General features: G+C 35.2%; 7 protein-coding genes and 1 pseudogene across 8 annotated transcripts; 4 read left to right on the forward strand and 4 right to left on the reverse strand.

Annotated features, from left to right (window-relative positions):
- Positions 1-7344: 7344 nt before the first annotated feature.
- On the forward strand, positions 7345-11656 carry LOC120124472 (mini-chromosome maintenance complex-binding protein-like). The gene is made up of 13 exons (XM_039143137.1): positions 7345-7709; positions 7815-7922; positions 8006-8122; positions 8502-8546; positions 9062-9166; positions 9273-9431; positions 9737-9811; positions 9936-10049; positions 10116-10318; positions 10433-10568; positions 10696-10923; positions 11173-11240; positions 11323-11656. The coding sequence occupies exons 1-13, from the start codon at positions 7413-7415 to the stop codon at positions 11435-11437; spliced, it is 1770 nt and encodes a 589-aa protein (XP_038999068.1). The 5' UTR covers positions 7345-7412; the 3' UTR covers positions 11438-11656.
- A 284-nt stretch (positions 11657-11940) lies between these two features.
- LOC120124481 (WRKY DNA-binding transcription factor 70-like) lies at positions 11941-13120 on the reverse strand. Its single transcript, XM_039143147.1, has 3 exons — positions 12813-13120; positions 12619-12720; positions 11941-12481 (listed from the first exon to the last, which is right to left on the reverse strand). The coding sequence occupies exons 1-3, from the start codon at positions 13109-13111 to the stop codon at positions 11983-11985; spliced, it is 900 nt and encodes a 299-aa protein (XP_038999078.1). The 5' UTR covers positions 13112-13120; the 3' UTR covers positions 11941-11982.
- A 4602-nt stretch (positions 13121-17722) lies between these two features.
- On the reverse strand, positions 17723-20226 carry LOC120124463 (protein ENHANCED DISEASE RESISTANCE 4-like). The gene is made up of 2 exons (XM_039143129.1): positions 20041-20226; positions 17723-19796 (listed from the first exon to the last, which is right to left on the reverse strand). The coding sequence occupies exons 1-2, from the start codon at positions 20159-20161 to the stop codon at positions 17977-17979; spliced, it is 1941 nt and encodes a 646-aa protein (XP_038999060.1). The 5' UTR covers positions 20162-20226; the 3' UTR covers positions 17723-17976.
- Positions 20227-25210: 4984 nt separating this feature from the next.
- On the reverse strand, positions 25211-26022 carry LOC120124444 (protein NETWORKED 4A-like; the record flags this gene model as incomplete). Its single annotated transcript, XM_039143121.1, has 1 exon — positions 25211-26022. A coding segment is annotated over one exon (783 nt), but the record flags the coding sequence as incomplete, so codon positions are not given.
- Positions 26023-44303: 18281 nt separating this feature from the next.
- LOC120124490 (abhydrolase domain-containing protein abhd-5.1-like) lies at positions 44304-47057 on the forward strand. The gene is given in 7 exon segments (XM_039143155.1): positions 44304-44620; positions 44782-45256; positions 45451-45769; positions 46041-46139; positions 46253-46270; positions 46272-46374; positions 46760-47057. Coding segments are annotated over 7 exon segments (1527 nt in total). The 5' UTR covers positions 44304-44322; the 3' UTR covers positions 46975-47057.
- Positions 47058-48107: 1050 nt separating this feature from the next.
- On the forward strand, positions 48108-51823 carry LOC120124498. Its single transcript, XM_039143165.1, has 8 exons — positions 48108-48619; positions 49552-49699; positions 49809-49959; positions 50106-50231; positions 50335-50415; positions 50659-50851; positions 50938-51208; positions 51436-51823. Exons 1-8 carry the CDS (start codon positions 48422-48424, stop codon positions 51690-51692), a joined length of 1425 nt encoding a protein of 474 aa, XP_038999096.1. The 5' UTR covers positions 48108-48421; the 3' UTR covers positions 51693-51823.
- Positions 51824-58241: 6418 nt separating this feature from the next.
- LOC120124454 lies at positions 58242-67200 on the reverse strand (annotated as a pseudogene).
- Positions 67164-68930, forward strand: LOC120124429. Of its 2 annotated transcripts, none has more exons than XM_039143110.1 (7): positions 67164-67310; positions 67429-67543; positions 67815-67898; positions 68079-68118; positions 68262-68330; positions 68412-68521; positions 68633-68930. In XM_039143110.1, the coding sequence occupies exons 1-7, from the start codon at positions 67199-67201 to the stop codon at positions 68766-68768; spliced, it is 666 nt and encodes a 221-aa protein (XP_038999041.1). In that variant the 5' UTR covers positions 67164-67198; the 3' UTR covers positions 68769-68930. The 2 variants fall into 2 exon arrangements, with proteins under 2 accessions (XP_038999041.1, XP_038999046.1); XM_039143115.1 differs by having other exon boundaries at positions 67432-67543.
- Positions 68931-71763: the final 2833 nt, after the last annotated feature.

The raw sequence follows: 71763 nt of genomic DNA on the forward strand, positions 1-71763 counted from the left end.
ACCCTGAGAGAATTAAGGAGAACAGGTGTTCGATGGCAACTGCCGGAAGAGGATTTCCAAGCTCTCTGCAACATACCTCAACAGAAACGAGTGTTGGATGGAGAGGAATTGTTCGTGAACAAGAACGAAGGGCCTTTCAGAAGCGGCCGATATTTGGGATCATGAAGATTAATTAATAAGTAAAGCCCAAGTACAATCTTGAACAGCTGGTTTTTTCATTTCCTGGATGTTTGCAGTTAAAAATATATGATTAATAAATAAGAGTTATTTATTTGTTTTCCCGGAAGGACTTAATGGCTACACTTGGAAAGAGTTTTTGATTCCTGATGGAGAATCAAGGACCAATTGACCCTGCCTGCTGAAACAAAAGCACAAACATGGTGTACTGACTTCAGAACATCAACCAGCTGGATCATTTCTTTACATCCAAATGATTTCAGACAAGTTCATTGTAGGTCAGCAAACTAAGAACTGCATACGGTGAAAGAAAAGATTTAGCTGACCTCTGAGTTTCGACTGGCAGCAGACCAGCAATCATCTGCATTAAATAAAGTTTAATAAGATTCAAGTAGGACAAATGAAATTAAAGTAATTAAGTAAATACTTGATATATATTAACTTGAGATACGTGTCTCCAAGAGAACGGAGGGTTGAAGGAGAGAAGCTATCAGTGTTATGAAGCATACACTTTTTTTTGGAGAATAAAATTATTAATGGAATAAGAATTAACAAATTGCAGAGTTTGAATATGCAACTGTGTACTGAAATTGAATTCAACAAATGGGCTCTGAAATTAGCAATGATCTAAAATTCATATGTTTTTAAGAAGAATTGGTTGAATTGTTTTATCATCATTCTAATATACTGTACCCTCTTCTATTACTTGGTACTGCAACAAAAACTCTTTGACTGCAATGGATAGAAAGTTTTTAATCTAAATTGTGTAATCACTTTCAGACTTTATAGCTTTATAGTGTTTTTCATCTTATAAACTTCTTGTGTCTTATAAACTTCTCTACTAACATTTATGAAACACTAGGTACCACAAAAGAGAGGTCACTCTACGTATCACGAAGATGACTTCTGTGGACCAAAGCTACAGATCAGGGAAAATAGTTAACAAAGGGCTATCTATAAATAATTAAGTTTTTTATTCACAGAAACATGTGAATCTTCAAATGCTTTCGTCCTTACAGTGGAAATTTACATTAATGTTATAAATCAAAATTAAAAAATTCCTTAATTTCAGACACCCTGTAATCATCATATGTACATTACTTACTATTACCAGGGAAAAGAACATATCTAAAAATTGGAAAAGGAAAAAACAAATGAAACGCTTTGAGATGGGTGGCTAGTTGTTAATGTTGTTGGTTCCGGTGCAGAGGGTGGCGTGGGTACTCCCTTGGGAAGCCTGCTGAGGATCATTGCTCCGTACTTTCCCGCGGCAATCTTTCAGTTGGAGACCTCTTCATGGCAACTATGGTGTCACATGGCTTAAGGTCCTGTTCGGGTTCTTCAAAAACGACGTCCGGAAGAGAAGGTCCACGGTGGTCTCCGTAGAAGGAAGGCCGTCGGACAGAAAGCCATTCAAAAGCCTAGCTGAAGACAGTGAAGAAGACGCTGTGAAGATGACTAATAAGAGTACCATAGCAATGAGATGTTGGGGTTTATAGAAGGAAACCATCGATGGTTTTCGAGAGAGAAATTTGTTGAAGAAAAGTTGTATGTACGTGCTTTCTGGCTTTGAGGAGAAGTTTTGATGAATTTATGCATGGCATCTGTCGAGGGTTTATATATACGCATGAAATGAAAACGGTTGTCCTGAGTTTGACAAAGTGAGTTTACGCGCCGTTTCCTCACATTACTTAACGTGCTCTTCATAGAGTGTAACAGTCATCGCATTGGTTGATTTATGGTTGAGTCAAATGGATTAGGCAAAAACATGCGTCAACTCGGCTGATGAGTCGAGTAAAATAATAAAGCAAGTTGAAGGTCGTGGTTCATGTAAGGGAAGACGTCAGTGGTTGACTAGTATGAAAAACGCCAGCTTTGGTCCGCAATTGGACTTCCCATGCAACGCGTTCCACACAGGCTTGTCGCCCACGCATATCCAAACTCTTCCTACTACTTACCTACCGCTTCAAATTTCAATTTCCACCGACAACCACAACTATTCTTGGGCATGCTCGACCAAAAACAAACCAATTTCTTGTTCAAAACTTCATTGTAGTTTTGATTTACTAATTACTACAGATAATCTTGAAACTGCTGATGCCGAGTTAGGTTAACTGGAGAGAGATTTGAGGCGGATAATGGTCAAGATAAGAGCACCTTCAATCATAATTAATATTATGTTCCGGTAAGTCTGCAATCGCTAAGGCAATATCTGAACCTGAAGATTATCTTCTTTCATCTAGCTCCGCGTTCATTATCTGGGAAAGAATTCATCCGAGCACTTTTCGAAGCAGCCATTATGATCATTTCGAGTCAGCATTGGCTCGGAGAGAGTTATAAACAACTCAAGCCTTTCAGAAATGGAAGCAAACATTTGGGAATAACTAACAAATCATTCAAATCAAAGATGCATGACAAAGCAAACTTAATTCATATTAAGCAACATCAAGCACAAGCGAAACATGAATAATTAATCATTATTAAAAGGGTAAATTACACCAAATACCACTGAATTTTTAGACGTGTATCGTTTATATCATTGAACATTTAGTTTCTTCTTTTGTGGCAAGATCAATACCAAAATGTTTGTATTTCACTCATATTTCTTCTACTATGATTGGTTTTCCACGAAACTTACTCAAAATCGATAACAATTCATTTAAAAGTTCAACATGCTATTACTCTAATCTCTTCCGTTGATTGTCCGATGAGACTAGTTTTGAAGTATGTTATTCGTCTTCTCAAAATAACGATTTTCACCATTCAATTTTTGTTAACAAACACGCCAACTCCTTCAAATCTATTAAAATCTCAAAATTTTAAAAATTATACATTTTTTTGTTTAGTTTCGATGATTATGAATAGATTTTATGAAAAATCATTCACATAATAAGAAAAACAAGTGAAACACAAACGTTTCGGTATCTATATCGCACCTGTTATGGGTTGTACTAGTTGTCAACAACGACCGAACAAATACAATACTAAAAGTAATACTCCAATATTTAAAAGTTAAGTGAAAAATAGATATTTCAGCGTCTAAACATCAATGGTGGTTGCCAAATTGATTTAATAAAAACAACACATTAAACAAAATATTATTGATTGGAATACTCCAAAAATTGATTTAGTTGGATGGCGGGGTTATGATGTCAGCCAAATATTGTGACTTTTTAATTAATTAAATTATTGGTAGTACTACTCTTTTTCTTTTGCAATGTTTTAAAATTATAATTATATGTCACTAAATATTAAAAAATAAGTTGATTTTTGTAATTAATAAACAAAAATAAAATTATTTCTAATATAAATGCTAAATAGATATTTAAAACATCAAATTTTAAAATTCACAATTTTGAATTATTTCTTTCTAAAATTATCTTATTTTTCCACTCTCACCGACTTTCTTGAATAAATAAATAATGGGATTTTGATCAAGTTTTTACTTATGTTTTTTTAGTCTTTTATTCAAATTGTAACTTAAATATTAATAGGAGGACAGTTTGACATGCTTTTATGCATACTTTGAGATTTTTTTTATACAATAAAGTTTTCATACGGAGATAAAACAAAGATCAAATTTGTTGAGAGTTTTTTTTATTCTTTTAAAAAAAATATAAAGTATTATTTATAATTATTCGATTGAACCTTCAGTATCTAATATTACTATCTTCTTAAGACGTTTGTGTTTCATTTTAATTTCTTTTTTTTATCTTTTAAATTTATAAAGAGAATAAGAGTGTCTCTTTGATATAAGGCGGTTTGTATTGGGATCGAATCTACATCTTAAAACATTCAAGTTATTTTATAGAAAATATGATGCCAATTGAACTCCATTTGTTCCATCTCCCCCATCAGATGATCTATAAGTTTAAGGTCATGGGGTTGAGCCTCATGCATTAATGTTCACATATTCTAGTTGTTCTTGGTACGTTCGCGTGAATCTATTGTGGTTCTCGGTATAATCATGTAAATCATCCTTTATCGAAAAATATTATTGTACCATCTTAAGAGATAATAATATGTTTTCAAATTCTTTTTGGAGTCAGAAACTTCCTCAACTGAGTTTAATTTTCGTTAAATTCTTAAATTTGTTTCTGTTTTGGCAGTGAAGCTTGAGTAAATTAAGAAAGCTCATTTCATTAAGTTTGTAATTATGGAAGAATCAAATCCAAATTAGGTAAAGTGGTTTTTTTGGTTAAAAATGTTTGATTACTTGAATAAAGTTGTCAGGGTATATATTAATTTAATATATAATATCTATCCTTTAATAATATTTAACAGCTGCTAATGGTGTAATGCTTATTTTGTAATAAAATAAAAATTAATATCTATTAACTTTTAAAATTCAGTGTCCAAGAATCCATTTAGTGTAGAAATTAAAGGGAATATTATTTTCACTTGAGGTCCTCGTTACATGTATTGTTAATGACTAAAAAAAATTATGAACAAATATTATATTATAACCATTTAGACTATTAAAAAAATCAGTGTTAAAAATATTATTTTAATACAATTTAATAATTATTTGTATACTCTATTTTAAATTTTATTGAGAAACTTCCTTAATTATGCTTTACACAGAAGTGTGTTTGACAGAGTGCTGTTCTGATAGGAAAAAAAAATCATTCAAGCGTTGTTATTCACAACAAAGGACCAACCGAGTAAGCTTGCAAAATCAATAGTGCATATCTTTGATCATTAAATCATTGTGTGTCTTAAGTAGAATTATAAATAAAAAGGGAGCAGGATCTGCAACTTTTTTTTTGGGTGAATAAACCAAGTGAACTAAAAGACAACTATAATAAGAAGAAGACATTGAGGAAATAGGATTGGGTTTGTCACGCCTGCAGGCAGTTTTATCCCATTTACCCATTGCAATATGTTTTTTTTAATGATGATATGACATTATCTTATAATATCACATTATCATCACAGTTAATTTTTTAACAGTGAATTAAAATAAAATTAAAACGTAACGTTGTTAAGTATGATTTAAAAAAAAATTAAGTGATCAAAATAGAACCTCATAAATAGTTAAAGGACTAGATATCCTATAATTTAACCTAGTTTTAATTGGTCATAGGTTGAATAAAAAGCAATATGTTAAGTTGTTTTCTCAGGTGCACTCAAGACATGAACGTGCTGAGTCAAAAGACAGCAACTACTCATTAGTCATGATGGCAGCATATGTAACCTTCTTCACATAAATTAACAACTAATTCGTTTCTCATTTACCAAAGAGATAGAAAATTTTCATACTTTATCATTGCATGCTCCTGCCCTACTTTTTATGAACCAAATAATTATAAATAATGATACCCACCAAGCAATGTGCCCTTATAAATCACCAAGGAGGCCATATCTTAACTTTCTCCAAAACTAGTGAAAATTAATCCAGCTTGTGAAAATGGTGAATAAAGAGTTCAAAAAACCCAGTTTTTTGCTGCTTTTTGCAGTACTCATGCTTCTCCTGACTAGTAGTTCTCGGCGCTTGGCAGAAGCTACCGGCAGGCTTAGTTCACCGGCAAAAACAAGAACAAGAGAGCTTTTAGAGATGGAGCATGATTACCCGGGAGATGTCCCCAGCATCCCAAGTGATTATGACTACAATGATTTCTATAGAAGGCAAGGTGATGTTCCAAGCCCAGGAATTGGCCACTAAATATATATACATCGCCGTGCATGCATCACTCTTTATCTGGTTGCTGTTTTCTCTTTGAATCTTCCTAAAATGATTTTGGTTTTTCCCTTAATTGTTTTCCAGATTTTCTCTTCTAATCCATCGATACATATAAAGTATTAGCATGTTAAAAACTGAAGTGATATATATATGTATAGAGACGATATATGTTTTATATAGAAATGAATACATTTATGTAGTTCGAGGTGAAGGGTGGGTTTGATTTATTTGTGCATTTCTTATGGGAAGTGATGTGTTTTTGCAAACAGAATTAGTCTATAATCATCTGCCTGATTCAAATTCCAATCAACTTCGAGGCAAGCATGAAATGGATTCTCCACCCAGTTAAGCACCTGGGCACTCAGGGTTATTAGTTACTCTAAAACAACATTTAATTAATTAGGATGTTAAATATTTTTTATTGGGTCTTCAGACATCTAATTTTATGACATGACTAATGAAAAATATATATGCAATTTATTATCTTACAATAAATCTATTTAATCGGTCAACTTATAAATACTCATCATAATATTACGTTTGACATCAATAATATATCACTATAAAATCTTCTATACAATAATGATACAAAATCAAAAAGAGGACTAACATCCCCATCTTATTCTGAAACTCCTTTTCTAATGGTATCTCATAAATCAGATGACATTAATCATATATAAATTTATCAGATTTTATAATCGTCGCAATCCAATATTATTGTTAACTATTTTTAATCTTATAAGAATAATTTAAAAATAAATATGAAAATTTATTGAAGTTACAATTTTTTCAATATTTTACTAATAATTTCTTAATTTAATTTGTTTACAATATTAAAAGTTTTTCCCACAATATATGACATAATAATCCTATAATCAATAGCGGTTGGATATATGTTAATATTAATGTGAATTGAGTTTAAACATACAAGACTTTTTTTTTTTATTTTAAAATTTATTTATTTTATCCATGTTCATTAAAATATTTAAGATTATATTCATATTTATTTATTTATTTAAAATTTATTTATTTATATTTATTCATTTAATTTTATAGATAATAAATAAACATGTACTCGATATTATATAAATATATTCATATGTATATATGTATATAATTAAAATTATTTATAAATTATAAATAAACATAAATATTTTTTAGATATTAATAATTATGTTATAAATAAATAAATAGACACAAAAACAATGCTCCAATCCAAGGTTCACGCCTGATCACGATCAGTAGGGCATTAGACTTCACTAGGTTTACGCCTGATTACGATCAGTAAGGGCATTAGACTTCACTTGAAATTGAATCTCCGTAGGCCATTTACCACTTCGGCCTGTCTTTCGGCCCATTTTGCTTCTTCGTTTCTTCAAGATCCTGGGCCAAACTCCACCTATATTTGGGCTTTTTCCGTGTTCTCTAGGACTCTTATCACTGCCAAAATGGCGGGAAGAACTGGCGGGAAATCCCACCCACCTCGTACCTTTTAACGCGGGAAGCTAAGTAGCGTCAAGCAAATCGATCAATCAGAGAGAAAGAGTGAGAAATGGGCGGTCCACCGTACGATTGCATGTCGAACCCACTGGGTGCCGTCCGATTGACATTTGAGAAGGCGATAGGGTTAGGATCAGAGACCCTGACCCATCCCTCCGCCTTCGACGGCAAGGATTGGGGTGCCCTTGAACTCTTCCGCCACTTCCTCTTCCAGGAATCGGGTCTCTCCCAGGTTCCCATTCTTAATCCCAAGACGCTGAGATGGGTTCAGCACAACTGTCTTGTCCGTTACCGTGGCATGATCCAGGACATGTTGGGAAATGAATTCTATGTTGGTGCTTACAGGGAGGTAAGTTTCTTTTCCACTCTAAAAGTTTACTCCCTTCTTTCTTTCATTTTTTCAAAGAATCTGAATTCTGGGTTTTATGTTTCTCTTTTCTGTTGCCAAATAAAGGAAGGGTGTTCATGGCGGACCAACAAGTTCACGGATGTTTCTCAATACGCAATGGAGTCCCCTTCTGATACGTGTATTTGGGAGCGTCGCTTGCTCTATTGTGTTCCTGTAAGTTCTCGTTTACTTGTATTTTAAGGATGGTTGTCAATTTTCTCATTATTCATTGGTTGTGATTCTATTGATTTCTTCAGGTTCCGGGACAGAGTTCATGGACTGTACTTTCTTGCGACATGGATCCTAAGTGGTCATCCCAAAGCAGGGAGAAGCGCCGTAGGATGAATGATGAAGACGAGGTCCCAATGGATTTGGTTGGTTTTGTTCAACTTACCATTTATCAATTCATTTCATTGTGTCCCATTCTCCCACTATATGGCCTAAACGTATAACACAATCATAAAAACAGGCTAATCTCTATACAATGGTTTTTTTCTTCTTCTGACAATGAGAACAATTTGTGTTTGTTTTTCCCCCTAAACTAGTTAGGATTTTGTTTAAGGTCTTGCTTTGGCGAACCACTTAATTGTTCTCTAGTGGAGGGTATGGTAATTGGTATGGTGAAGTACAGTCACTTGGTTTGCACATTTAAAACTCCTCAAGATCAATGCCTTATTATCTGGTTCCTTTAGTGCTGGGTTATGATGTATTTATGGTTTACCTTATTAAACTTGAATTCTATATCTTTTTCAGGCTCCTGAGGATGAGGTTAAAAGATCTCCAATTACCAAGAAGATGGTAAGAAGCCCCAACTCAAATTTTTAGTTTCATTATTATCAACATCCAAGAAATATTTTAGCCATTATAAGTGAAGACTTTGGAGATGTTATTTAGTTTTGCTTGATCAGCTGAGCTTAAAGATTCTGCTTTCAACTGTATGTGTTGGTACCATATTCAGTGTACGCTATTACTTGCTATGAATGCTCATGAAGTCCATATGTTCTCACTCGAGCCAAATTCTGATTTGCGTTGCCTGAGGTTACAAGTGCTTTGGTATTATATGTTGGATTTTGCTTAACGTTCCTTTTCTTAAATTTACCTTTACATGCTACTTCAGGAATTGAGATTGAGATCATTATCTTTTTTTCCATTAATTTATGATACATAGGTAATCACCATTCGTGTGTAGGACTAATGAATTCTTGAGACATTAAGTCATACTTGTGTTGATTAAACTTGTACGGTATGGTATTGGATATGGAGGGGGGCTCAACCCCTAATTAGGTGGTCCTAATCAGGTTTTTTTTTGCTAGAGAGAAAATGAACCTCCTGCTTCATCAGAACCTATGGATCTTAAAACCGCAAGCATGAGTACAATTCAATTTGTTGACAAAGATAACCTTCCTTGTCTGGTAAAGGTAAATGATTTCATGTACATCCAGATATATTAAAATAGTTTATAGATAGTGGTTTTATTCTTCTCTTTTCAACCAAGCTTGATTATTTTCTATTTTTAAAATGCAGATATATGATTCTCCTGAGTCAGACTTGAAGCTGAATGATGTTTTTGAGTTTATTGGTGTCCTCACTTTCTATTCAGAGCTTGCAGTTGAGAAAGATGAAAATGATGAGTTATCAAATATTTTATATGATGACGCACGGGTCCATTTGCCCCCTAATAAGGTATCCTCCCAGCTGTGAAACACTGTGGCTTCATTGTCATCAGAGTTTGTTTTAGGCCCGCTAATTCTTTAATAGTGGGTTATTGGGTTACTAAAGTTTCTTTGTAACGAAAATGTAGTTTTTGAGATTAAATTATTGAAGAAAATGCCCTGTGAATACTTCAGTCTATGTGTTTTACCACACTTATTAGTTATTATGGTAAGGATTTTGTAGCCCGACACGCAGTATTCATGTACAAGTTGATGATGCACGTTGTTATTAGCTCTACAAGTGTCTTGCTGTATCATTGTGTTGTCCTGTTGCAGGTCCCACGCCTGCACTGTCTTGTACATAGGAAGCTTGCAGTGCATGACTTTCTGCTGGGCTCCCCAATAATGGAGGTATAGTACATGAAATTTATGAATTGCTGCATTTTTTTGCCTTATGCCGACTAGTTTTCTATTCCATTATCTAGTGAGGTTACCTTATCTTTTTTTTCTTGACTTTTTAATCTTCATCTTTCAGCCAAAGCCACATTTGGTGAAAGAGATAAGGGAAGCTTTGTTCAGGCATCTTACGGTTGTTCTTGGCAATGATGGGGTAGCTGCTCATTTCATGTTGTTGCATCTTCTGTCCAAGGTAATGTGGAAGGCTTCCTTTCAACTTCCATCTTAGACTGTGGGAAACTGATCATATTGGGGACAGGTTCACACTCGAGTAGATGATGTTGCTGTTGGGAAGCTGTCACTAAATTTAACTGGTTTAAGCAAAGAAAGTGTATCTGTGTTTGGCACTCGACTTAGCCAAGCTTTCAAAAACCTGCTACCATTCACGAATTGCATGCCTCTCACACTGGAATATCTGAACACTGCCTCTCTTGCCCCGAAAAAGGATTATCAAACAAACAGGTATCCTTAATCATATACCTGTACTAAGGGAAGGTTAATATTCCTGCAATCAATAAGAAAGCAGGTACCTACCAATCATTTTTCTTAATAACTTCACATTGTAATGTATTGCAGATTGATTCCAGGAGTTCTTCAATTACCTGAGGGATCACACTTGATGGTTGATGAAACCCAACTAGAATCGGGAAGCCTCAACTCTATTGGAATTGATAATGTAAAGTTGCTGAAAAATCTAATAGAGTTTCAAAAAGTAAGCTGTCACTTTGTTTAAACATGTGTGCATGTTTCTGCACTGATAGTCCTTGTCTTTATTCTGTATATTTTGTCTTTATTCTGTATAATGCAACAAGTTCAACATTGAATATACTTTGTTTCAGGTGGAATATGACTTTCAGTACTACAAAGTGGAAATGGCAGCGGATGTCCAGTTACTTATCTTCTCAGAGGGGAAATCTAATATTGTTCCTGCTGATCTAATTGTACCTTTTCAGCCTTCTTCTCTTGAATCCTCCGAAATACCAGTTGGAGAGGCACTGGAAGCTTGGAGATGGTACCTAGCTACTGTTAGATCATTACCGCATTCCATTGGATCTGAGATGCAGAAGGTACGAATTAAATTGATTTATGCATCTCTCGGTGATTCTGATTTGATCACTATTAATATCTTAGTTAATGGTATGCTTATGTTGAACATTTGATCTCTGTGGATGAATTAGATGGACTATATTCAGTTTGTGGCTAGGTTTTTTTTCTAGCATTGCTTATATTGTTGCTCAAGATCATTTTCTCTTTCCATTTTATATACGGAAGGGAGGTCTCGGGGTGTTTAAAAGTTAGGTTTACTCGCATCACAGGTGGTAGAAGATGACTTGGTTGCTGCAAGACAAGCAGATCGGAGCTTAGGCAGTCGAGATTTTAGCAGGTTAGAAACAGAGCTTTGCATTATAATTCCACTCTCATTTAGATGTTGGATGCAATAAAATAAAAAAATGAATGATGTGTAGATGGTTGACGATGGCCCGCCTCATATCCTCAAGTTTGGGAGAAACCAGCCTGACATTGGAACATTGGCAAATGGTAAAAGAAATGGAGAGGCTAAGGAAGGAGAGGCTCAAGTAGATCAGATGCTTGATATTGGCAATGATGTTTCTTCTTTTTCTTTCCCCCAAGGCCATGAAAAGGCCTATGATGTTTCAAAACCAATGTTTGTCATGTATGATTGTTACTCTACCCTGCTCTCTAACGTATTCTCATGTCTAATTCCTGGCTTTGTTGTTGAGATTGGATCAAATGCTTATTAAAGTCAATATAAATTTAGGTTTTTTTTTATTATAATTATATTAAATCTGTCGACTGCCAGCTTAAGCTTTAGTTAATTAGTATTCATCGTTTAAGTGGTGGTTCAAATCAACATCCACCTATGGATATGGAACAATGCTTGGATTATTTGTATATGGATTAAATTATAAATAAAATATATATAATAAGATTTGTTTAATATTTTAAAAATTGTAGATTTTAAATTCATTTCGAAATAATAATAATTTTAGACTTAAAATTTTGAAAAAAATGGTAAAGAAAGGATATTCACCTTGAAATTGCTTCAACGGCCGTTAACTTTATGTAATTACACATCATCATATTACATGGAATAAGAAAGTCATTTACAGTTCACACTCATCACTATCATCAAATTCAAAGTCATTCTCAAACTTCATAGGCTTAATCCCAAATTCCAATTCGAAATTTGGACAACTCATTTCTGCGCATGCTGGATACACGTTACACACCATCTCACCAGGCTCCGAGCAGTACTCAAACCCATCACCCATCAAATCCTTCCACATCATACAATCCAACTCCGTAACATCAGTCGACGTCTCTTCCTTTGTTTCCTGCCTTATTGCTACACTCTTCGGAGTCGGATCAGATCGCTGATCGTGGTGTTTGATCAGAATTTCCGAGTCACCGTTATCGACGGTGCCAGTTTCCCAACTTTCAGAATTTGTGATGATTAGGGGAGGAGCATTGAATGCGTGGTTGGTGCAGGTGTGGGTACCGATGTAAGTGGTCCGATACATTTGGGAACCGTCTTCCATTCTTTGGACTTGTTTGATAGCTCCACAGCCTTGATCGTACTTGCGAGTGCATCTGAAGTAACTCCTGCTTAATTGGACCACATGGTTAGTTCCAATGTGCTTGTCTTGATTAAGAAATGTTCACATGATACATTGATTTAAAGGAAATAAAGATCCTATATTATGAACAAGTGAAGAAATAGAGAAACAAAAGTGAATTACCTTGGGTGTTTAGAACTGAGGATCTCTTTTTGTCCATATTTCCTCCAAGCATGACCATCTTCCATTGTAGCAGAAACAACCGTCCATGCATCTGCACTCCTCCTGCAATAAAAAACACATCCAATTACTATTACAGTCCATGAATGAAACAATCGAAGCTATGCATAAACAAAAGAAACAGAATTTCTCTTTACTTTCTCTTGTAACATCCTCTCTTGCCCTTAGTGGCAGGTGGTCTGCTGCTGCTGTTGATAGAAGAATCTTCATTAGAAGCTGTATGGGACAGAGAAACCTCAGCAGATTCAACAGAACTCAGCACAGCAAGTGCTTGGTCGAAAGATCTCAAGATCTTGTCGATAAGTGCCGATGAGAGATGGGCAGTTCCTTGAGAGGATGAGGGGTTGCGGAAAAGAATCTGAAGCTGGTTGGCATACTCTTGGCCTTCCACAAGTTCTTCTATTGCCCTTTCAGGCCTGGCTGAAACACTGCCCATAACCGGGAAAAAAAGTTTTGTTTTTTTGGCTTGTCTTGATCCAGTAAATATATAAATATAAGATTTGAACAAGTGGAGGATGAGGAAGGGGAGAAGCAAATGAAAGGAAACTGTGAGGAAAGGGGGGCATTGACAGAAACTCACTTTAAATGCTGACAAGATATAGATGACGTTTACTCATGATGAAAGCAAATATAAGATTTGTATGGCCTTCCCTTGCTTCTAGATCAGCATCTTCCTTTATTATTTCTGCCCTCAAATGTTTGACTGCTTAAAATTATAAACAGATCATAATTACCTTAAATTATTTTAAAAAGGGTAAATTACAGAGTTGGTCACTTTTGTTTCATTTTTTTAAATGTATAGTCACTAGATTCAAAAAAATTAATTCATAGTCACTTTCATTTTTTAACTAAGATGTGGTAACTGAAACGTTAACTTCCGTTACTTTGATGATGTGGTATGTTATTAAAAGGGCTTGATTTTTATTTTAACTCCTGAACTTTAGATAAAATACTAATAATGAACCTTTTTATATGAATTTTATATTTTAAGAGTGATAGCGTGTGTTTGCCCTATTTCCTTAATAATTCAGTTCAAATCTTCCAGGTCATGGTGAAGATATGGATTGATGGTGATGAAGGTGAATATATAACTGGGTTAACGGCAAGCTTTGGAGCAAAATCGCCAGAGGAAAAAGACAAAGATTCATTATTAGTATTTTATCTAAAGTTCAAGAGTTAAATTAAAAATTAATCCTTTTAATAACGTACCGCATCATCAAACTAACGAAAGTTAACGTTTTAGTAACTACATCTTAATTAAAACAAAACAAAAGTGACTACGAATTAACGTTTTTGAATCGGAAGTTAACGTTTCAGTGACCACATCTTAATTAAAACAAAATAAAAATAACTACGAATTAACGTTTTTGATTTGATAGACCATCCGTTTAAAAGAATGAAACAAAAGTGACCAACTATGTAGTTCACCCTAAAAAATATATTATCTTTCTTGTCAAAAGAAATATACATAACACTCTATGACCCATGTTATTGCTTGGTCGAGTTGGTGTGGTTGAATTTTTTATATATTAAATTTATTATATTTATGATACGAATGAATAAAGATTTTTTATATATATCTTTTTCATAAAATTTAATAAATAAATAGATACTGATGGGGAAGTAAATAACTTTATCTAATTGTCTCAGTTTTGTGTTTATTTTTAAAAATAATAATTTTATTTTATTTGAATTTTTATTATATAAAAATATGTAAAAAATAAAAATATTATTATAATATTATCTTTTAAATATTACCTTCGACAGTTATTGTCTAAAATATTTATATCTTAATATTTAAATTTATGTTTGATTGTACCAATATAGATATGTTTAAGTTTAAGACTTATGTTCTGTCAGTTTAAAAATTAATAAGTTTTGGTAATAAGATTTTTAAATCATAAGCAATTTATATATTTTCTTTAAATATACTCGTTTCAACATACATTTATTAAATGATTGAAGATAAGATCATTATAATTGTTTTTTCAACTCATACTCATACAATTATTTGTCTCTGATAAAAATTAATAATTATGTCTTATATGACACTTCTTTACTAAAAATATAAATTTTTAAAATACTTTTTAAATTATAATCACATAATAATAAATAATATCCCAATAAATACGTCTAAATGTTAGTTTTATCCCAAAGAAAAAGAGGCTGAAGAGGTCAAGAGAGCTGATATCCACCGTGGATGAGGAGTGAGAACAATCGGAGGGTGCCAACTGTTTACTTGGAGGGTAAAGTACACAAATAATCCCCTAATTATAGGATACTACTTTGTTGAGTTCCTCGACTATTAAAAATTATAAAATTGTCACTCAAATATTTATTATATTCTAAATTCATCATTTTTTGTTAAAAAAAATTAACGGTAGTCTGAGCTGGCTGTTAACCTATTGATTGAGATATGATAAAATTTGATCTCATAATCTCAAACAACTATTAATCTCAGTCAGCATGTTAACGTCTAGCTTAGATGACCATTAAGTTTTTAACGAAAAAGATGAATTTGATACATAATGAATAGTTGTGTGACTATTTTGTAACTTTTAATAGTTGAGAGACTCAACAAAGTAACTATCTATAGTTGAGTGACTATTTTGTAATTTTTAATAATTAAGGACGAGCATTTTGTGTACTTTACCCTTATATATTGTGAGAAACGAATCATGAAAATTACGCATTAAAAATTAATTAAGGATAAAAATATTTGACTTATTTTTGAGAGCCAAAACAGAAAGTAGGAGATTTCCGTCATCATTTTTTTCTAATAAAGGGGCGTTTGGATGGGAAATATGAGATTCTCATGAAAATAGAATATATATTCTCCGTTTGGTTAGTCCGGGAATCTCATATTCGGTAATATAAGATTACTAATAGTGTATTTTTGAGGTAAATTACCGGGAATGTCATTACTTTCATTTCCTTAGATATTGTTGGATTACCGGCGTTTTGGACTAAAATGCCTTTAATTTTTTTTTCCAAAAATATCATTATTCTGTCATTGAATAATAAAAATTTTACGAATGTTAAATTACAAATTTATCCTTAAACTATTTTAAATTTACAAAAAAAATCTATAATTAAAATTTTATATAAAGTTCAAGGGTTAAAATAAAATTTTACCATTTCATTAAAGCTTTTTATATTTTTAATTTTGTAAAAAAAATTATATAAATTTTATAAATTTAAATTTTTTAAATAAAATATATAAATATTTTCCAACTTGTTAAAAACAAATATATAATAAGAATAATTTGATCAAATATACATTCTAATAATCTTTTATTATTTTAACCAAACACGGTAATCTTACATTCCTGCTAAGTCAACCAAACACAATGTAATATTCCCAGTAATCTTATTATCTGATAATCTTACATTCTCACTGATAATTTTACATTTCGTGAACCAAACTTAGGGTTAGTGTATTGAAATCTGATCAACGAAATGGCAGGTGAAGAGGCTATATTCAAGTTCCTCAAGCCTAGGCGCCGCCCACACCCTGCGGACATCCAGGCTGCCGCCATGTGGGGCGTCGCTGCCAACCGCTCTTTGGGTGGTCCAGGCTTATCTCTTTCTCTCTTTCTTTTGAACAATCATTTCCGTATTCCTGTTAGATCCATATGAGAACCACTTTGATTGGTTATGTATGGATTTCCTCAAAACAAAAAAGGATCCGTCTTTCTAATCAGCCGCATTTTATAGTCTACGCCTCGGAACAAATCTTTCTTGCTTAATCACACATTCCACGCATTTTTTATGGCTATGCCGTAATTAAAAAAAAGGAAAACTGGACTTTCCAATGGAACATATCATAGGAACTCAAGGATTTGCATGATAACTTCTAAATCAATAATGAGAAAATCACATTTTTTTTATGGTGAGGGTTTGAATTTGGATATAGTTTTGATTAGGGTGAAGCACTCATCGAGTATGAATTCTCCTTTATGTTGTTCTGATTCAGAATGATTTAATATCATCATGTACATCCTGCTCATTATCGTTTTTAAATGACCATGGACTGCTTTCGTTTATCGGTTAAATGGATTCTTATTGTTAGTTTTATTTGTTGACAAGGTTTTGATTGAATACTAGTAATTGATTCTCCATGATTGATTAGTCCTATTGTCAACTGCCTCTTTATTTTTGCACTGCTATATGTTTAGTGGAGTCTTTCACTTCTAAGAACTGTGACAAGGGGCTAGGGTAGAGAGTGTGCCCGACAGTAAATCTTTCGTTGGAGATTATTACAGTTGTTTATGAGTTTTCGAATGTTTGAAAATTTCATTTTCCTTTGCCTGCCAGCCATTTGATTGGTTGAAGAGGACCTATAAGAGAATGATGGGCCGAGTGAAATTCGAATAATAATAATCAGTTCAACTTTAACACCTTTTCAGTTCTGTTCTCTTCAGCTTGAGCTTCTTTATACGCACAATTTCTGAGTTCATGAATTCATAATTTTTTGTTGTTGAGTTATGGTTGGGATGTAAATCGAAAGGGTATGGTCTGCCAGAAATTGTGCACATGACACATAAGATGGTAACTGCTACTGTGGCAAAATTTGCTGTCTCTAAACCTTAATCTCATTAAAAGGATCCACTTTATCGAGAAGTTGATAGAGTACTTGTACATTTTGCATACTGAACTCTGAGTGCAATGATCCGTAACCACGATATCACGTGTCACAGTCGAAAACATGATATTTGAAACTCAATCGTTGAAGCTAATTCGAATAATGGATATTCAAGTCCATTACTTGAAAGAGTTAATATCTACTATCATTCATTCAAATCTCTACGAGTTTGTAATAGTGTAGTGTTCAAATTTTGTAAAAGAACAAATGGTATTCATAAATATCCAAATCTGTACCATTGTAACCCTAAAAATTATTAGCTGAACAAGGAGAAGCAATGAGAGGAGGAAGGAAAAACCTAAAGCGAGCAGCAACAGCCCAAAATTGAGCATTCAACGTGGTCAACCCATTATGCAAGTGCTATTTCTAAGGGGATCCAATCTCATTTGGCAGTAAATTATCTGTTTAAATCTCTGGGTTTTCAACCAGTCTATGATGCATTCATGCAATGTTAAACACTGGTATTACACTGGTGTTCTGTATTACTACAAAAGAATCAGATCAATGCTATTCAATTTCAGCCCGCTGCCAGAAGCTAAGGTTTTACATGAATGTTCCATCATAATCAGAGGAAGACATGTGCACTCTCAAATATGAGTTTACAAGATGCTGATATCAATATATTCTTGATGCAGGTAATCGCATCTCTGCAGGTCTCAACTTCGCATGGTGGAGGTTCTGTTCCCAACCGGTTCATAAGGAACGATATGATTTCCATTTTGAAGTGAAAATGTAAGTACCTTGGAACAACCGCCACATCTTAGCTGATGGAACCTCCTTTTGGAAAGTAGAAAATCACCCGGCAGCTCCAGTGGTCTGAAGCAATGATGACAAGTTACAAATGGTGCTCCACCGGCAGTTGGCTGGCCATGTCGCCTAACTGAGTAATGTTTGTCTCTCGAATACCCCTTCAACTCGTGATCTCTATACCTCTGAGCACCAGATATAATTTCATGGCTCCAATTAGAAAAATGGGACTTTAAATATCTATGGGGACTAGAGGGGCAATAGCTGTAGCAATTATGACAACGATGGCCTGAGTGGGCTCTACAATATCCTTGGCTTTGTCGAAACATCGGTGGAGGCAATTGTTCTGAACACGGCCACCTTTGAGGATGGAAGCATGTACAGGAGTTGTCAATCTCATGCCTTGGATAAATTTTTTCTTCCTGGGGATAGTAATATGTAGGACAATGCTTTTGCCTCCAAGGTACATCAATGGAAGCCCTTCCTGTGGTCTTTCTTCCATTCAGATTGCATGTTTTGCTAATCTGATCCTGCAGTTCACGAACCATTCTTAAAAGTTTCATGTTCTCTTGTTCACTGTACTCAGGGAACTCATCATGCAATCCACGTGAAGGGCCGGCATTTTCGTATCCACGCAAGGATGCCCTTTGAAAGAAAGGATGTCGAGATGGATATTCATCTCTCACTAGTTTCATCCAGCTTCTGGGTGGACGCTGATGCAATACTGGCTCTAGTGCTTCATCTCGATGCCACTTGCTGTATTTTGCTGTGCCGTAAAGTTTCTTATTGGATAATTCTGATGAGAAATTTCTTGCATTACCATTCATCAAGCCTTTGGCAGGCAACTTTTCTTTTCTTTTCCTTTCTTCGGGTTCGGGAACAAGATAGTTAGCAGCCCTATAATTATTCTTGAATGAATGTATTTTCTGGTCAAGGAATTGATCATCCATTCCATCATAAGAAGAGATACTGCCATCATTAGCATGAGAGGTTCGTGTGGTAGTCGATTTAGACGAATATCCAAGATCAGGATCACTGAGCTCTGAGCCAGGGCTAACAAAATCCGAAGTTTTGAAGGACTCTGTAGGGCTTACGTGGTCGAACACACGATGATTACTTCTCTGAGGTTGCTCCATCAGTCCATTCGGAGAAGAGAAGAGGTTATCTGATGAAATGACTTCCCCTGCTGCTGCACTAGCAGTAACAGTTAAATTACTCTCTCTTGCAGCATCTGGGTCGTCAAAGCTCGAGTCTCGGATATTGGAATCGATTTTGTTGTTAGACTTTGATCCCGTGTAAACACTTTCTAACTGCAATGTTTTGTCATTTGCCTCTTCTACCATCAACTCTTCATTCTCATGATGAAGTTCAGCGGGTGAAAAGCATTCAATGGAAACTCCTTGCTGCTGAACATTGCAATCTTCTGAAGATTCCAACTGTAATTGTCCACTTCCATCTTCCCGCCCTTCATTTGATCCATTTTCATCAAGCTTTTCACATTTATTATCAATATCGCCGGATGTTTTTCGATCATTACATTGTCCTTCAATGGATGAATTCTCATCAAGATCCCCAGACTGAGAGGCACTGTCTTGACTCAAGTGAACCTTCTGTGGTGTTGAGCTTCTAGATTCTCCATTTTCAGACACATGAACCAGTTTATCTGAACCAGCTGCTCCTGTTTCTTGCAAGAGGGACATGCTTTCGACCATGGCTTTTCGGTTTTTAGCTTCAAACAGGAAAACACTGAAATAAGTAGCAGAATCAAGAAGGTAGTCTTTCATAGTCCACGAGGATACCCTACCATTGTGAAAGAGTGATATATGTCTTAGCTCAAATTATTTTGCAAGGTATAGGAAAAGTTGAACCCGAAAGATCAATATAGTTTATAGAATAGCTTCCTTATAAAGTAGCACTGGGTTTAAGGTTCGAATTCTAACATGTGCAAGTTTCTTATTACGAAAGATGCTTACCTACGAGAATTGAGTCACACCCTCCACACTGGTATACTGGAACATCTTCGACTTCGGGAAGAAGCAATCGGCATTTTGGACATCGAACCAATCGAACTCTAGGAGTTGTTCCACCTCCCATATTCAACCAAATCTGTAGATGTAGGCCAACCTGCTGTGATCGAACTTCTACTGCTAAATCCAGTCTGCAAAAGGATGGTTGGAAAAAAATGAAAATTCTGGATAACATGAATATCAACCAAATTGGATTCTACTGATGATATATGATGAACAGATTCAAAAAGAGCATTGTCTTGGCTTACTAAGCCAAGCAAATTAAGGACAACTAGGGAACCAATTTACTGATCATACATACAAATATCGAAGGACACATGGAAAGAAATTCATTAATTGGCCTTACAGATTAACCAAAAGAAGAAAGAAAAGACTGCTGAGTTTTAGAATTTGAGGGTTCAAGTAGAGTTATGCCTCTAACATTCAGGTTCTAGTAAAAGAAAAAGTAAAGAACACCCCAATTGTAACGTGAACAGTCAGATGGTGAAGCTGAGTTTTAAAAGCAAAAGCAGCTGCGACGGAATAAAAAAACATAATGTTGGATTAGATGAAAAGAGTAAGCCAAAATAGGAAGAGAAGAATAAGTATTGAAATAATGGGAAAAAAAAAGAAGGAAATGAAGAAAGCGTGTTTTCAAGGAAGAAGAGATGCAAATGGAAACAGAGTGGATCTTTACATGGAGAAAACTCTCATAATTTCGTGGTGTTTAAGGCTGCCCAAGAAAACCACTTCTTCCTATAGTTTCAACTCTGAATAAGGGGGAGAGAGACATTGAAAGATACCTAAAAACCGGTAAAAAATTATCTAAAATATTATTATTTTTACCTAAAACATCAAATTTTTTAATATTTCCGGTAAAAGTGTCCAATAATAATAAATCAGGTAGAAAAATAATAAAACTGGTAGCGTTTTACCAATACCGGTAATACGCCTAATAATAACAAAACTGATAAAAATAATAATTATTTCGGTCAATTTTTATCAATTTTATTATTTAAATAATAATAAAATCAATAACGTCTTTTTTTAACCGTTTATTAAGCATGCCGCACGTAACCCATCTCCATATACCCACAACTGGGGTGGGGCTGATGAGTTGAAGGCAGAGTGGTTTGTTTCTTACGTTTTGGAACAACTAGGGACGTGATATTTCAGGTTAGAATTTTAAATTTAAAAATTTATATCATAAATTTAAAAGCATAGAGTTATAAATTTGAGTTACGAAATTAGATCATCGATCATGAGTCAGATAAAAGTTTTTTAAAAATATATAATTATACTCTACTACTTTTTTTCGATTCATTTTTATTTTCGGAATTAGATATGATTACAGAGATTTTGATTATGTTTAGATTCAGGTATTAATTAAAATTTATTATAGAGAACCAACTCTTCTAATACTATTTTTTTTGTTCATAAAAGTTAAATTCAAGGTACAAAACTCCTGCCCACAATGTCGTTTCATTGTATACTTCTCCTTTTAAGCGTCTGAACTAATGTAGCCGCTTTTGAATTTTGCTGCCGGCGTTGTGCTTTATCGTTCACTAAATAAACTAATTGCCGTTTTACCAACTCAACTTAAACTCCTATCCCTCCTTGTTCTTTTATTTTTGAACACTGGTATTAGGATAATATAAATTAATTAGATTAATAATAATATAATAGTTTAATGGTATTTAAGGTCTTTAAAATTTTTTTCTAAAAAATTAATATGACTCGAGAACTTTTTTACAATGTAACTTCTAAATTGAGAAACAAAATTAATTTGGTTATTTGACCAATGGAATTGAATGTTGATTGTTACAATTTTAATCTGGCAGTTTATAACATTGACATAATGGTCAATGGTGGATGATAACGTGGTAGAGAGACTAAATTGATTTCTTTTGTCTAGTTCAAGGGGTCAAATTGATTTTTTTTAAGTTTGAGGACCAAATTGATTTTTTAAGTCTGTGAGTTTATTTTTTAAAATTAAAAATTATTTTAAATTTAAAATATAAAAATATATAAACATTTTAATTTATAAATTATGAAAAAAAAATTAATATATATATATATATCACATATACATGTAACATATATATACACAGAGATAAATTAATATATTTATATAGTTAAATTAACAAAGTCATTGTGCTTTTAATTTCATATATATATATCAACCATCACTAAATATATCATACATTTTTCATGACACATTTACATGTATAAATATAAGTATATTATCAAACAAATATTCACGTCAATATATATATTTAATTATATCTCAGATAATTTTTAAATATCTTTTTATATATTAACTTATTATTATATGTATAAAATTTTACAAATAGCTCTTAGTAGTAGGGGTGTTCAAATAACCGAACTAATTCGGTAAACAGACCGAACCGAATTAGTTCGGTCGGTTAACGGTTAAGAAAATTTTTAGAATTCGGTTAACGGTTAATTCGGTTCGAAATCGATTAATTAACCGAATTAACTGAAATTAAATTTTAAATATTAAATATATTATATATAACATATGGGCTCAACCCAAATCATTTAAAACTCAATTAATAATTTAAGATCCAATAACTTTTAAACCTAAATCTATATTAATTAATTAAAAAAATTATATAAAATTTTAATTTTATAATTATATATTATTTAAATTAATTGTAAACTGTTTTTTTAATTAAAAATATTATATATATTATATATAACATATGAGCTCAACCCAAACTATTTAAAACTCAATTAATAATTTAAGATCCAATAACTTTTAAACCTAAATCAATATTAATTAATTAAAAAATTTATCTGAAATTTTATTTTATAATTATATATTATTTAAATTAATTATAAACTTTTTTTTTGAATTAAAAACATTTAATTTTTATATAAATTAGAAAATTTGTAAAATTTTCGATTAATTCGAAAATTAACCGAAATTGATTCGGTTCGGTTAATATTTTCGAAAAAAGTTCGGTTTGATTAACGGTTAAATAAAAAAAATCGATTAATTCGATTCGATTTGATTCGATTTTAACAGAATGAACATCCCTACTTAGTAGCCATTTTAGATTTTATCCAATGTCTAAAGGGTTCATTAAAGTACATAATAGAAAGTCAAATAATATAGATAGAAGATTGGAAGTGGGAAACAGGGAAATGGAGAAGTTTTGACTTTTTGAGTGAGTGATTACCATCTATAATTCAAATTAATTTGACTTTATCTAACTTATTATTAAATAATTTTTTTTTTAATTTTAGTTATAAAATATTAAAATATTATTAATAGATATCGGGTGATAATAAAATATATTAAATTTTTAAAGAGAAATTAAAATAAAATTATTATTGAAAAAATAACTGTAAACTTTAATCTTTTATCATAAAGGTGTAACAATATCAGTATTTCAGTATAATTTATTTTAATAATTTTTATTAGTGAATTAAGATAATTTATAGAGATCCCATATTCACATACTCATTGCATAGCCGTTATGTATTATTTTTGAATTTAGTGATCTTTATATGCGAGCTTGAGTAATTACTAAGTAGTATCTGTTTAAAAGTTTCTTAAGTAATTGATAATTTATATCTTATAGACGCAACTGTTCGATTTTAGGACTTTAAGAAAAATAATATTTTCTTTTATTATTGAGGTTTTCTAATGAGTTCATGATTTAATATTCTTTTTTTAGATGCATACATCTAAATTTTAAAAATTTATTATCAATATACTTGGATTAATATTGTACAGTTTTTTTTATTAAAAATATCAAATTTCAAATATTCATATTTTAAATTTTAATTATATTTAAATATCATATATTTATAAGACGTATTAATTAGTCAAATAATTAAGAATACTCGTATTATTCTACCATAAATATGTTTACATTTTGATATTTATTTAATATTATAATATTCCTCCGCTTAATAAAAACAATTGTATATTTATATGCATTAATTTATATAATTGTGAAATATTTGGGTTTATATGTGAATTATTAGTGTTTTGGGTGTGAACAGCGTCTGTGGTTCAACAGCGGGATCAACTGAACCACTGGTCTGTTTTAACTTTGCCTCCAATGACCGGCAAATGAGTTTAGTCACGGCTGGTCACCAAACTAATCTCCACCACAAACAGAATATAAACATAAATGGTAAAGAATCATCTAAACGTTAAATGAAAACCGCTAAACACAGTTCTTTACCTCATCCTTATCAATCTCCTTTTCATATGAGGAGCAATCTTTTTTATTTTTTTTATTTTTAAATTATTCGAATTAATTTGAATTTTTAAAAAACAAACATTGAAATTACATAATTTTTTCTATCTTTAATTTTAACTATTAATTTTATTATTTTGTGATTTGGTCTTTGATTTTTCTATTTCTTCAATTGAGATGACCATCCAGCTCAGTTGATAGAGCACAAGGTTCTTGACCTTGAGGTCGTGGGATCGAGTCTCACGGAGGGCATTTCATAATTTGGAGGTCTTCTACGGAAGCTGCTCTCATCTTGGTGTTGGGGCAGCCTACTATCTTACCTCCCCCTTACCTCATTACATATGGAAACAAGGGACATCCATTTTTCTATTTCTTCAATTATTCCTTTCTTTTATTATCAAATTTGAATCGCATGTTTCTCACCATTTTAGAAGACATGTGTAACTTCAATTTTTCTTTTTGATAATAATTTTGTTTTTTAGTTTAATCTTTAAACTTTACATGTTATTCAATTTGATCATTTCACTGCAATCCTTTTTTTTCTACCAATTCCTTGACTCCTTCATATTATTATCAATACTCTATCCTCAATTATTTTTTAAAAATTAGCATTATAAACATATTATGTAATTTTAGATGATATTTAATTTATTAAATAACATTACAAATCTTATGCATATCATATAAGGTTAGAGAGAGTCATTTAAATTGAAATCAATCAATATCATAATATTATAAATAATTATAATTAAACTTGAACAAAAACCTGAATAAATACATTTGACACAAATAAAATCAAATTTTATAAACCCAACTCAAAAAGATTTCAAATAAAATTTAAGTGCCATTAATTTGATTAACTCAAAATTTTTATACTTAATCAAGACTAGCAACTATACTGATACTGTAATACATAAATCAATCAAACTCATGAAGCCATAACTGCATGTCGTTTGTGCTTGAGAAAAGCCTGAAATTCTTTAAAACCACTCCTGTAGTGCTCCAGAGCGAAATAAAGCTGTCTTATTGCCTCTCTTTTCTCCTCAGCCACATCTAAGATCGTGATTCTCTGCCTATCCACTTCCTTCTCAAGGTCCTTTATCTTCAATTTTACTTCATCTTCTAGATTCTTAGCATGTTTTGTTCCTGATATTAGCTGCATATGCTCCCTGCTTAATTGCTGTAGATGCTCCTCCATTTGCTGAATATGCAACTCTCGGGAACGAACCTCGGCTACTAGAGTGTTTACCTCTACAGTAACTCCATCTTTCTCGGCCATAAACATATCATTTTTCAATTTCAATTTGTCAAAGTCCTTGTTCAGAGCTTCTAAGTGTGCACCTTTCTCATCAAGTTCTGTCCTCAGCTGACTGATCTGACCTTGCAACATAGTCTCTTGAACATCATACAAATCTTTCATTTCCATCTTCTCTGTTTCACATTGCTTTATTTTTTCCTTCAATGTTCTCTCGTTTAGTTCCCATTCCTTGAGTCTAGCCTCTAAGAGGCTCTCTTTTTCTAACAGACCGAAAATTTCAGACTGAAACCTTGCTTTTTGCATAGAGAAGTCATCCTGGGCATCGCATAATGCACCTTTTAATTCCTCAACTTCATGACCACGGTCAGATAGATCATTTTTGTACCTCAAAATATGCTCCTGTAAATTCAGATAGATCAAGGCATTAGAGGAAGAGATTGCAACGTTGAAGCATGAGGTTTAAGAAGAGATAGCAACATTGAAAGCTCAACTGGACATAGAGAGGAGGCAGCTTGTGAATTTACAGGAGCATATTTTGAGGTACAAAAATGATCTATCTAGTAATTAGATAGAAAATGTTCCTCTACTTTCTATTCACCTTCCTTCGGACCAAACAGACTAGTAAGCAGGGTGGATACCCGTACACACAGTTGAACAACAAAACCATAAATTTATTTAACCGAAAATCAAGAGAATGATCCAAATTAATTTATTCCACACCAATAACAAAACACCGACTCAATAATCGGATCCCAATCGAAAACACTGTTCATTGTTGCACCCAACCTCAAAAGGTTGGGTCTAAAATGTAAAAGCTCAGAGATATTCTGATAAATGGAGGCTTTCTCTCAATGTTTCTCCTCCTCTTTCACCGTCGATTATGAGATTCGAGGCGTAGTTCTAAAATTAAAGGGAAAACTGTAGAGGCAAGGCGTGCGGTGCTTGCTCAGGCCTTGGACTTGGTTAGTTAACCAAACAAATCACGGGTTTGGCCCAAATATCTGCTTAAGGCCGATTAGATATTATTTTTGAAAAAATGATTTTAAAAGTGTCGTAAAAAATAATTTTAAAAATATTTTTAAAAGGTATAATTTAACTGTTTAAATATAGAAATTTAGAAATAATAAAATATTATTATCTCACTTCAAAAGTCACAATTAGGGATGGACATAAAACTCGAATTTGACGAGCTTCGATCTGATTTGATTGGGTCATATTCTTTTAAAAATTAGATTTGGGTCAAGACAAGTCGAGTTTTTTTAGAGGTTGTGTTCGGGTTTAGGGTGTAAAATATCCGACCGACTTGAGAAAAACATATAATTTTACCTTTATATTTAGATATAATTGCAATAATGTCCCTCTATATATTATTATTTTTTTAATTAAATCTCTTTTTTATTGAATAAAAATAATATTTTTTAATAAAATTTTATTTCAAGTTAGGTCGGGTCGGATTCAGATTTTATCTCAAAAAATCGAGTTAAGTTCTAGTCGAATGGAGGGTTTATATTTTTCAAATCGAGTCAAGTTATCCAGACATCTATTTGAGCTTACCTAACCCATGCCCATACATAGTCACGACATCTAATTCATGATATTTATCGTTTGTCTATCATGTTCGTTGTTCGTAACATCTATCCTTATTCACTGTCCATTCTGAAGACACCAAATTTTGACCAATTAATATTGTTATATATTATTATATACAATAATGTTTACATCAGATTGGTAGCCCAGCAGTGACTAGTAACACGTGGCCCAACAATGGCCCGAAGTGAAGCACTTGAACCGGTCTGCTTGTATTTCCGTCTGAACCGGGTCCAAATTGAACCGTTGAACTAGGGTTTGGAAACCCTAGTTCCTCCTCACTTTGTCTCCTGACTGAGCGCCGCAGCCCCAACCTTCCAAATGTCCCACGACCAAATTCCTCGATCAACAGCCCCCACGAGTCTTCGCCATACACGCCTCTATCCCATGCTTCTCGGCAACAGACCACCATCGTGGATGTTTAGGACACCAAAATAGAAAATAACAAGTGTTTTAGTCCAAACAAACCTCTGAAAATTCGGAACTAGAGATAGCATTATTATGTGTATAAATACCCATGTAATCAACGATATCAGAGGAGAGGACACGACTTGTACACAAACACCACAAATCTACAGCAAATATAGAGAAACAAGCCGAATCTTTGTACAACGTTTGAAAAGAAATAAAGGTAGCGTTTTTACCTTATTTTGTTCGTTCTTGGTTACTTGCATGCGTAGTTACTTGCATTTTGTGCTTGAAAACCCCAAAGAAAAACGTTTTGGCCGATGACAGAGGGGTGGATCTTTTGAACTTTCGATCTTCGATCTACACCCGGAGGTTGGTTTTCCTAAAAAACTATTCGGAAATTCAAAGTGGGGAAGGGAAAAGCTCTTAAAAAAATGAATTTTTTTTGGATTTGCCGCCGATGAACGGCGGCCGTCGCCGTTCAACGGCGGCGGCGAGGCGGAGCAAGGGTGGCCGGATTCTGGGCTGCTCATCATGTTCATCAATTTGATGAACAAATCAGAGAAAATAAGAAAATGGGGGGGGGGGTTCGGCTGATGAGGAGAGAACAAATGAAGTTTTCTTAAAAATTTTAAGTTATATACTCGGCCCACGAAGACCCGCGTGACCCGACCCGCAACAGCCTATACCCGCGTGTTTTTTGAAAGGGGGTAAACTACGCCTTTTGACCCTACCGTTTCCATAACTTCTATTTTAGTCCCCAAATCCGATTCTTAAATCCGATTTCCTTTTGATTTCGACCCTGAATTAAGATTTTCTTTTAATTTAGTCCTTTTCGGGATTTTAATTCTAATTTTTATTTATATATTTTATAGTATTATTAGTTTTTTTTTTATTTTTATATGTGTTATTAGTATTTTATTATTTATTTTATTTATTTATTATATATATCTATATGCATGTATATATTGTATTTTTTTACAAGTTAATATTTATATAAATATATATATATATATATATGTTTTTATCTTCTTTCCCTCGATTTATTTTACTTTTATTTTTATGTTTATTTCTTGTTATTTAATTTTTTTTGTCGTATTTTATTTATTTACATTTGTTTCTTTATTTATGTTATTCTCTTTCGTCTTTATTTTTCATTTCAGTTTATTATCTCAATGTTGGTCATGTCGTTTGTTTTTTGTCCTTATTTTATATGTTGTTAGTTTTTTTCTTTATTTTATTTTCTTATTTTCAATTTATTTTCAATTTATTTTCATCACCTTTATTTTTCTAACGTTTTTCCTTGATTCCGTAAGAGTACGTTTTCAAAAAACAGTTAAAGGTAAGTTTTGGATCGTTATTTTAACTTTTAATTTAAATTTACAATTTTCTTAGTTAAGACAACTGGAAATTATGTAGTATCGAAAGGGCAGTTCAAGGGTGCTAACCCTTCCTTGACTGTAACCGACTCCCGAATCCGACACATCTTTGGTAAGACGCAGATCAGGTAAATTATAAGGTATCCGGTCAACCCATTTATTTTTAAATAAATGATCGGTGGCGACTCCAATCCGTTTAATCCAAGTCGAAGCCCAATTCCGGGGCCCAACCGAAAGACGGTTACGACAGCTTGGCGACTCCACTGGGGACGGTAAGTGAGTCAGGCTAAGGTAATTTCCAGTTGTCTTTTTAACGAAAATGGTAAGTTTAAATTTTAAGGTAATATTTCGATCCTTTTTACTTACTTTTGATTATATTTTCGAGTAAATAGTTGGACTAATCGTTTTCTCATGATTTCAGACTTCAAAGTTTTTTCATCTAAGGCTCTATACCCGAGCTCCAATTCCTATTTTAAGTGGGGGTGAAAGCGACGCCTTCGTGTGAATTTATTCACCGTGCGGGCCTAGCAAGTAGCCTTCTGGATTCATATACCTTATGTCTTCGTGTGAATTTATTCACCGTGCGGGCATGAGGGAATGTGTCCCCTCGAGTTTAACTTAGTCCACACAAGCCTGTGATGGGTTTAGAACTAAGGGTCTGGCAAGCCCAAGGGGGCACCGACAAGGAGAACTCGGGTACCGTTTTTTTAAAACCTAAACCGGGAGACCATGAAGAATTAGAGCCTACCCCGAAACCACGTTCCAAAACTTAGGATATTTTTACCCTAACCATGTTTTTTGTTGCACTTTTTCCTTCCGTCATTTTTTTATTTGTATTTTATTTACTAACGTTTTTGCCTTTGTGTTTGTTTTCTAGCATTTGCATCATTACAAGAGGCTATTGATCCCTAAAAAGCATTTGTTATACACAAAATAATTCGAATTAATGGACAAAGGTGTTGTAATACAAGAGATTGAAAACGCTGAGGCACGACTATGGTCCGAGAAGGCTCAGAAAGAGAAGGGAGACAACCTTCAGGGAAACTATGTGTCAGAACTGGTTAGTTATGCCGCTGTCAGCCTGAAACAGAATAATGTCCAAGAGCTGCGAAACATTTGGGACAGTTGGAAGAATGACAGAAAGCAGAAATTCAGCCAACGATATGGTGATATCGCCCTCTTGCTCCATGTCAAGACTGATGAGCCCTTACTCCGAGCATTAATTCAATTCTGGAACCCTGGATATAGTTGTTTCACCTTTAACCAGGAAGACATGGTGCCTACTATCGAAGAGTATACTACTCTACTGCACTGCGAAAGCATCAAACTAGAAAGGGCATATATTAAACATATCAAGAGTCAGCCCTTCAAGAACGGACTGGCCAAGATTGCAGGGGTTGATGAAAAGTGGGTGATTGATCGACTCCGGCACAAAGGTAGCGGGGAAGGAATCGAGTGGATCCATATAAAGCAACTAATGAAAAACCACCCTGATGAGTGGAAGACTATAGACCTTTTTGCACTGGGTCTGTACGGTTTGATCATATTTCCGAAGGCTTTGGGGTGCATTGACGCTGCCGTGGTGGAACTATTTGAGCAACTTTCTAAACGAGTTAACCCAGCACCAGCCATCTTGGCCGAGACCTTTCAATCGCTCAACCATTGCCGAAGAACTGGCGGAGGAAGATTCACCGGGTGCATTCAGCTCCTTCAAGTCTGGATTCACAGCCACTTCTGGAAGACTGACGGGGTTGTCTACCGCCGTTTCAGCACCACCTATTCACCTCTAGGTGAATTTATTACCTTAAAATGGCATGAAGGCGCCTCGAAAGAAAAATGGATGAAGGTCTTTACGCATCTTCAAGACCGAGATATTGTCTGGAGAACCCATTGGTTATTCCTCAGTGATGTTCTTTTTCGATGTGGTGACTCCGACACTGTGACCTTACTTGGACTTTGGGGAGCAGTCGGGTATGCTCCGCTATTAGCACTTAGACAGTATGGAGCATGTCAGTTTGTCCCAGCAACATGCGGGTTAGCTAGGTCAGAGTTTGAGTATCACAGCGACAGCTATAAGAAGATGATCAAAGAAGCAGCCGATTCGTGGAGGAAAGTATTTCGGATGGATGTTGTAGCTGCCAGAAGCATGCTCACTCCGGATTATGTGGAGTGGCGAAGATTAAGAAAGAATGACAACATCCCTATGCCAGACTGTGATGACACCCGGACCATGGAAGAACATCTCATGCATGTCCCTTCTGAACTCGAGATAGCCAAGACCGAGTTTGAAGCCGTGAATAATGAGCTGAAGCAAAGGATAAAGGAACTTGAAGCTGAACGTTATCAGTGGAAGCTTGATGCTGACTCTCAGAAAGATCGGGCAGAAAAATTGGAAAAAGAACAAAAAAGAGTCCGTTTTGAGCTCGAAGACTTGAGAAAGGGGTATCAAGATAAGGTCAAGGATAACTCCAAGTTGAAAGTAACCTCTGAATACTGGAAAGACAAAGCTCATAACCTGAAAAGAAAGTTTGAGGGGCCTGATGAGAAAGCTTGGAGGGAACAGATGAAGACTGCCCAAAGACGCTTGGCAGATAGTCAATATCAGAACCAGTGCTTGAGAGTTCGGATAGCTGACTTAGAAAAACGACATGAGAAAGATGGCAAGACAATAGCTGAGTTAGAAGATATTGTAGATGGGTTCAAGAGGCAAGCAAACGAGCTTCAGATGGTGCCCTTCGACGGAGGATTACAATGGCGTTTCCGTTGGGAACAAGCACAGCGAAGGGTGAGGGCCCGAGACGCAACCATCCGAGATTTCCTGGATCAAGTGCAAAAAGCAGCCCGTCATCTTCACGGCCTAGCAAGGGAAGCTGGTGTGGTTCGACAAGGCATTCTACCAGTGACAGAGGAAGGCAGAAGACTTGTCAACCTACTGGAAGCTGTTTGGGGTCTAGAGGACTTAGTCCGAATGTACCTTTAATCTGTTTTTATGTCTCTTAAAAGATAAGACATTTTTGTCTGAACAATGGTTATTTATAATAATGAACACTTTTCTGGATCAATGCCTCCAATTGCATACATCATGCATTGCATTTCTTGCATTTTATATTTCATGTCTGTTTATTTTATGTTTTTCCATGTTTTTACATTTGTATTAACTAACAGAACATGTCTCAGACACCGAGCTTACCACCACAAGCATCAGATACACATCACCCGCACAATACTCGAGCAAAAAAGAGACAAATAGAAGCCAGAATGGAGAAAATCGAAGAGCACATGGCAAGACTTCAAAAGGAACTAGAAGATAAGATGGCTCAGAACAGTGAAAGTACTCTTGAGTCCATCAAGAAAAATCAGGAGTCCTTGGTCGACCAAATCGTAGCCAAGTTGTCAGGTCTACAACAAGCTAGTGCATCAGGGGGCATCTCTTCCGAGGGGGTGGCCATACCACCAACCCCGCAAGTGGTTCTCTCACCCGGAATATTACCCGGGGACGCATCTGCTACTAAAGGGAAAGCAGCACTACCCGGGGACTCATTCGCTACCAAAGCGAAAGTTGCACCTGCTGTGAAGATACAAACTTCTACAATCATCCCTGATGATCATCCGGATGATTATCATGTCCCAGACTTTGACGAGGAAGATAAAGCTAAAAAGATGGAAGAAAAGATAAAAATATTAGAAGAGCAAATAAAGATGGTCCAGGGAGACCATGATTATTATGGAGTGGACGCAATGGAGCTGAGCCTAGTTCCAGACTTGGTGCTTGCACCAAAGTTTAAAGTTCCTGAGTTTGAGAAGTTCGACGGGAACAGTTGCCCTTCAGCCCATATTACTATGTTCTGTCGAAAGATGACAGGATATGGCGGGAATGACCAACTCCTGATCCATTGTTTTCAAGAGAGCCTGTCTGGTTCAGCTATTCGGTGGTACATCCAGCTTAGCCGAACTCATATCAAGACGTGGAAAGACTTAGCCAAGTCTTTCTTGGAGCAGTATAAGCATATCAACGATATGAGACCAGACCGGGTCATGTTACAAAGCCTAGAGAAGAAACACAATGAGAGTTTCCGACAGTACGCACAGAGATGGAGGGATTTATCTGTGCAAGTTCATCCACCCTTGGATGAAAAGGAAACAAGAAAGCTGTTTGTACAGACCTTGAAGGCACCTTACTTCGGGCACTTGGTAGCAATCACGTCAGGAAGTTTCTCAGATTTAGTCATGGCCGGTGAAATGATCGAGTTGACCATTAAACAAGGAAAGATTGAGGGAGGAGACTCTAGTAAAAAACCTCCCCTGAAGAACAAAGAGCGAGAGATCAACAATGTAAACACCCACAGTGTCAGCAAGGGGGTTACGATCTCAAGCTCAAATTCCACAGCAGCTGTACCATCCGGTACTTCTAGACAGAACCAGAGAGAACCAAGAAGAGAAAGGGAAAGGGAACAGTTTGACCCCATTCCCATGACGTATAAAGAATTATACCAACAGCTCTTCGACACTCATGCAGTGTCGCCTTATCCTATGAATCCAATAAATCCCTCTTACCCGAAATGGTATGACGAGAGCGCCCACTGCGAATACCATGGCGGTGTGCAGGGGCATTCGATTGAAAGTTGTCTCGCATTCAAGAGACTTGTGCAACGAATGCGTAACAAGAATTGGATCACTTTTAACTCCGGAGCACCAAACGTCACCCAGAATCCCTTGCCCAATCATCAGGAAACAGGAATCAATGCCGTTACTACCGAAGGGGGCAGGAAGGTTAAATCGAGTGTTTCAGAGATCAAATCTCCTTTGGCTTGGGTATGGAGCCAAATGGTGAAGGCAGGGCTTCTTGCACCATATCCAGATACGACAGAAAATGAAGATGGCAACCATTGTTATTACCACAACGAAGAAGGACATAAAGTACAAGATTGCCCAGAGTTCAGATCGTTAGTCCAACTCATGATAAACCAGAAAGAGCTGGAGTTTTACGAAGAAATTCTAGATTCTTTGGAAGCAGATGTTTGTGCCACCGGAGAATCATCAGATAGAAAATTTGGTAGGGGTAGTCCTTTGATAATTACCCCTAAGGCAAGCATGACAGTAACAACACCAGCCAAGGTGGTAATCTCCGCACCTCGGCCTTTTCAATATAAGGACAATCGGCAAGTGCCATGGAAATACGAGTGTCAGGTGAGTACTTCCGGAGGAGGTAATAGTAAAGTGGGGCAGAGACCACTGGAGCCGTTCAAAGGAGATGTGCTAGTCGTCAATGAACCTATAAAGGAGGAAGAAGCTAAAGAGTTCCTCAAGATCTTGAAGCACAGCGAGTACAACATTGTAGAACAGCTCCACAACTTACCTACACGTACTTCAATGCTAGCACTATTTTTAAGTTCGGAAGCACACTGAGAAGCGTTGTTGAATGTCCTTAATCAAACGTTTGTGCCACAAGACATACCGGTCAGCAAGATGGATCGACTGGTGAACAATATTCAAGATGATAATCTCATCTCGTTTTCAGATGATGAGATTCCATCAGGAGGAAGAGGCCGAACAAAGGCGTTACACATTACTACCTACTGTAAGGGGCACACTTTACCAAGTGTCTTAATCGATAATGGTTCAGCCCTGAACGTGATGCCTTCGATTACATTGAAGAGGCTACCAATAGATACCTCTCATATGAGAGCTTGTCAGAATGTGGTCTGAGCATTTGATGGGACCAAAAGAGAGGTAATCGGAAAGATTGAGGTACCATTGACCATCGGACCAGCCACCTATGATGTTGAGTTCCTTGTGATGGATATCATGCCGTCCTATAGTTGTCTTTTGGGAAGGCCGTGGATTCATCAAGCAGGTGCAGTACCCTCCACGTTGCACCAGAAAATTAAATTTGTCATTGACGGGGCCTTAGTAATCATCAACGCTGAGGAAGATATCGTGGCAAGCGTGACCACGGAGGCTCCATACATCGAAGTAGACGAGGAAGCAGTAGAATGTTCGTTCCGCTCCTTGGAGTTTGTGAATGCCACATTCATGGCGGAAGGAAAGAGAATCCCAAGACCTCGACTCTCCAAATGCACAAGGATGGAGATCAAGCAAACCCTGGGCCAAGGCGCCAGAACCGGGAAAGGTTTTGGGAAATATTTGCAATGGATGATCAATCCTGTCCTTCCAATCTCAAAATTAGACCAATTTGGGCTCGGTTTTCAGCCCAGTTATCATGAAAAGAGAAAGGAGATCCAAAAGAACTGGGAGAGAAGGTTGGCCAGATTGACTGGAAACGAACTCCAATAGAAGCCTATGACATTCCCGCCGCTCTTCAAAACATTCAAGTCAGGTGGTTATGTGTTTGAGACCACCATATCCGAGTTAGAAACGGCTCTAGAAGATCTGAACGTTAATGCCGTGACCACAGAAGATGTTGACAACGGAGATGGATCCAGGATATGCCCTCTGCCACATGGGTTTGTACCTAGCAGTTGGTCGGTGGAAGAACTACCTGTGGTTTACAAGAATCTTTCAGAGTAATATTCGAACTATCCCTATTTGCCTATACCCGGGGCAATAGGTGATCTTTTGTAAGGGTAAATAAACATTTGGTTTAAGTTTAATAAAAGATGCATTTTTCTTTTCCAGGGCAAACAAACCTTTCTTTTATTTTTGAATTCATTACCTATCTCCTTCATTCCAGTACTTCATTTCCAGTTACTCTCAAAGTTAAGTTCTTGACCGTTCCGTGTGGGATATTATCCTCTCACACATGCATATCTTCTTCCTTTCAGGTTCCCAGATAACGATAATGTGGGCACTGATGATCCTGACCCAGAGGTGGATTTTGAATCAACCATTTGTCTTGGGGAATTTTATGAATGCGATAATCAAGAGGAGTACAACTTGCCTACCGAATTGTTGAGAATGATAGAAAAAGAAGAAAAGCAAATACTGCCACATGAGGAGGCGATCGAAATCTTAAATTTGGGCACTAAGGAAGATCGAAAGGAGGTTAAAATCGGCACAACTCTTTCGATTGAAGCAAGAAAAAACCTGATAGTCTTACTTCAGGAGTACGGAGATGTGTTTGCTTGGTCGTATCAAGACATGCCGGGACTAGACACAGATATGGTAGTTCACAAACAGCCAATCAAACCAGAATTCAAACCTGTGCAGCAAAAACTGAGAAGAATGCGACCAGAAATGCTCCTTAAGATCAAGGAAGAAGTCAAGAAGCAATTTGATGCCGGTTTTCTCCAAGTAGCCAAATACCCGGAGTGGGTGGCCAACATAGTGCATCTGCCGAAGAAGGACGAGAAAGTACGCATGTGTGTCGATTACCGGGACCTTAATAAGGCTAGTCCCAAGGACAACTTTCCTCTGCCACACATAGACACTCTGGTGGACAATACGGCCGGGAACGCTTACTTTTCATTCATGGATGGATTTTCGGGGTACAATCAGATCAAGATGCATCCCGAAGACATGGAGAAGACCACTTTCGTCACAATGTGGGGAACTTTCTGTTACAAAGTGATGCCTTTCGGATTAAAGAATGCTGGGGCAACATATCAGAGAGCTATGGTGACCCTATTCCACGACATGATGCACAAAGAGATCGAAGTGTATGTTGACGACATGATTGTTAAGGCACAAACCGAGAATGAACATGTCAAGAATCTGAGGAAGCTCTTCCAGAGATTGAGAAAGTTCCAACTAAGACTAAACCCTAGAAAGTGTACATTCGGGGTGACATCCGGGAAACTATTAGGCTTTATAGTCAGCAGAAAAGGCATTGAGGTTGATCCTGATAAGGTTAAGGCCATCCAGAGTCTACCTCCTCTGCGAACACAAAAGGAGGTCCGAGGTTTTTTTAGGAAGATTGAATTACATAGCCCGATTTATATCTCAGCTAACTGACAAGTGTGATCCGATCTTTCGCCTTCTCCGAAAAAACAGCCCTGGAACATGGGATGAAAACTGTCAAATTGCATTTGAGAAAGTAAAAGAGTACTTATCTCACACTCCTATCCTGATGTCCCCTATCCCAGACAAACCTCTGTTCCTGTATCTCTCCATATTCGAGAGCTCCATGGGGTGTGTCCTGGGTCAACACGACGAGTCTGGGAAGAAGGAAAGAGACATCTACTACTTGAGCAAGAAGTTCACCGATTGCGAGGTCCGATATCCTCCTATTGAGAAGGTTTGTTGTGCCATGGTCTGGGCTACAAAAAAGACTTCGACAATACATGTTGTATCACACCACTTGGCTGATTTCCAAGTTAGAACCACTAAAATACATGATGGGTGTACCTGCTCTATCCAGAAGGTTAGCCCGATGGCAGATGCTTTTGTCTGAATTTGACATCGAATACGTGAGCCAAAAAGCAGTAAAAGGCAGCGCCGTATCCGATTTTTTGGCAAGCAGAACTGATGAGAGCTATGAGCCGCTGGACTTTGATTTCCCAGACGAAGACTTAATGGCCATATCTTTAGAGGAAGCAAGCATTTCAACGGACAGTTCCTGGAGAATGCACTTCGATGGGGCATCAAATACACTAGGACATGGCATCGGGGCAATCCTAGTCTCCCCAGAAGGGAGTCACTACCCGTTTACCAGCAGACTGAACTTTGATTGTACCAATAACATGATAGAATATGAAGCATGTGTCTTGGGAATTCGGGCTGCACTGGGACAAAATATAAAGACTTTGCGGGTGTATGGAGACTCAGCCTTAGTAATCTATCAGCTCCGAGGAGAGTGGGAAACCAAGGATATAAAGCTGTTAGAGTACCGAAAACTAGTGTTGGATCTGCTCGAAGAGTTCGACGAAGTCACCTTCCACTACGTGCCTAGAGAAGAAAATCAAATGGCTGACGCTTTAGCTACCTTGGCAGCCACATTCAAGGCTGGCGGGGAGTCTGAAATGATGCCAATTAACATGCAGTCGTATGAGTACCCAGCTCATTGTTACCAAATTGAAGGAGTGAAAGACACTAAGCCTTGGTACTACGACATTCTGCAGTATATCAAGCATCGGAGTTATCCAGAAAAAGCCACCGAAACCGATAAGAGAACCCTTAGAAGGTTGGCAGCGGGATACGTCCTTGACGGAGAGGTTTTATACAAGAAAAGCCATAATCAAGTTCTATTAAGGTGCGTCGATGCTGAAGAGGCAAAAATGATAGTGGAAGAAGTACATGATGGAGTTTGTGGAGCACATGCAAATGTGCATATGATGTCAAGACAAATAATGAGATGCGGATATTTTTGGTCCACACTGGAAAGTGATTTGCATCAACTATGCCAGAAGATGTCATAAATGTCAGATTTATGGAGACAAGATAAATGTTCCACCTCATCCGCTTCAGGTAATGACGTCACCATGGCCTTTCTCTGTGTGGGGCATGGACGTTATCGGGCAAATCCATCCGAAGGCTTCGAATGGTCACCGTTTCATTCTCGTAGCAATTGACTATTTCACGAAATGGGTAGAGGCTGCGTCATACGCCAGTGTCACTCAATCCACTATTTGCAAGTTTCTGAAGAAAGAAATTATATGTCGGTATGGTCTACCTGAAAAGATTATCACCGATAACGCAACAAACTTGAACAACAAGATGATGAGTGCTGCTTGCGAACAGTTCAACATAAAACATCACAATTCCACTGCTTACAGACCAAAGATGAACGGAGCAGTAGAAGCAGCAAACAAAAATATTAAAAAGATAGTGGAGAAAACAACTGAAACTTACAAAGACTGGCATGAGAAGTTGCCTTTTGCTTTGTTCGCTTACCGAACCTCGGTACGAACTTCGACTGGGGCAACTCCATTTTCACTAGCCTATGGAATGGAAGCAGTGCTACCCATTGAAGTCGAGATTCCGTCTCTCAGGGTCTTGTCAGAAGTCAAACTGGATGATGCAGAGTGGGCACAATCCAGATATGATCAGCTTAATCTGATAGATGAAAAAAGACTGAAAGCCATTCATCATGGTCAAATCTATCAGAAACGAATGATCCGAGCACATGACAAAAAGGTGCGCCCGAGAATATTCCGCGAAGGGGATCTAGTGCTAAAAAGAATTTGGCCAGTCCAGAAAGATTTCCGAGGAAAATGGACGCCAAATTGGGAAGGACCTTATGTCGTAAAAAAGGCTTTCTCCGGAGGAGCCCTCATCCTGACTGAAATGGACGGACCTGAATTGCCACATCCCATCAACTCGGACGCAGTCAAGAAATACTTCGCTTAGGATGAAAACCCGAGAGGGCGCCCTAAGTTGAAAAAAAAAAAAGAGAACGTTTAGGGTGAAAACCCGAAAGGGTGTCCTAAATTGAGAAAAGAAAAAAGAAAAAGAGGAAAAGAGAATAAAAGAAGAGAAAATAAGGTGGGTTCAAGATGAAACCCCGCAAAAGGGCGTCTTGCAACCAAGGATGAGTCCAAGTTGAAAACCCGGAAAGGGCGATTTGGATATTAACAGTGGAAACATCCCGGCACAGGAATCTTCTACAAACTCAATAAATTGGAGAAATGTCGCGCTCTCCCAAACGTTGTCGCATTTTCAAAAATCCTTTGGCAAATGCTGCATTCAAGGTCACCAAACGACTTTTCAGCTCAGAAGTGCCCACATTATCGAGATCTAAGATGTTCATTTACACATCATCGTGTATTCGTTTTCTAGAATGTTTGCCATGTATTATTTGTTCTTCTCCTCCCTTATGAATAAAGATCATCTTTCCTCCAATTCCTTTTGAGCATCTTGAATTAGATTTAAACCTAATGGTTTATTTATTTTTTATGAAAGATAATCGCATATTACTGTACAAAGATTCATTGAAAAATACAGGTACTTGGGAGCCAATCAAGGATCAGGCACATACTCGGGATGGCCGAGCAGCATTTCTCAAGTCAAAAATAGAATGTGCACGTCTGATTTGAACATTTGAAGAACTCAGAATTCGAAGATTCCAGAATCAAGGCTCCAGAAAAACAATCGGAGATTGAGATTTCCCTTCGGAACCCAAAAATAACACATGTTGCATATGCTTTTTAGGCATAGCATCCATCTCATCACACATGCATAATTTCTTCAGGTTTTTAGCTAGAGTCAATTTCAACTTCGCAACGAAGGATATTGAGCTCAAAGCGACACAATTTGCTCGAGAGTGGATTTCAACTTCACGACGAAGGATATCTAGCTCGAAGACCAAATTTCACGATAGAGGGGTCCCCACGGTTTCGACTTCACGGCGAAGGGAATCGTGTTCACCCGCAACATACAATACTTGGATTTCAACTTCACGGCGAAGGATATTCAAGTCAAAGTTCAACTTCACGACGAAGGGACCGCTGGTTGTCAACAAACATTTCTCAGATTCAGAGTCAATTTCAACTTCACAACGAAGAATATTGGACTCCAGACAACGCAAGTTCAACTTCACGATGAAGGGACTGCTGGTTGTCAACAAACATTTCTCAGATTCAGAGTCAATTTCAACTTCACAGCGAAAGATATTGGACTCGAGACAACGCAAGTTCAACTTCACGACGAAGGGACCACTGGTTGTCACCAAACATTTCTCCAATTCAGAGCCAATTTCAAAACGAAAGATATTGGACTCCAGACAACGCAAGTTCAACTTCACGACGAAGGGACCGCTGGTTGTCATCAAACATTTCTCCAATTTAGAGCCAATTTCAACTTCACAACGAAGGATATTGGACTCCAGACAACGCAAGTTCAACTTCACGACGAAGGGACCGCTGGTTGTCATCAAACATTTCTCCAATTTAGAGCCAATTTCAACTTCACAACGAAGGATATTGGACTCCAGACAACGCAAGTTCAACTTCACGACGAAGGGACCGTTGGTTGTCAACAAAATTTCCCAGTTTAAAGACAGCACAAGTTCAACTTCACAACGAAGGGGCCGCTGGCTGTCAACAAACAATTTCCCAATCCAATTTCAACTTCACAGAAAATGATATTGGACTCGAGACAGCTCAAGTTCAACTTCACAACGAAGGGGCCGCTGACTGTCAACAAACAATTTCCCGAGCCAATTTCAACTTCACAGCGAAGGATATTGGACTCGAGACAACACAAGTTCAACTTCACGACGAAGGGGCCGCTGGTTGTCAACAAAAATTTCCCAGTTTAAGACAGCACAAGTTCAACTTCACAACGAAGGGGCTGCTGGCTGTCAACAAACAACTTCCCAATTTCAGAGCCAATTTCAACTTCACAGCGAAGGATATTGGACTCGAGACAACGCAAGTTCAACTTCACAACGAAGGGGCCGCTGGTTGTCAACAAACACTTTCCAAGTTTCAGAGTCAATTTCAACTTCACAGCAAAGGATATTGGCCTCGAAGCAACATAACTTGCATTGGATTTCAACCTCACGACGGGGGATATCCAATTCTCAGGCTCAACTTCACGACGAAGGAGCCATATGCAATTCCAACTTCACAAACAGAATGACCCAACTTCACGATGAAGGAGTCATCTGTAACACCCCAACACCAAAGTCTTCAGGTCAAGTTTCACCTTCTCGACGAAGTACCTTGAGCCAGAAGACGATTCAGAGGCCACTTGCCAACAACTCTGAGTTTGATTTCAACTTCACGACGAAGGATTTCGTACTCAGAATTTTCCTAGTTTTGACTCAACCTCACAACGAGGGAGTCATTTCGTATTGACAAACCAGCTCTACGACAGAGGATGTCCGACCTTGTTAAAATTTGTGTCTTTTAATCTTTGCTCCATTTTCGTTACACGATAATGAGCAAAGAGGGGCAGCTGAAGACACCAAATTTTGACCAATTAATATTGTTATATATTATATACAATAATGTTTACATCAGATTGGTAGCCCAGCAGTGACTAGTAACACGTGGCCCAACAATGGCCCGAAGTGAAGCACTTGAACCGGTCTGCTTGTATTTCCTTCTGAACCGGGTCCAAATTGAACCGTTGAACTAGGGTTTGGAAACCCTAGTTCCTCCTCACTTTGTCTCCTGACTGAGCGCCGCAGCCCCAACCTTCCAAAGGTCCCACGACCAAATTCCTCGATCAACAGCCCCCACGAGTCTTCGCCATACACGCCTCTATCCCATGCTTCTCGGCAACAGACCACCATCATGGATGTTTAGGACACCAAAATAGCAAATAACAAGTGTTTTAGTCCAAACAAACCTCTGAAAATTCGGAACTAGAGATAGCATTATTATGTGTATAAATACCCATGTAATCAACGATATCAGAGGAGAGGACACGACTTGTACACAAACACCACAAATCTACAGCAAATATAGAGAAACAAGCCGAATCTTTGTACAACGTTTGAAAAGAAATAAAGGTAGCGTTTTTACCTTATTTTGTTCGTTCTTGGTTACTTGCATGCGTAGTTACTTGCATTTTGTGCTTGAAAACCCCAAAGAAAAACGTTTTGGCCGATGACAGAGGGGTGGATCTTTTGAACTTTCGATCTTCGATCTATACCCGGAGGTTGGTTTTCCTAAAAAACTATTCGGAAATTCAAAGTGGGGAAGGGAAAAGCTCTTAAAAAAATGAAATTTTTTTTGGATTTGCCGCCGATGAACGGCGGCGGCGAGGCGGAGCAAGGGTGGCCGGATTCTGGGCTGCTCATCATGTTCATCAGTTTGATGAACAAATCAGAGAAAATAAGAAAATGGGGGGGGGGGGTTCGGCTGATGAGGAGAGAACAAATGAAGTTTTCTTAAAAATTTTAAGTTATATACTCGGCCCACGAAGACCCGCGTGACCCGACCCGCAACAGCCTATACCCGCGTGTTTTTTGAAAGGGGGTAAACTGCGCCTTTTGACCCTACCGTTTCCATAACTTCTATTTTAGTCCCCAAATCCGATTCTTAAATCCGATTTCCTTTTGATTTCGACCCTGAATTAAGATTTTCTTTTAATTTAGTCCTTTTCGGGATTTTAATTCTAATTTTTTATTTATATATTTTATAGTATTATTAGTTTTTTATTTTATTTTTACATATATGTGTTATTAGTATTTTATTATTTATTTTATTTATTTATTATATATATCTATATGCATGTATATATTGTATTTTTTTACAAGTTAATATTTATATAAATATATATATATATATGTTTTTATCTTCTTTCCCTCGATTTATTTTACTTTTATTTTTATGTTTATTTCTTGTTATTTAATTTTTTTTTGTCGTATTTTATTTATTTACATTTGTTTCTTTATTTATGTTATTCTCTTTCGTCTTTATTTTTTCATTTCAGTTTTATTATCTCAATGTTGGTCATGTCGTTTGCTTTTTGTCCTTATTTTATATGTTGTTAGTTTTTTTCTTTATTTTATTTTCTTATTTTCAATTTATTTTCAATTTATTTTCGTCACCTTTATTTTTCTAACGTTTTTCCTTGATTCCGTAAGAGTACGTTTTCAAAAAATAGTTAAAGGTAAGTTTTGGATCGTTATTTTAACTTTTAATTTAAATTTACAATTTTCTTAGTTAAGACAACTGGAAATTATGTAGTACCGAAAGGGCAGTTCAAGGGTGCTAACCCTTCCTTGACTGTAACCGACTCCCGAATCCGACACATCTTTGGTAAGACGCAGATCAGGTAAATTATAAGGTATCCGGTCAACTCATTTATTTTTAAATAAATGATCGGTGGCGACTCCAATCCGTTTAATCCAAGTCGAAGCCCAATTCCGGGGCCCAACCGAAAGACGGTTACGACACATTCAAGTCACCTTATTTGTCGATTTGCGATAATAAAAGAATGAAATAATCAATATCAGAATCTGGAGAAGAAAATGGTGGATGATAACAGTTGATTCGTTAATGACAAATGAATTATAAAGGATTTTAGGAATTTAACCAAAAAATTAGAAAATAATAATTATGATATATAATATCCATCATTCGGCCAATCGTGGAATTATAATATATAGTTAATGTTCTTATTCATCTTCTCATTATTAAGATTTGAAAAAAATATGCTATATTATCAGGAAATAAAAGAGAATTCGAGACTATAAGTTTTTCATTAGAAAATAAAAAAAAATTGAGATAGTTTTATATTCTTTTAAAAAAATAGACGTTCAAATTATTTAACGGTATAATGATTTTTTAAAAAAATTTAATTACTAAACTAAAAAATTTAAAGTTTAGTGATTAAAAAAAATATGATCAAAATTGAGTGATAAATTTCTTTTAACACAGCCATATTATTGGTCAGTCAAAAGATAAAGAAGATACACTCTGTCCTGTAAATGCGTCATCCTCAATTCCTCATATCCTGGTAGGTGTTATCAATTATTAGACATGGATAAGTCTTGTTTCGGATTTGCTTCCAACACTTCGGGCAAACAATGTGCTTTTACCTTCTGAATATTGATAAAAATCAGCTTCGAATTTCTTGTTTTTTTCCTGCTATGGTCGTTGATCCCATACCCTCAATTATGAGTGCAAGAGGATTGTTGTTTCGGTATCAGTTCCAGTTTCAGCATATACAGAATGGAATCGCCATTAGCAAAAACACCCATAGTCTTCAAACGTATAACCTTTCCTCCCATCTCAATTCCAGTCGCCGCCGTCCAATTCTTATGACCTCCGTCACCCATGCCTTTTCTCTCTCTGGCTCCGGCGCCGGCGAATACTCTTCAGCAGCAGCAGGTGCTTTAATTTCCCTCTTTTTGCTGTTGCTGCTTCTTCACACCGTTCTTCTTAAAATATGTCGTTAAGCAAGTCTATTGTTTCCTACAAAATCAGTTTATGTTAGTTTATTTAACATATACTAAAGTCTCGAACCATTCTATTGAAATTCTTAGGAGAGTTAGTGGATATTGGGAGGAAGGAGAGGAAGAAGAGAATAGCAGGCATTGATCAAGATGAACTGTTGGATCCAAAACTCTTAGCTGATCCAGACAGCTGCTTTTGCGAGTTTCAAGGGGTTGAAATTCATCACAAGCTTTATGACCCAGAGTTGCATTCTTCAGATAACTCCAATGCCCAAGACCAGACACAGACACCTTCCTTAAGGCTTGGTCTTCCTATGATTCTTCTACACGGTTTTGGAGCTTCTGTTTTCTCATGGAACAAAGTTATGAATCGTTTGGCTAACCTCACGGGCTCCAAAGTTCTTGCCTTTGATCGACCCGCATTCGGCTTAACTTCGAGACTCAACACTTTTGGGACCAAAACTAATGACGCGAAACCTCTGAATCCTTACTCCATGGCGTTTTCTGTACTTACTACCTTGTACTTCATCGATTTCTTGGCTGCAGAGAAGGCAATTCTGGTGGGGTATGCCATATGTGTCTTTCTCGTCATTGTTTACTTGCTTTCCATTGATACATTCATACAAAATCTCTTCTTCAGTTTATATCCCTGTCTCTTTTGACAAAATGTACTAAGAGTATAAATTATGTAGGAGAGATTGTTTCTGTTTCTAAGATCCACCTTAGTGAACACTAGTATCTCTTTTTTTGGTATGCCAGGCATTCTGCTGGTTCTCTTGTAGCGGTTGATGCATATTTTGAAGCTCCTGAACGAGTTGCTACTTTGATCCTTGTTGCCCCAGCAATATTGGCCCCGCGTGCAATTCCTAAGCCTAAGGTTGTTGAGACTAAAGGAGACAGATCGGACTCGAATAATCCACCAAAGCCGATCTTTGAGTTTCTCAAAGGGCTGTTCAAGTTTATAAAGTATGTCACACAAGCGGTAATGCAAATGATAACGTGGATGGCAAATATGCTCGACTCTCTGTACAAGAAAGCACTCTTGTCTATTCTTCGGTCGACTCTCGGTGTAATGCTGGTACTGACTTTCTGTGTGGATAAATTTTGATATGTGCCTTGCTTGAATTGCTTAGAGGGTTTTTCCAATCAAAGTTGATTTTGTTAATCCTTGCAAATCAAATTACAAGTACCAAACAACCTGATACTGCCGTGCAATTCTGTGTTAACCATGATGTTTATCTCATCTATTTGTTGCTTAAACCACGCATCTTTTGCATAGGTTTTTTCTTTTTCGATTTAGTATGCACCTATTTTGTGTGCTGTCAAGTGAACTATTTATCTTCTTCTAGATAAGGATGATCATCGATAAATTCGGTGTAGCTGCTGTAAGGATGGCGTTTTATGATTCTAAACAAGTCAATGAACACATCATAGATGGCTATACCAAGGTGATTAGCACTAAGCTCTATACTGTCTTATTATTAATGGATGAATGCTTAGATGGCTGGTGTTTAGGGTTGCCTTTAGGCTGTAATGGTTAAATCTGGATTTGTTTATGCAGCCACTGAGAACAAAGGGTTTGGGATAAGGCTCTTGTAGAATTCACCGCAGCGATGCTTTTGAAAGGCAAGTCTGCAACGAAGCCACCGCTGTCAAAAAGACTGCATGAAATCTCCTGCCCTGGTACTAATTTCTTGCTCTGTATTATAACATTTAAATAGGAAAGATCATAATCAGGAAAGATGGTGAATTGAAAAAGCCACTTTGAATAGTCAAGTAATACTATTATTACAAATGGTTCCAATTCAATACAACACCTTGGCCATACTAACAATCCGAGTCAAATCATCGTAGCAGTTAAGAACTCGAAGGAATGTTTGTCCCATTAAAGATTTGTGAATCAGTCCTGCTTTCATCTTATTAAGCAATAGATTAACAAAATGAATACCCGAATGCTACTGGTATCACAGATCTTATATTCTTGTACTTCTCTAGTCTGCTATGTGGCTTTATTGTTGATACGCATAGGCAGAATGTAATGGTTCCACTTTGTCTCGATGAAACTTAGTTCTGATTGTCACGGGTGACACCTATCGAATCGTTCCTTCTTGGAATGCCGAGAGACTGTCACGAGCCATTCCTCATTCGAAGCTTGAAGTGATTAAGAATTGTGGCCACTTGGCCCACGAGGAAAAGGTCGACGAGTTTGTTGGAATCGTCGAGAAGTTTCTGCAAAGAGCTTTTGGTGGTTTGGAAGAGCATTTTCTACAAGCAGTAACTTGAAATTCGTATGCTTCAAAATGTTCACTCACTCTTAGGGAACGAAAAGGTATAGTTCAAATAGATAAAAGAAAGAAAAAAATAAAGCGATGTTTCTTGTAATGGAATTGGGACAACATCATGGATCTTACAATAAGATCATTGTTTTGTGTTGTAGAATAACAGCTCTCGCAAGCAACCTCGATAGTAATCGAGACTTCTCGTGATCTAGATAGTGATCATTTTGTAAACAATGTCCATTCAATCATCTTTCGAACTCATAATTATATATTAAACTTATACAATTTTAAGAGGGGATAAACTTACAAAATTTTAGAGGTAATAACAGTTTTTCAATATAAAATATATGGTAATTTTAAATTTTCAAGGGATGACTATCCCACCCTTCCTCCATCGGTCTCTCCTTACTCCCGATTGACATAATGAAATATTTTTGATGCCCAATTGACATTCTTTTTCAAGTCTTGATATGATAATTTCATATGATTACATAAGATGATTCATGCAATATGAAAAGTTGTATATAATCTCCCGATAAAGTCTTCAAATTCTAAAATTAATAATTTTTCTATATTTAATTTTTTGAGTTTTAAAGAAATTTTAAAAAAAAATAAACCAATAAAATGATGACAAAACGAATATATTAATATTTAGGATAATCACAAAAGATATTGAAAAATGACGATTTATAGCAAGAGCAATAAGATAAAATAAAATAAACTATTTTTTAACTATTACCTCAGTACCAAACTACCAAACACTGCTATTGTTAATGATTTAGTATTTATATTAAAGTCAAAATTAAAACTAAATGCTCAAATTGAAATATTTTAAAAATTAAAGTTGAAATTGATACAAATTTCAAATTTAATCATATTTAAAATTAATATAAATAAAGAAAATAGAGTTAAAAAAACTTATTATTATAATAAATATTTATAGTATTTAATGTGAATTAGTCTATAATATGTTAATCTAAACATAATAATAAATAATATGCTGATACGATGTATATATTTAAAAAAAATACATATAATGAATTAACTTTATTTATTTACAAATAACCGCTTGTAATTCAGTAATAGTGTGAGTAAATGAAAATCCTTTTATTTATTTATTTATTTATTTATTTATTCAGTTCAATTCGAAAATTGAAAAGGAGATCGAACGACAAGTTAACGGGAATCCGAGACAGAAAGAAGAAAAGATAAGGAAGAGTAGACAAGAAAGAAGCAATCTTTCTCTTTTGCGAAGGAGTAGAGAGTATTGTAGTAGGTTATCGCTTGGGTTGCATAGTATTACCAAGTAAGCCCTAGAATCGTAGGGTTTAGGCGAGGAGGAGGGCTGTTAGTTTGGTGGGAGCTCAAGTCCCAGAGCATTCACCACCAGCGGCTATTGGGTATTTTCGGAGTTTGGGTTTTGCGAAGATTCAAAGGAGAAACCAAAAATTATGGATGGCGGGCGGAGATTAGCAGTGAGCCCAAGGCCTTGCAGTGGAAGGAGAATAGTCGCATCGAAGAAGAGAGGGAGAGCGGATGGCTTTGTTAACAGCGTCAAGAAGCTTCAGAGAAGAGAAATTTGCTCCAAACGACACCGTGCTTTCTCCATCACCGACGCCCAGGAGCGCTTCCGCAACATCCGCTTGCAGGTTCTTTCTTTTGCTTAACCTAACCCTACTCTAATTATTTGATTATTGCTCATTTTTCTTCTCTATATATTAATATTCCAATAAATGTTCGTTTTGTTTTCTTTTTACGTTTAATTTACATGAGAAATATGCTTTCGAATATAAGATCTAAGCTGAGGTTCTCACGCTTTCTTGATTACAATCCAAAGAAAATTGACCATTTAAACCATAGCTTCAAATTTGTGGTAGGAAAAAAAAGGAAGCACTACCTTTGCATCATTAGGGTTCAAATTAGTTTGATACTCATAATCTCTGTTTAATAGTTTGCACTCCAATCACAGTTACGGCTTTGATATATAATAGATGACTAGAGTTGAGCACCCCACCCTTTCAATGTTACCTTACTATTGCTACAAACCTGATTCAGTTTTGTAGTTCTTTAAAATGTATTGATCTTTATATTTATGGCTGTTTAAGTTTTCAATATGATTAATAGCAAAAGAATAAAGTTTTAAATGGTGGAATTTTGTGTAAAAAAGATTCCTGATGTCGATTTTACTATTTCCGTGAATGATAAAGCTTATTTCAGAATCATGATACAATCATGAAGACTACATAGGTTCAAAAGTAGATTCTTCATTACAATAAGAATATAAGTTTGATAACATAGGTTGATTGTAAACTTAGATTCTTCATTTCTATTTTCTGGTATTCAGACAATCATGATGAAATCCTGCTATTTAAACCGGTTCATCTTTGGTTGAACTGTGATATTTGTACTTATTTATACATTAAGTAGGAAGGTAGAGGTCATTTCTTTCCTTTTGGTTCGCATGAAGTCTTTCAAGCAAAAGGATTAATTTGAAAGCCATGGGGCAGATCTTTGCATTGCTGTTCTTATTGAGCTTGCTTACTAAATTCCTGATGGTGACGTTACATATGTATATACATAGGAGGAATATGATACTCATGATCCAAAAGGGCATTGTTCAATGGTATTACCATTTCTGAGGAAGAGGTCAAAGATTATAGAGATTGTAGCTGCACGAGACATTGTCTTTGGTCTTGCCCAATCTGGTGTATGTGCAGCGTTTAGTCGAGGTGGGAACTATGCTTTACCTTCTAAACTTGTTTTCGATGGCATTTTCTTCTTTCTATTTGCATCAAGAATTAGATTAGGGATCTTGATATTTATTGTTTTTTGATGCAGAAACTAATCAAAGAATATGCTTTCTAAATGTCACTGCTGATGAAGTTATACGAAGCTTGTTTTATAATAAAAACAATGACTCGCTCATCACAGTCTCAGTTTACGCATCAGACAATTTCAGCTCTTTGAAATGCAGAAGCACAAGGATTGAGTATGTTTATCCTTTTTAACCTTTTTTAGAACCATTGTCTTATCCCATTTTGATCTGAAAAGATAAACGAGGCAAAAATAAAGAAAAATATGAAATACTGCATTTGGGCATGTTTTCCTTCTGAAACAATTTTGTTTGATGGACAGATACATACGGAGAGGCCAACCTGATGCTGGTTTTTCTCTTTTTGAATCCGAGTCACTGAAGTGGCCTGGTTTTGTTGAGTTTGATGATGTAAATGGGAAGGTGCTCACCTATTCGGCACAGGATAGGTAAGTACTCACCTATTGAATGTTCTTTTGTGCCAAACTATAATGATCAGTTCCTTAACTAGATTTCTGAGTTTGATATATATTGTTTTTGTCTTGTCATCAGCATATACAAGGTGTTTGACCTAAAAAATTATACAATGTTATACTCCATATCAGATAGAAATGTTCAAGAGATTAAAATCAGGTAATGATCCTTTCATGATGGTTATATCTTCCTACGAGAGCAAAGATTCATTCATTGATAGAAAATGGAAACCTTTATCATTTTCACAATTATCAGTTTTGTCTAGTTCAAATTAACTTTTTCCTTTGTACTGTAGATAAAAAGTAAGTACCAAGAGCAACAACCCAATGGTGCCTTAACCTTTTTGCTTTAATGGTGTCGCTTTATGTAATTGACTTCGTTTCCATCATTTATTTTTTACAGTCCGGGGATCATGTTATTAATTTTCTCTAAAGTTGGTGGTCATGTTCCTCTTAAGATTCTTTCCATAGAGGATGGTACTGTTCTCAAATCTTTTAGTCATCTTCTTCACCGGAATAAGAAGGTGGATTTCATTGAACAGTTCAATGAAAAGCTTCTTGTGAAGCAGGAAAATGAAAACCTCCAGATTCTTGATGTAAGTATCATTGTGAATATTCATTTATTCCATTCTCATAATAGAAAGTTCAAAGCTAAAAAAAATCCTAAACTGTAATTGTGCAGGTCCGCAATTCCGAGCTAACAGAAGTTAGTAAAAATGAATTTATGACCCCATCAGCATTTATATTTCTGTATGAGAACCAGTTATTCCTTACATTTAGAAACCGGACAGTGGCTGTGTGGAATTTTCGTGGAGAACTTGTAACTTCATTTGAGGATCACCTCTTGTGGCATCCTGACTGCAACACTAATAATATATACATCACAAGTGATCAAGATCTTATTATCTCATACTGCAAGGCTGATTCCGATGATCCATTATCTGAAGGAAATGGTTTGTATTCTCTCTCTTTTAATTTCTTACTTCGCTCTGATGTACTGGTAACATAAAGGTTATAGAAACAAAAAGTGGAAACTAACTTTCAATTGTAAAACTAGAGGGGAGAGAGGGAGGGGATGTGATTGTATAGTTATTTAGAAACATAGAAAGTTAAATGTTCATTTGCTTTTGTTTCACTGTTTATGTGTGCGTCTAATGAATTTGTTTACGGGTTGTGTCAGGTTCCATTAATATCAGCAACATATTGACTGGGAAATGTCTTGCTAAAATAAGGGCAAGCAACAGTTTCCCTGTGGAAAAACATTGCAGCTGCAGTGACAAATGTAGTTGCAGTTTGAAAACACGGAGCAATACTTCAAGAATTAGAAGCACGGTTGCAGAAGCATTAGAAGATATCACTGCACTTTTCTATGACGAAGAACGCAACGAGATTTATACGGGTAACAGGCTTGGTCTAGTTCATGTGTGGTCTAACTAATTGTCTGATTTTGATTAGGATTTTATTTAACGTAATATTAGTGAGTTTGTGAATGGGGGGCATTGTGATTCTAATGGAACTGTACCATTATTAACTGTTATTGTATCAGAAATTCATTTAGTTTGTGTTCTTAAATGATCGCATCATGTATATAGCGTGTGTTTGTGTCGCAAATAAGGGATGGCATAAAAGCGCATTTTCAGGGTTGTGCGTTGAATGAATTAAGACAAAATAGAGCAAGCCAGCATGCAAAGCAACACGGAAAGATGAATGAGGTCCGAAGTTTGGTTTTAGTCCGGTTTTTATTTGACGACTAAAAATGAGTGAAAATACTTATTTTGATGAAGAGTTTTACTTCCATGTCAACCTTAAACTACCAAGTCATCATATTATATGAATTGAATTGTTGAAAGTAGCAAAACTACATAAACAAAAACTGCAGAGGCACCTGAGGATGACACATAAGAATCAAAAGTTATTAATAAGAGAAATTCTGATAACCTACTGCAAAAGGCTGCCCTTAACATGAAGAAACATGGGCAAGAAAAGCCATTGTTGTCCGATGGCTTTAACCATAATTTGAGTTCTCGTGAGCTTCGATCTGATATATCTTCTCTTCATAATCTTACATGCTTATTTTCTGTCGAACCGTTTTCAGTTTTTTTCATATAGATGATTATCTTCTCTTCATAATTGATTGGTGCTTCTGTCTCTTCTTTGCTCAACTTTCTGGGAAATACCAAAATATTTGTATAAGATTAACATTGCCCGAATCATCACCAAGTCCCATTATGAAAGCAATGTGAATTTATCAGAACGTTTGATGCCCACAAATTGCAGAATGGCAGCGTCTCCACCACAGCCTCTTCGACTACTAAAAGTCATTTCCATCTTTACTGGATTGTAGTTTCCTTAGCTCTTTTACTCTTTTTTTCACTGTGGTGGTATGTTTTGTGGTTTCAAATAATCCTTCCTATGCCATTTTTTCAGGGACAATGTCATTCTTCTCCCTTTCAACATTTAAGGGTAGTTGTAACACCCCAATTTAGGGGCTAAATTTAAGAAATTATAAAGTGATGAATTTAATTGGTATTTTTGGATGAAATTGGGGATTAAATTGTAAAATTTCAAAGTTGAAAGACCATTTTAAGAAGTACAAGAAGTTCAGTGACTAAAATCTTGGTTTACCCATTTTTTATATAAGATGAATTATAAATTTCTTCTCCCCGTGCGCAGGTTCTCATTTTTTTTCAGTTTTGTCTTCTCCAACTACCGTCCTTTCAACTCCGATCTACTCGCCGTCCGACCTCGGATCGACGAGCCGAAATCACCATCGTGTTCGTTGTCAACCGAGGAACAAAACCCCTCAAACCTTTCGTCGTAAATCATCTCCGTTCGTTGTTAATTCCAGTCGGAAGTATCGTCGGTAATAACTCGGTTTTAATTGATTTTTCATCGATTCACGACGATCGGGTCATCCGTTTACGACACCTCCCGCACCATCGTGTTCGTTGCATCGTTCCGAGTTCGCCGGTGTCATCCTTGGTCTCCGTCGACGGCGGAGCGTGAGGAGGTGAAGCGGTCAAAGTTTCCGATTTGTTAACCCGACCCGTTGACCCGTTGACTGTTGACCACTGTTGACCAAAACTTTGACCGGATTTGACCGGGTATTAAACGACCTTTGACTTCGACCGAGTATACCTATCATGACATTTTTCGACGTTCCAAATCCGATTCCGCAGTCCGTTTTTCTAAATTCAAACCAGAAGGCCTCGAAACTGCCGGTCAAACCCGTTGACTTTAATTTTGACCAAAAATTTCAAATTTCCGAAAAGTCATATTTTATGCTTTCGACGTCCTGAATCCGAAGTATGTTTCGCCAAATTCGAACCCGATAAGCCGTCTTTCACTAATTTATCACCCGATTCGATCTGTTTATCGCAATTAAGCTCCGTTTCTAATATAATTTATGTTGATATGTATCTGAGGAATTATTGGAAGTTGAATTGAAGATCAAAGGCATTCGAATTGAATTTTTATGGTCAATCAGTATTGCACAGAAATCGAGGTAATACTTTACTACCTCTTTATGCTTTATAGAACATGTTTATATTGATAAATGCATGAACAAGATAATGTTGGTCACTTTGGTGGAGTTGAATAATTTATACACTCGATATGATGTGATAGAAATTCTGTAAATAATTACGGATCGAATGACTAATATAAGAAATTGAGGAATTGTTAGATTAAATTACAAGGTTGTGATTAGTGATAAAGAAATCAGTCTTGTATCTGCAACTTATAATTTATTTCATCAAAGGTTAAATGTTAAAGGTACTTGGATGAGAAATTATGAGAATACTCTGGTAGGGTAAAATTACGAAAATACCCTTATGTTATAAAAAGACAAGATTTGAATATGGAAGTTAGATAAGAGGATTTTACAGACATATTGATCTGATAAAAATATTGATGTGCATAAGAAATGTTAGTTTTATTTGGAAATTATGGATAACCGATTTTAATCCTATGAGAGTTTGTGAATGATACTAGAAGTTTGTTAAGAGAACCGTTTCAAGATCAGAGAGTATTCAAGAAAGCAATTAATCATAGGATCTCTAAATTATATTATTTTCGTTAAGAGCTAATATCGAAATTATCTGGTTAAGAAATTACGGAAATGCTTTAAGAGGTAGAATAGTCTGAGTTGACTATGAATGAGAAAATACTTAGAGGATTCGTACTTAACTCGATTAAGTACGGATTTGGTTGTTAAAATCTTGACTTAGTGCAGGAAAATTCTTGATGTTCCGTTTGTAAAATCTGAGAAAGTACTTGACTCGGAAATATCCGAGTTATGAGTAAATACCTGAAGAACAATTTGTCGGGAGTGTTCTGTTGTCAGAATTGTTCGAAAGGACTGAAATAAATGATAAGATTGAATTTAATAGTAATATCAGACGAAAGGATATGATTAAAGTACACTGAATCTGTACAATGACCAAAATATCCCTGTAATGGAAATGACCCAAGAATATCACCAAGCTCAGGAATGATTGGATATCCTCGAGCTCTGAAATAAATGGAATTAAACTGAACACCAAAATTACCAAAATAACCTTATGGCCTAAACTAAGTAAATACATTGGATTAATTAAGGAATCCAAATAAACATAGGTATTGGACTACCTTTAAAAGTTATGGAACATAACTTAAGTGAGCCGATCAACCTTAATAATATTTCATTACCTGAACGACATAGATATTACTTGAATGCATGTTCGTTTACTCAAGTTTAGCTCAATGATAATTTTGGAAGTATTCAGCTCAGCTCAACTCTAGATTGCATTCGGTACTAAGAATTGGATATTTGTTCGACAAATCAACCACGAAGACCAAACTGAACTGAACGGAAGTACAATATGTATCTGAAATTCAGAAACGTACGGAATTACTCTGGAAAATCCCGAAGTAACTGGAATAGACTTGAATGCTAAATGAACTAAGCAACCTCAAGCACTAACGATTAAGTAAGTGATGCGAATGAGTATGGAAACGTTAATGAACATACACAATGTACTGTTCTTCTGGATCATGAACTACAAATCAAGCACGTCAGTATTTCATGATATATTAAAAGCGTAAAAAAATAAAATAAAGACATTGGAAGATCTATTCAGTGATGATTCCGAAAATGATCTATGGACAAGAGTTTGTGGTATTAAAGAGTAAATACCCTGGAAGAACAATGAATTGATCAATTGACAAGCATTAATTTTGGGAGCTATTCATTTAAGAGTTGTTTGATAATCCGATCAATCGACATAGATTGTAAATGTCATGAATCTTCATTTCTTCCTTACAGCTCAAGTCATATTCTGAATAATTGATGATTTTGTCAGTTATTGAACTCTTCCAATAGTGATTCTGAATTTCGATATTCTATCGGCATACTGAATAACTGTGTTTCTCTGCCTAATACAGTACCTCTAAATAATACCTGTAAACTCTGGTGTGTTCCATAATTATATAAATATTTTATCTGATTTCCTAATTGAATTCTGTTCTGATACGTTACCTGAATTCTGTTCTGATTCTGATCTGGATTCTGTTCTGATATCTGATATGAATTCTGTTTTGATTTCTGATATCTCCGTTTACCGACGAAGAAATGTTTTATCTGGGGGGTTTATTGTTGGAGGAAGATTACTGCAGGCTCCTCGGTTGTGTGTTCAGGGCCTTACTGTTACTGGTTGTGCGGGATGTATGGTTCCGGGGAACCTACACAACATATTGTGAAAGGATGGGGGTGTATATATATATGCTTTAAAAAAAATATGTATCCTTTTACTGGTTTTATGGGAACACACTAGATAACCTGTTCTGATCTCCTGAACTCAGTCATCCGAAATATTTCTCTGAACTGAAAGCTCATTGTCCGTTACCACCTGAAATATCAGTAGGATCTCTGCTCAGCATAAAAATCTGTAAATGTTCGGAAACAATAAGGAAATATATATTTATCTGTATCTGCACGTTCATCAACATCATCTGGTAGTTCTGTATTACTGAGCTTTTCGAAGCTCACTCTATTACTCACATTTTCAGGTTAAAAGAATTGTACCAGTGCAGCTATCGACATCAGTAAGGGAGTTCTTCCAGCGTTGTTGTAGAGTATGGTACATGTGATTAGGGGGCATGTAATTGTATTTTGATTTATATACGAGTCTAGACGTCTGTTTTATTTTTAAATAGTGACAACTGATTTTATAAGTTACACGTTTCAATAAAAGTTTTAAATTTTCCGCTATTTTTACAGTGGGTCGCTCCGATGGCCCAAATATGACACCTCGGATCGAATCTGGTTACCCTTATCGGTCTGTGGGGGTTACAATAGTAAACCAAGTTAGATGAAGCTTCTGTAAAGCTTGGATGGTTATAAAGAACGAGGTTATCATCGTTTCCGCTCTCCGATACTAGGCTACCTAAACTTTGTTGGTGCAAAAATTTCCTCTGCATTTCTCTTATTATTCTTATTATTGTATTCTTTTGCATCTTTGCTGTGACCATCTCTCTGTATTGATCATTCTGTTGAGAACATAAAAGCAGTGATGAATTTGATTTCTCATGGGCACATATTATTATAACAATTCACAAGTTTCAAGCCTTGTACTGTAGAGTCCTATATACAGCTCTCAGCTAAGATCTTGTTTCAGTCCATGGAAGCTTTGGGACACTAAAGATGTTATGCACGTAATTTAAACTTTTATGTCACACGATAATTAAAAAATTAAAAATTATTGTATATAGATATTGTCCTGGACAAGTTTGGTAATCTAAGGGTGCGTTTGGTTCACGGAATGTAAGATTAACGGTGGGAATAAAAAATTACCAAAGAATAGGATTGCTGGGAATGTTTTATTTTGTGTTTGGTTGCTTTAGCATAGATGTAAGATTACCGTCTTTGGTTAAAGGAAAAAAAGATTATTGGAATATATATTTGACCAAATTATCTTTATTATATATTTATTTGTTTAACAAGTTGAAAAATATTTATATATTTTCTTTAAAAAATTTAAATTCATAAAATTTATATAATTTTTTTACAAAATTAAAAATATAAAAAGATTTAATGAAATGTTAAAATTTTATTTTAACCTCTGAACTTAATATAAAATTTTAATGATAGATTTTTTTTTTGTAAATCTAAAATAGTTTAAGGATAAATTTGTAATTTAACATTCGTAGAATTTTTATTATTCAATGACAGAAGAATAATATTTTTAAAATTTTTTTAAGGGCATTTTAGTCCAAAATGCCGGTAATCCAACAATACCTAAGGGAAGGGGTAATGACATTCCCGATAATATATCCTAAAAAATATACTATTGGTAATAAAATATTACCGGAAATGACATTCCCAGCTAACCAAACGGAGAATGTGGATTCTATTCCCATGGGAATCCTACATTCCCCGAACCAAACAGCCCTAAAATATCTGCAAAGCTTCGACAAAGGGCATAACAATTTAAGTAGCGAACCTGAATTGAGCTTTCTTTCATCGTTAACAAACTGTAAAGACTTGGAAGTTGTGATATTTGACGATTACCCATTGACTGGTGGTGAACTTCCAGTTTCTGTGGGGAATTTATCTGCTTCTCTGACCCTTTTTTGTACTTCTCATTGCAGCATTAGGGGCTGCACCCCGAGCAAAATCAGTAACTGAAGCTGACTGGCTTGGTTAGGCCACAATGACTTTACTGGAGCAATAACTGCAACACTTGGAAATTTGAGAAAGCTGCAAAATATTAACCTTGGGAGTAATAAGCTATAAGGATCGATCCTGTCCAAGTCTGCAGAGGTTGGCTTACTTGACTCTCACAGATAGCAAACTGTCTGGAGCAATACGAGCATGCTTAGGTCATGTTTCTCTGATAAATCTTTCCTTAGGCTCCGATAAGTTTACCTCGATTCCATCAAATTCCCTAACTGGAACTGGAAGTCTGACCAGTTTGAATCTGTCGGAGATTTGGTTCTCGGCTGCTATCCCCAAGTCCTTAGAGAAATTCCAAAATCTCAAATATTTGAATGTCTCTTTCAACAGGCGAGGAGAGATGATCCAAAATGCATGAAATCGCTACTATTCCCACACTTCTTTCTAAAAAATGCAGAATGAAATCTCTACTATTTGGCACTTGGTGAAATATTTATTTGTCTTAACAAATTAGCAAAAACCATAAAGCATCTAATCTACCTAATCCCTCTGATTGAAAGGAATTAAAATAAAAGGCACAAATCATTGGAATTGCTGTACAAAAATTAAAAGATAGATTTTACAAAATTGCCTATAGCTCTGCTATCATATTTTATTGAACTGCTAATCTCTGGAGATGATCCAAGAAAACCTCAAGGCTTATATCATCTGTAAATATTATGTCTCCTCCTGGGCGAGGACCATCTGAGTTATATGTCGCTGAAGGATTCAACTTTGCAAGAAGAAAACGGGCCTGACAACAAAACATACTTAACAACTATGCAAGAAGAGAATAAAAAGAAGAAGAAGCTAAGATTAGGCGGAATGATGTTCACTCTCTTTTTTCCTCCATTCTTTTTTTCACTATGATTCAGCATGCATATTGAATAATCCATCCACCCCTCATCTTAGGTTTCTTTAGCATATATACTAACAATTCTAGTCACAAAAAATACTTTCAAGTTTTCAAAATACTATTTGCAATGGACCAGGATTGAGCCTAAATTTTGAAACAAGCAAAACACTACGGCTCAGAGGTGGAAGAAAGCATGGATGAACAATAGTTTTGTTATTGTTTAATTAAGAAGGAAAGGAGGAAACTAAAATCAAACCAATCTCAATAATAACCTCGACTTCATCTGCACTTAAACCATCGTTACAATCTAAGAACAGTAGCTACTGACCTGTGAGCCATACTGATCACAAACAACTAGTCGAGGAACTGGAAACCTTTCCTTGATTATTGCATCTGCATCATCACAAGGAGCTTGGAGCAACTCGGCAAAAGCCTACATGGCACAAAATGATGATAAGAACAATGTATTGTCATACTTATGCTGGCACCATTTGCCAATTCCAAAGGCTCTGTTTTTTATTTTTGAAATATTCTGATTTATGTAAAACTAAAACTAAAACAATATTCGTTAAGCCCATACATTTTTTTTTCAAACAACAAGATGACATTTAAGACTTTACATCGTGTCTTGTATGAGAACAACAAATATTTAAATTACCTTTTCCCTAAGCAAATCTTTAGGAAAACGTGATGCAGGTTTAATATGTATTCTGTTATCCTTGTTATATTTTAAGGGATTAAAGGAAAATTTAAATTTAATACATAGAATTAGGGTCTTTTTAGATTGATTAAGGTAATTCATATAAATTAGCTTTCACTTAACTTTCGGGTATTACTGCATTATGATTATATTAATATTATTCATTATTAGGTTCCCTCCAAGGGCTACTTGTTTAATTTTTAGTGATTTTGGATTTAAGAATATTGAGATTTAATAGTTAAGTGATTGGGAATTGGATTCCAGTCTATTTGTTCTTATTCCTCTCTCCTTGTTCTTAAATGTCTACCTAGCTTCTTCTTTTGCTTTCTCTTCCCTCTAGTTTTCCCTCAGATCTATTTCCCTTCAGTTCCGGTCATGTTATATTGGCATGTTGTTATGTTCTTGCCATCTAAGTTTTAGCACTTTGACATAACAAATAAACTTGCTACACATGGTTAGTTCCTACATCCTAATACAAATAATAGTCAATACTTGGAGGAAAAATGCCCAATAAAATTATCATAGTCCAGCGAACTATAAGCAAAACACCGGCTAATCTCTCTTATGCAGGGGGGAAAACACACATAGAAATTCAGGGCCGATGGCTTAAAAGATTTGAAGACCAGAAGCATTATTCTTCTTGTTTACAAGTGAAGCCATGCTAGAAAAAAGCTGTAAAGTTCTCAATTATGATGATGACATCATAATCTACTCAGACGAAACAATGACAACATAGTCTTCCCTGAACTTATGGGTACTGATAACAGGATAATTTATATCATAGCACTATGGTGGCCAGTCACTGTATGAATGTCAGGCTGTAACTACATTTTTATTGTGTTCTATGAAGATATCAACTAGTCAAAAGATTAGAAATATGTACTTCTTAAATCTTGATGCCTTTTTGAAGTTACACATTACCCAACTTGACAAAATGAGGTTTTCACAACACCGTGCCTCCAGCATATATAAACCTTTTGCTTTTCCATCTTTTGGTTAAATTCATCCTGTGTTATATTCTTATTTGGCTTGAAATTCCAAATTAAAGAAAAATTACCTGATGCGCAGGTTTACTGTGATATCCAGCTTTTCGCCACTGAGCAATAGTTGAGCCATGGAAAATAACAACGGTGAAATAAGAGTCCAAAAGCAGGATCCTGTCAGCTGCAACGGCACTCACATCAAGCAGTGCTGGTTCTGGAGCAGACTGAAATGAGTAAGAAATCAATGAAGGTTGAATCATCACGACTGAATTGGCAACATTTACCCTGTTCAGGATCATTCTAAAGTATGCCGTCTCGTAAGGGCTGTTATTGAAGACCCGTATAATATGAACCAGCCTAGTTGAAGAAAGTTATCCAATGTAATGCATAACATATATCAGTTATAATTTTCAATGGTTCTGATTGAAAGGAAAATGTAATTTAAGAAGCAAGATGGATACCTGGAAAAATTGTGATCGCCGCAAATGAAACACTAACTGAGGAAATAATGAAAACCTTGGGGACAGGCTGAAAGAAGATGGGGCATCCTTTTGGTAATCCCCAAACCGAGAACATATATGAATCAATGCTTTATCCAACCATCTTATAGGGTCGAACTCAGCCTGCATGCCAATATCACGTTACAGAATAGCACACACCACAACTATACAGTTCAAAATTTTCAGAGGACTAGAAGCACAACTTCCAGGAGTAATGAAAGGATGCGAAAAAAGCGCATGTGATTAACTCCAATTTTTGCAATTTTTATTGTTTAACATCACACAAAAATTCATATTTCCTTGTTCAAAGGATTCATGAGTGATACCACGTCTTTTTTTCAATAGTCTAGGATGATTACAAGATAGTATCTATTCAGAATCTTTCTTAACGTACACACACCCTGCAGACACAGCTGGAACCTGGGACCTTTAGGGAGAACAACACTCCCTTTTACCATTGAGGTCACTTAATGAGTTTGGAGTGATAACACATTTAAACTTAGCGAAAGATTTTTTGCTTGAGCCAGGAAGGGGGAAACTATTGTGATAAGAACATGAACGAAGAAGTTAGGTGAGCAAAACTCAACTCGACTCAAAAAATCGATTTTTTTCAACTTCGAGTTATTCGAGTCAACTCTAATTATCGAGTAGGTTTTCGAGTTCGAGTTGAGTTGAAATTTGAAAATTTCTAGTCACTCGAAAAATCGAAAATTTAGCTGAGTATTTTTACAGTTTTTCAATTTAGTCCTTAATTTCTTTATTCCTTCAATTCCTTCTTCATTTTAAACCCATTTTTTTACCAAATCTGAACCACATGCTCCTAAACCATCTTAGAATACCTATGTAATATTTTTGATAAGAAGTTTTCTATTTTTCAATTAAGTCCCTCAACTTTTCATGATTTCCTTATTTTTTTCAATTCATTCTTCATTTTAAGTATGTTTTTGACCAAATTTGAACCACGTGCTCCTATACCACTATAGGATACCTATGCAACTTCAATTCCTATTTTTTTATACTAAAAATGTACTTTTTTTAATTTAGTCCATTAACTTTGCATTTTACTCAATTTAGTCTTTTGACTGCAATTGTTTGCAAATTCTTTCTTCCTGTCAATTTCTTAACTTCTTTATACTCTCGTCAATACTTTACCCACAAAATACCTTCTTTAAAATATAATATTCTAAATATATTTTATAATTTTAGATTGTATTTGATATATTAAATAACATTATAATGCGAAAAGAATATGAAGATATATATATCCTCTATGGTTAGAGAAAGTCGAAAAATTGGAACCAATCCGTACCATAATACTAAAAATAATTACAATTAAATTTGTATAGAAACTCGAACAACTTGAAAAAATTTCAAGTTAAGTTCGAGTCATAAAGTACGACTTGTCGACTCAAATAAATCAAAAAAATTATTAGACTCAATTTGACTTGATAGAATGCTCACCCCTAGAATAAGCGTGAGGATAGAAAAGAGAAATGACTGTAATATACAACCTCAATTTGTACAAAAAAATCAAGAATGTGAGAAACGTTTAAGCGATTCAAACACCAGATCATATAAAAGTCAAGCATCTTTCAGCATAGAGGATAAGATTTTGATAAAAATCACAGCAGGATTAGCTGTTCTCAGCTTCTTGCATATTTGCAAGAGAACTATGTTCTCTCTGTTAGCTGTTTACAGCATATTGTAGAATGAATAGAACAGTGCTGTGAAGCAGAAATGTCTATACCTTTCTCCTGAACAAATCTTCCAGACCTATGCCTTAGTCTCTTGTTTGCACTTTCTGGAGTAAGAGGGAAGAAGAATCTTGATGTTGAGTAACCAAAACATGTTCTAACTCTTTCATTCATTTTCTTAAATGACTTGGATTGCTTTAGCATCCCAATTTTTCTCTTCTCAAATTTTGCGATTTTAGGAAATACATCCAATATAATGAGGTAAAGTTCTTTTAACGATTTCTTTCATTTTTCCTAGTAATTATTACTTTTAATGAAGGGAACATGGAGAAGCCACAGTCATCAAAGATATTCCCTCAAAAATCCTACTTATTAATGGCACTCCAGCAGACTAAGGTATTGTGGTTAAGGTCAGTACAAGGTGCAGTCTTGGTGCTAGAACCCATACATTGGTCAATGACCAAGGCATAAAAAGCTCGTGCACCAGAATGGAGAAATACATACATGATTCCAAATGTATGTGAGATGTGTGCATAACATATTAGCTTCTAAGAATATTATTTCTTCCACGAACCATTCGGACTAAAATACTTGCAAAACAGTATGTTTAACACAGTGATTGATTACCTCAGTTTCCATTTTGAAAGACACTAGGCGTGCCATTACAGTAGCAGCTGCATCTTCGTAAAATCCAGCGATCAAATCCTATTACATTTAAAACAAGCTTGATTAGATGAAAACTTGTAAATATTGGTTGCTAAAAGTAAGTTGAGAAGCTGACCAAACCTGCTCTATAGTCCCAATTACTCAATAAATCCCCATCCTCAGTGGGGATGAAAAATGAAAAAAAATAATAGGCAAAGAAAAGAAGAAAAATCATTCAAGTTTGTTAGAAGAATGGGATATGGGAACTAGCAAGCTTTGACGTTCACTAAGAAAAATATCAATTTATAATCACCAAGTGACAAAGTATCCTCTCAAACTATAATTTTCTGAAATATTCCGTATATAAATTTGGCTAGTTTTTGTACTAGTATTAAGGTCAAATGTTCACTTTTGTCCATTCATTTTTAGTTTGCAATTGTTAAGTTGATGAAGTGTTATACACTGTTATTTATATTTATAACACAATAAAAAGTGACTAAAGTTTTTAAGGTCAAGATACAAAAATTTAGATAAGCCAAATGGAGAAACAGCATTTATATCGTAATCTGATGAATAAAGAAAAAAGGACATAAAAGGGAAGAAATGAGCTGGATAAAAATGAAAAAGAATAATAAAAGGAGGCATTGAGAGAAACTATCGAAGAGAAATTCACTCACAAAGCAAGCACCGAAATCACTATATTCATGTTTCATTGCCATCTTCATGAAGTATAATCCGTTTTCTAATTTAGATTAGACTGAGCTAAGTTGTAAGAGAAATTCACTAGCAAAGCAAGCACCGAAATCACTAAATTCATGCTTCATTGCCATCTTCATGAAGTATAATCCGTTTTCTAATTTAGATTAGACTGAGCTAAGTTGTTGAGTTTGGTTGAGGGAGAGAATATCAAGGATATGCATCACATCATCACTTTAGAGTGATGAAATTCTATTGATAGCATGGCTATTTGTGCACCTAGGTACTGCAGAATAAGGCAACATACCGAAATCTTATTGATCTGTGTTCTCTCAACCAACCTACATATCCATATTTTCCTGATAGTTCGGTGCAGAATTGCTAGATGCTTTGCAACAGATTTCACATGTCAAACCCTTCTTCAAACATCTGAGCAAAAACATTAGGAAAACACAAGCCAAGAGAATTTGTAAAATGCTCAAGTCTCAATTAATTCCTTGTTTCCAATAAATGGATATCAAATAAAATAATAGGAAAAAATTGTCATCCATTTCAACTGTGATTTCCTTTCCTGATAAAGTTGCATAGGATACTTCAGGGACAAACACAACTGTTATTTTCTTTTCCTCATTCATATTGCGTATTTGGAAGAAACATGAAATAACAAGAAAATCATTTATATGAAACAAAATTCATCAATAATTACATTAGGAACCAAAGGCTACCTCTATGCTTCCAGGTCCAGCAACCCATCTTCTTGAAAGAGTTGTCACACGAAGCCTCATTTCGCCAGTGCTATGCTGGTAACTGCAGAAAAATAACATCAAGTAAAATCTGTTAGAATGCTACCAAACAGAAGAAAGAAGCATCTATATAATGCATATAAGGTAAGAGCTCATACTATGTTAGAAATTGGAAATAAAATTGACTGCTTGAGGACTTAACAGTAATATCAGGGACGTCCTTCTTAACAATTTCAAACATTAAACACATTTTACAACGAGAACTATTCGGGATCAAGCCAAATATATGCTTACACATGAACTAATAAAGGCAAGAAGAAGAGATAGTTTAGAGGTGGCCCATGATGCATGCTTTGCAACTGTTTCAAGGAAAAAAAAGGCACAAGTCTAAGTTCAAAAAACCTTAATTTGAAGACAGTCCAAGACCCTTGTATCCTGTCTGGAAAACACGCCTAAGAGAATGTGATTTTAGCCAACACATAGGAAATTTGATGGGCAAAAGTAAGAAGCCACCACCTGAATGTATTTGTGTTTTTAATATAAAAGAAAATATTATACAGATTGCTGGCAAATACAAACCTGGTCAACAGAACAAGCAAAGAGATCAAGCCATGTCCTTGGTGCACAAGCTGCTTTGCAAGTGCTTCATAGAACTTAACGGCTTTCTGATAATGAGGAGCAGAATCCTTATCCAGGTCCTTGTGGGAACGTATGGGTTCAGATAAATTCTTCGAGACAATCTAGAAGGAGATTCGTAAACAGGTAATAGAATTAGTTGAAATGCATGTTTTCATGATGAATGACAAAATAATGGAGCAGAGCCATCCTTACAGCACCAGGGCCTTCAGTTGAGGGGCCACCAACAAATCAGGGGCGGATGCACTAAGCCCCTCAGGGGTAAAGTGCATCCATTATTTTGGGAAAGAAGTAAAAATTAAAATTTTGTACCCCATTTATAAATTTCTGGATCCTCCACTGCAACAAATGCCATGATTCGAGCTCCAGAACCCGCAAAGACTGCACCCAACAAACAGGCAGCCACGCTCACAGCAGTTCCTGTGCACCTGCTTGACCATTGATCAGCGGGAATGGGCCAAGGATCCTTTTGGAGCTCCTCCAAGAACTAGAAAAGCAAACATGTCATTTAACATTTAATTAAGTATTGTTAACAGGAAAATTTTGCTAATAACCTACCGAATTGAGGGAAAACTCGCAGTAAGAGGCAGGTCGAAGGAATCGTGCAATGCTCTTTGAAGACAACCTGTCCCTGGCACCAGCAATGGCACCAGTGACGGGCTTGTTAAGGAAAAAGCCCATTTGCTCAAGAAGCTGGTTTCTTAAGACATCTTTGGAGCCATTGAAGACATAGGTCTTAGGAACGGTACAAAAGCCAAGCTCATGGACATGGACAAGCGTACCAAAGGTGATCAAGCCAACAAGAGAGTTGTCAGGCAAGAGGCCAATGGCCCGGTATAAGGCATACTTATTAATAAAAATATTAAAAATTGTTAATTATCTTGTAGACATTGATGCATACAGTGGAATAATATAATGTATCATAAACGATAATTGATGCTATGTCACGTCCTATGATCATTATTTAAAATGAAATTAAAAAGGTTATTTTATTTTTATTCCCTCAATTTGTTTTATAATTTTTTATATATTTCATTTTTTTCCGAATAGTCTAAAGTAATTACAAGTAGTCTCCTACATACATAATTAATCAAACTTTTAATTTTTTAGGGAGATCAACATTCTATTTTACCAGTAAGTTCACTCAAATTTAAATCATTATTTTATTTAAATTCAACATTAATTACCATTTATGTCACATTATATTATTACATAATATACATCAATGTTTCTAAAAATAATACACATAAAAAATTATATGAATATTTATACTTTTTTATTTATAGAGGATGTAATTAGCATATGTTGATAATGCAGAGATGAAATCAAAATATTCAAATGTTTTAAGATCAACTTTGAATAAAGGTCATAGTTTAATGATGAGGTTAAGTCTTTAAAAGTTTAGAGACTAATTGAATCATTGAGTGACTTAGTGGTTAGAGTGAGTACTGTTATGATTTAAATTTTGTGCTCGAGTAATTATATCTACATGTGTATGTGAATCATTAGTGGTTAAAAAAATTATGAATATACATTATTTTATGATCACTCTAAAATATTCAAAAGTACATAAATATCAATTTAAAATAATAATCATAATTTAGAGTGAGTTAGATAAAATTTTTATAGATAAAATAATAATGACTATATATATATACATAACCCAGTCTTTATGTTTTACATATTTTTCTTTTACTATTGAACCGTAAAGAAGGCGATTGATTGACCCCACGCCCAACTGTGACGTATAAAACCTGCGAATGGAGAAGCTCCTGCCACGTCGCTCTGTCAGAAGCCATGGCCATCACTTGTGTTTATTTATCAAAACTTCCTACTCAACTGTCCATTTGCCGTTTGGCTGCCAAGAAAATCTCTGAATTTTCCACGGGGAAAGTTCAATATCCAGAAGGTTTATCTTTTCCTGATCTTTTCGTTCATATGTTATATATCTCTTTACATTGCTGTTTCGCAATATTTGTGCTTAATTCTTCCGTTTACTGATATCTGAATTTTGGGTTTCGTTGATTAAGGCGAAAGGGATAACATGGGAGAAGCAGAGTGTAAGGACAAAGAAGCACATGAACCCAATCCAACGAACGTGAAGCGTGCATCTGATCATATAATGCCTCACCTTCTTAACTTGTCAGTTTTCTTCTTTTTCTCTCGTCTCTTCAGCTTGATCACACGCACTGACACACACATATTATCACTGGACTGAAGCTAAAATTTATCTCCCCGTAATGAATTTTAAAGAGATTGTAGTTTACATGACTTCCCGAGAAATTGCAGATAAATGCAGTTTTTCTATTGTTTCTGGTTCCATGTTTGATATTCATTTACTAGATTTTACCGATCAAATATTCATCAACCACATCATAATGATCATGTAAACCTTTTTTATGGATCGGTTAAGATACGGTTCTCGTCCCACATCGCGCGACTTTGAAATATACGATACGGATGCTTCTTTTGAAGACCCTCTCATGTGTGCCCGTGGGTTAGTATCGAATCTTGAATATTTTCATTTGAAGTGAATTATCTGTGTCAACGGTTGCCCTTTGATGAGTCTGGAACATTGTTTCTGGATCCTATAATACTCGATTGTTTTATTCCATTTTAAGCAATCGAATTATTTGTTTTACTTTTTCATATGCAACTTTTCTATCTTTTTCTACAGAGTGAAGCAGATCAAATCAGCATTTTATTCTCTTTCTAAGGTCTCATCACCTACCACTTCTCGATCTTTGAGCAGACAATTGTTTGCAGAATATTTGAGACGTTCACCGTAAAACTTGTTTTCTAAATTCATGCCGATTTGGTCCCATAGATGTGATAACGAAATTTTGTTTCACTTTATCAGGTTTTTAGTGAATCAAGAATTGTTGAATATAGTGTTACGGAGAATACAATTTCAGCTGGAAAGCAAGAGGTTTGGAATTTCATTTCGATTTTGTCTCGGTTTGATCATTGATAATAGCTAGATGTTTGAAGCTCTGCATATTCATTACAGATCTTAATTGACAACAAACAACAATACAAGTTCTTGGGAAGAAACATCGACATGATTTCTCTGATCAGGCTGTATGTTGAGGATGGCAAAGTTGTTCGTCACGAAGATTGGTATGCACCGACTACTTCTTCCACATATTCGAGCATTTTACTTTCGAGTCTGCAATTTATGTGTAATTTTAGTTTGTTGATGATGAAACTTTTCATGTATATTGGTTATAGGTGGGACAAGAAGCCTCTTCGGAATAGAGAAACAGTTAAGATTCCATTGGTTGGTCGAATGATGGAACTGACTCGCAGGGGTTCCATGCTTGCAACTCATGCTTTAATGGGGTTTGGGAAGGATCCTACCGGATAATATCACGGTCGACAATGGAAAGAAATGTCATACACGCTACGGTTCGAGTGCGTGCATGTCCGTTTCAGTGTCATACTCCTTAGTTTATAGAAAGAGGATAGCATTTTCAGTGGCGGTTTGAATGAATACAAATAAGCACGCTTGAGCTCCATTTGAACACCATACGCTTCACAATAACTCTACCTACAAAACTCTGTATGTAGAAGAAGATTGCTTGTATTACAAATCTACGTAGTACCTAGATAAGACAATCGACACATGTTATAATTTCAATGGCTATTCAAATATTATATCGTCACACGTTAAAAAAGATCTAATTCAAATATCACACTAAAAATGATAAATTGAAGTATAAATTAGATAAATTACATATATCAGATAAAAACAATTTCAGATATTATTCTAAAATTATTAAACACAAAAATCGATAAGTGTTCAAAAGATGAGTCCATATCCTTTAATTTTCTGACTAATTTAGCTTTTCTAATACTTCAGTCTTCCATGGCTTCTTACGTGTGTTAACGCTTAGTTTAGACCGGCTATACCTATCCATTAGTGACAGGTATTTGTCAAATCCAACAGGTTTGGCCCGTGTGAGTTACGTTTTGGATTAATTTGAAACTATCTGGCCCGACTTAATGTTAAATAATAATAAATTATTTAAATTTAATTATAAAATTAAAGAAATAATAACACAATTTACTAAAATGTTTTTATCATTTAAATAATAGGTGGGTCGATGAGTTGCATTTGATTTTAGCTTGAACATAATTTTTTATTCAAAGTTAATTAAGATATGATCTAAAATTAAATTTTATTTTATTAAATTAATATTTTAGATATTAAAAAAAGGGAAATAGAAAAGGGGATAATTTATCAACCAAATTAGAAAATTGAGATTGAGTCTTAGGAATGATAATGAATTCGGTATTTGGTCATTTTGAATTTGATTCAAGAAACATGTCTTTTAATTTATGATTTGGTTTAAAAAGTATATTTTCTTTGTTCGAATTTGATTCGACTTCAATTTTAGGGTAAAATTTACATCTAGTCTGACCCAATTCAACATAAATATAAAAATATTCGATAAAATAAGGATCTAATTGAAGAAAAAAATATAGAGAGTGAGATATTATATCAATTATCTCTAATTTTATAGAATAAAATTATAGTATTATTTTGGGTTAGGTCGAATAAAAAAACACTCTAAATATAAACTTGATTCAACCTTATCTTCTATAAAATCAAAATAAAAAATTAAATTCATTTTTCTTAATAAAAAAACAAAACTCACCAAATCAAAATTAATTGAATTCAAATTAAATAACCAACCATAACTGGGGTAATTTTGGTAAAACTTAAAATTTAAGGCTAAAATAAATTAGACACGATTGAAAATGCTATAAAAGAGAATAACATTTTAGGTTGGACGCAACCTAACATTTTACCTTCTTCGTAATGTTTTCGGTTGTAACCTAAAATATTATATTCTTCCTAATATCTAATAATAAAAAACATTATTTTCTTCATAACATTTTAAGACATAATAAAAATATTACAATAAACATAACATTTTAAATAATGTCCAACCTAAATATTATACTTTTGATAACATTTTCAGTTCCGTCCTATCATTTTCTAGCTTTAAATAAAACTATCGTTTTTGGACTTTAGTCCCTAATCGAGTCCATTTAGTAGGTCGTTATGTTTGAGTGGAAAAGTTATGACTCAATCATGGAGCAACTAAATGACAAAATCAAACTTGTAATCTTAATCCCAATAAAGATCGAGCATTGAAATAAAAAAGTTACTGCCCATCCAAAAAGAAAATAAAAGCTTAAAGAGAAGACGAAAAACAATGATTGAAAGCAAACATCATATCGAAAATCCATCCACTACTCATTCTTTTGTTAACTTTGATGCCATTCTCCTCTTTTTGACTGGTCTTTTGCTACATATAAAGCAGCAGTCTTTTGAAGGATCCGAGGCATAGCAGCAGTGCTGTTTCAGGTTGGTTGGTTTCCAATTATTAACTGATTATTTGGGCTGGGTTTTGACAGATTCCAGAATTTTTTCCCTACTTTGATGCAAACACATTGGACAGAAGTAAACAATAACAGCTTTGTGTTTGTAGATAATTTTTGTTTCTTTTTGGGCCTAAAGACTGCAAAAGGTTAAATGTGTGGAAACTTTGTCTCCCCCATTTCTCTCCTTTGCATTCACCTCTTTTATCTTTTCAAACTTTTGAGGTCTTGGGTAAGACAATTAAACCAAAGAGGTGAGTTACTTGCTGCCATTTGAAAAAAAATTAAAGGATAAATTATCCCACCTTATTAGAGTTATATATATATATATTGTGCTATTTACATAAATTATTTTTTCATGCTTATATTATGAATTTGAATGGTATAAATTGACGGATATGTGAGGGCGAAGATCTTATTCGAATTTCTTTATATATAATAGATATTGATTAAGAGTAAAGCAAAATTAATTTAAGTACATCTCTTATTATAAAGTTTTTTCGAGTATTTTTTTTATAAATAGATACGAAGAGTTAGATTTATAAGTTAAATCGAACCTATTAAGTGGTCTTAGTAATAAAAGAAAATGTTATTATACTTAAAGGTTCTAGGTTCGAGCAATTATATGTATAGAGTATGTATTATTAATAGATTAAGAAAAATCTCAACAAATATTTATATATATATATATATATATATTAGAGGACTGTGGGGGAAAGCTTAATCTTATTACATAATTTTGTATGTCCCAATTACTGCAAAATTAGTAATACTAATTGGTCGAATCAATTATATCTTGCCTCTTAGCGAAGCTACTCAAGTCTGATGAAGTAAAACATAACAAGCAAAGTATCCGAATCTAAAAGCAAAAAGAAAAAAATGAAAAGAGAGAAAACAAAAAGAGAAGAGCAAACACTAAAAAGAATCTACATTTTTACTAAAGATTACAATGCCAGAAATTTGTTTAAAAA

Source organism: Hibiscus syriacus, unplaced genomic scaffold (assembly GCF_006381635.1).
Source record: "Hibiscus syriacus cultivar Baekdansim isolate YM2019G1 unplaced genomic scaffold, ASM638163v2 tig00001293_pilon, whole genome shotgun sequence".
Taxonomy (NCBI): domain Eukaryota; kingdom Viridiplantae; phylum Streptophyta; class Magnoliopsida; order Malvales; family Malvaceae; genus Hibiscus; species Hibiscus syriacus.

Bases quoted from the DNA above. Each gene is read 5' to 3' on its own strand.
- LOC120124481 (XM_039143147.1), bottom strand. From the start codon at position 13,111: ATGGGCAGTGTTTCAGCCAGGCCTGAAAGGGCAATAGAAGAACTTGTG. The intron at 12,721-12,812 runs GTAAAGAGAAAT...TTTTTATTGCAG, and splicing joins AGAGGATGTTACAAGAGAAA to GAGGAGTGCAGATGCATGGA. The intron at 12,482-12,618 runs GTAATTCACTTT...CCAATTAAGCAG, and splicing joins CTCAGTTCTAAACACCCAAG to GAGTTACTTCAGATGCACTC.
- LOC120124472 (XM_039143137.1), top strand. From the start codon at position 7,413: ATGGGCGGTCCACCGTACGATTGCATGTCGAACCCACTGGGTGCCGTC. The intron at 8,547-9,061 runs GTAAGAAGCCCC...TTTTTTTGCTAG, and splicing joins CTCCAATTACCAAGAAGATG to AGAGAAAATGAACCTCCTGC. The intron at 10,050-10,115 runs GTAATGTGGAAG...TATTGGGGACAG, and splicing joins TGTTGCATCTTCTGTCCAAG to GTTCACACTCGAGTAGATGA.
- LOC120124498 (XM_039143165.1), top strand. From the start codon at position 48,422: ATGGATGGCGGGCGGAGATTAGCAGTGAGCCCAAGGCCTTGCAGTGGA. The intron at 48,620-49,551 runs GTTCTTTCTTTT...GTATATACATAG, and splicing joins TCCGCAACATCCGCTTGCAG to GAGGAATATGATACTCATGA. The intron at 49,700-49,808 runs GTGGGAACTATG...TTTTTGATGCAG, and splicing joins ATGTGCAGCGTTTAGTCGAG to AAACTAATCAAAGAATATGC.
- LOC120124429 (XM_039143110.1), top strand. From the start codon at position 67,199: ATGGCCATCACTTGTGTTTATTTATCAAAACTTCCTACTCAACTGTCC. The intron at 68,331-68,411 runs GTTTGGAATTTC...TATTCATTACAG, and splicing joins TTTCAGCTGGAAAGCAAGAG to ATCTTAATTGACAACAAACA. The intron at 68,522-68,632 runs GTATGCACCGAC...TATTGGTTATAG, and splicing joins GTTGTTCGTCACGAAGATTG to GTGGGACAAGAAGCCTCTTC.
- LOC120124463 (XM_039143129.1), bottom strand. From the start codon at position 20,161: ATGGGAGGTGGAACAACTCCTAGAGTTCGATTGGTTCGATGTCCAAAA. The intron at 19,797-20,040 runs GTAAGCATCTTT...TCCTGTTTGAAG, and splicing joins GTGTGACTCAATTCTCGTAG to CTAAAAACCGAAAAGCCATG.